General features: G+C 35.1%; 3 protein-coding genes across 4 annotated transcripts; all 3 read left to right on the plus strand.

Moving 5' to 3' along the window:
* The first annotated feature begins 29,006 nt into the window (after window positions 1-29,006).
* LOC149945943 (uncharacterized) lies at window positions 29,007-32,091 on the plus strand. The gene is made up of 4 exons (XM_090170667.1): window positions 29,007-29,256; window positions 29,330-29,480; window positions 29,943-31,291; window positions 31,346-32,091. Exons 3-4 carry the CDS (start codon window positions 29,944-29,946, stop codon window positions 32,089-32,091), a joined length of 2,094 nt encoding a protein of 697 aa, XP_090026793.1. The 5' UTR covers window positions 29,007-29,256; window positions 29,330-29,480; window position 29,943.
* LOC149945944 (uncharacterized) lies at window positions 31,945-34,704 on the plus strand. 2 transcript variants are annotated; one of them, XM_090172875.1, is made up of 9 exons: window positions 31,945-32,094; window positions 32,312-32,515; window positions 32,719-32,958; window positions 33,259-33,324; window positions 33,389-33,502; window positions 33,600-33,830; window positions 33,904-34,133; window positions 34,191-34,350; window positions 34,435-34,704. In XM_090172875.1, exons 2-9 carry the CDS (start codon window positions 32,317-32,319, stop codon window positions 34,563-34,565), a joined length of 1,371 nt encoding a protein of 456 aa, XP_090029001.1. In that variant the 5' UTR covers window positions 31,945-32,094; window positions 32,312-32,316; the 3' UTR covers window positions 34,566-34,704. The 2 variants fall into 2 exon arrangements, with proteins under 2 accessions (XP_090029001.1, XP_090029002.1); XM_090172876.1 differs by having other exon boundaries at window positions 32,008-32,094; window positions 33,600-33,809.
* A 2,364-nt stretch (window positions 34,705-37,068) lies between these two features.
* LOC149945945 (uncharacterized) lies at window positions 37,069-40,582 on the plus strand. The gene is made up of 2 exons (XM_090172071.1): window positions 37,069-37,303; window positions 38,913-40,582. Exon 2 carries the CDS (start codon window positions 39,022-39,024, stop codon window positions 40,090-40,092), a length of 1,071 nt encoding a protein of 356 aa, XP_090028197.1. The 5' UTR covers window positions 37,069-37,303; window positions 38,913-39,021; the 3' UTR covers window positions 40,093-40,582.
* The last annotated feature ends 31,507 nt before the right edge of the window (window positions 40,583-72,089 follow it).

Genomic DNA, 72,089 nt, shown 5'->3' on the forward strand with positions numbered 1-72,089 from the left:
GGCGCCACTGTTCAGCGAAATTTGAAAAATTGAAGGGGTCTTCCATAAAGATTGCTTTGCAGGTTATATTCCCTTTAAATAGCGAAAATTCGTTTAAAATTGGAAATTAATAGATTAACAGCTGGTAGGCCAGTGGCCACTGGTAGGCCCTTTACAAAAGAGCGAAAATTCGTTTAAAATGGGAAATTAATAGATTAACGGCAGGTAGGCCAGTGGGCACTGGTAGGCGCTTTACAAAATAGCGAAAATTCGTTTAAAATCGGAAATTATTAGATTAACAGCTGGTAGGCCAGTGACCACTGGAAGGCCCTTTACAAAATAGCGAAAATTCGTTTAAAATGGGAAATTAATAGATTAACGGCAGGTATGCCAGTGGCCACTGGTAGGCCCTTTATAAAATAGTAAAAAATCGATTAAAATGGGAAATTAATAGATTTACGTCAGGTAGGCCAGTGGCCTCTGGAAGGCGCTTTATAAAATAGCGAAAATTCGATTAAAATGGGAAGTTAATAGATTAACGGCTGGTAGGCCAGTGGTCACTGGTAGGTCCTTTATAAAATAGTGAAAATTCGATTAAAATGGGAAATTAATAGATTAATGGCAGGTAGGCCAGTGGCCACTGGAAAGCCCTTTATAAAATAGCGAAAACTCGTTTAAAATGGGAAATTAATAGATTAACGGCAGGTATGCCAGTGCCCACTTGTAGGCCCTTTTTTAAAATAGCTAAAATTCGTTTAAAATGGGAAATTAATAAATTAACGGCAAGTAGGCCAGTGGCCACTTGTAGGCCCTTTTTTAAATAGCGAAAATTAGTTTAAATTGGGAAATTAATAGATTAACGGCTGGTAGGCCAGTGGCCACTTGTAGGCCCTTTTTTCAATAGCGAAAATTAGTTTAAATTGGGAAATTAATAGATTAACGGCAAGTAGGCCAGTGGCCACTGGTAGGCCCTTTATAAAATAGCGAAAATTTTTTTAAAATAGGAAATTCATAAATTAACGGCAAGTAGGCCAGTGGCCACTTGTAGGCCCTTTTTAAAATAGCGAATATTCGTTTAAAATAGGAAATTAATAAATTAACGGCAAGTAGGCCAGTGGCCACTTGTATGCCCTTTTTTAAATAGCGAAAATTAGTTTAAATTGGGAAATTAATAGATTAACGGCTGGTAGGCCAGTGGCCACTGGTAGGCCCTTTATAAAATATCGAAAATTCGTTTAAAATGGGAAATTAATATATTAACGGCAGGTAGGCCAGTGGCCACTGGTAAGCCCTTTATAAAATAGCGAAAATTCGTTTAAAATGGGAAATTAATAGATTTACGGCAGGTAGGCCAGTGGCCACTGGTAGGCCCTTTATAAAATAGTAAAAATTCGATTTAAATGGGAAATTAATAGATTTACGGCAGGTAGGCCAGTGGTCACTGGTAGACCCTTTATAAAATATTGAAAATTCGATTAAAATGGGAAATTAATAGATTAACGGCTGGTAGGCCAGTGGCCACTGGTAGGCCCTTTATAAAATAGCGAAAATTCGTTTAAAATAGGAAATTAATAGATTAACGGCAGGTTGACCACTGATAGGCCCTGTTTAAAATGGGAAATTAATATATTAACAGCAGGTAGGCCAGTGGCCACTGGTAGGCCCTTTATAAAATAGTAAAAATTCGATTAAAATGGGAAATTAATAGATTAATGGCAGGTTGACCACTGATAGGCCCTGTTTAAAATAAGAAATTAATAGATTAACGGCAGGTATGCCAGTGGCCACTGGTAAGCCCTTTATAAAATAGCGAAAATTCGTTTAAAATGGGAAATTAATATATTAACGGCAGGTAGGCCAGTGGTCATTGGCAAGCCCTTTATAAAATAGCGAAAATTCGTTTAAAATGGGAAATTAATAGATTAACGGCTGGTAGGCCAGTAACCACTGGTAGGCCCTTTATAAAATAGCGAAAATTCGTTTAAAATGGGAAATTAATAAATTAACGGCAAGTAGGCCAGTGGCCACTTGTAGGCCCTTTTTTAAATAGCGAAAATTAGTTTAAATTGGGAAATTAATAGATTAACGGCTGGTAGGCCAGTGGCCACTTGTAGGCCCTTTTTTAAATAGCGAAAATTAGTTTAAATTGGGAAATTAATAGATTAACGGCAAGTAGGCCAGTGGCCACTGGTAGGCCCTTTATAAAATAGCGAAAATTTGTTTAAAATAGGAAATTCATAAATTAACGGCAAGTAGGCCAGTGGCCACTTGTAGGCCCTTTTTAAAATAGCGAATATTCGTTTAAAATAGGAAATTAATAAATTAACGGCAAGTAGGCCAGTGGCCACTTGTATGCCCTTTTTTAAATAGCGAAAATTAGTTTAAATTGGGAAATTAATAGATTAACGGCTGGTAGGCCAGTGACCACTGGTAGGCCCTTTATAAAATATCGAAAATTCGTTTAAAATGGGAAATTAATATATTAACGGTTGGTAGGCCAGTGGCCACTGGTAAGCCCTTTATAAAATAGCGAAAATTCGTTTAAAATGGGAAATTAATAGATTTACGGCAGGTAGGCCAGTGTCCACTGGTAGGCCCTTTATAAAATAGTAAAAATTCGATTTAAATGGGAAATTAATAGATTTACGGCAGGTAGGCCAGTGGCCACTGGTAGGCCCTTTATAAAATAGTGAAAATTCGATTAAAATGGGAAATTAATAGAATAACGGCTGGTAGGCCAGTGGCCACTGGTAGGCCCTTTATAAAATAGCGAAACTTCGTTTAAAATGGGAAATTAATAGATTAATGGCAGGTTGACCACTGATAGGCCCTGTTTAAAATAAGAAATTAATAGATTAACGGCAGGTATGCCAGTGGCCACTGGTAAGCCCTTTATAAAATAGCGAAAATTCGTTTAAAATGGGAAATTAATATATTAACGGCAGGTAGGCCAGTGGTCATTTGTAAGCCCTTTATAAAATAGCGAAAATTCGTTTAAAATGGGAAATTAATAGATTAACGGCTGGTAGGCCAGTGGCCACTGGTAGGCCCTTTATAAAATAGCGAAAATTCGTTTAAAATGGGAAATTAATAGATTAACGTCAGGTTGACCACTGATAGGCCCTGTTTAAAATGGGAAATTAATATATTAACGGCAGGTAGGCCAGTGGCCACTGGTAGGCCCTTTATAAAATATGAAAAATTCGATTAAAATGGGAAATTAATAGATTAACGGCAAAAAGGCCAGTGGCCACTGGTAGGCCCTTTATTAAAGGGAATATAACCTCAGGTATTTGGTGTGGAACACCAACGCTTGCAGCTCTGACCACTCTTGCCTTTCGCTTTAAAAATGTTTGGCGCCACTGTTCAGCGAAATTTGAAAAATTTAAGGGGTCTTCCATAAAGATTGCTTTGCAGGTTATATTCCCTTTAAATAGCGAAAATTCGTTTAAAATTTGAAATTAATAGATTAACAGCTGGTAGGCCAGTGGCCACTGGTAGGCCCTTTACAAAAGAGCGAAAATTCGTTTAAAATGGGAAATTAATAGATTAACGGCAGGTAGGCCAGTGGGCACTGGTAGGCGCTTTACAAAATAGCGAAAATTCGTTTAAAATCGGAAATTAATAGATTAACGGCTGGTAGGCCAGTGGCCACTGGTAGGCCCTTTATAAAATATCGAAAATTCGTTTAAAATGGGAAATTAATATATTAACGGCAGGTAGGCCAGTGGCCACTGGTAAGCCCTTTATAAAATAGCGAAAATTCGTTTAAAATGGGAAATTAATAGATTTACGGCAGGTAGGCCAGTGGCCACTGGTAGGCCCTTTATAAAATAGTAAAAATTCGATTTAAATGGGAAATTAATAGATTTACGGCAGGTAGGCCAGTGGTCACTGGTAGGCCCTTTATAAAATAGTGAAAATTCGATTAAAATGGGAAATTAATAGATTTACGGCAGGTAGGCCAGTGGTCATTGGTAAGCCCTTTATAAAATAGCGAAAATTCGTTTAAAATGGGAAATTAATAGATTAACGGCAGGTTGACCACTGATAGGCCCTGTTTAAAATGGGAAATTAATATATTAACGCAGGTAGGCCAGTGGCCACTGGTAGGCCCTTTATAAAATAGTAAAAATTCGATTAAAATGGGAAATTAATAGATTAATGGCCGGTTGACCACTGATAGGCCCTGTTTAAAATAAGAAATTAATAGATTAACGGCAGGTATGCCAGTGGCCACTGGTAAGCCCTTTATAAAATAGCGAAAATTCGTTTAAAATGGGAAATTAATATATTAACGGCAGGTAGGCCAGTGGTCATTGGCAAGCCCTTTATAAAATAGCGAAAATTCGTTTAAAATGGGAAATTAATAGATTAACGGCAAGTAGGCCAGTGGCCACTTGTATGCCCTTTTTTAAATAGCGAAAATTAGTTTAAATTGGGAAATTAATAGATTAACGGCTGGTAGGCCAGTGGCCACTGGTAGGCCCTTTATAAAATATCGAAAATTCGTTTAAAATGGGAAATTAATATATTAACGGCAGGTAGGCCAGTGGCCACTTGTAGGCCCTTTTTAAAATAGCGAATATTCGTTTAAAATAGGAAATTAATAAATTAACGGCAAGTAGGCCAGTGGCCACTTGTATGCCCTTTTTTAAATAGCGAAAATTAGTTTAAATTGGGAAATTAATAGATTAACGGCTGGTAGGCCAGTGGCCACTGGTAAGCCCTTTATAAAATAGCGAAAATTCGTTTAAAATGGGAAATTAATAGATTTACGGCAGGTAGGCCAGTGGCCACTGGTAGGCCCTTTATAAAATAGTAAAAATTCGATTTAAATGGGAAATTAATAGATTTACGGCAGGTAGGCCAGTGGTCACTGGTAGGCCCTTTATAAAATAGTGAAAATTCGATTAAAATGGGAAATTAATAGATTTACGGCAGGTAGGCCAGTGGTCATTGGTAAGCCCTTTATAAAATAGCGAAAATTCGTTTAAAATGGGAAATTAATAGATTAACGGCTGGTAGGCCAGTGGCCACTGGTAGGCCCTTTATAAAATAGTAAAAATTCGATTAAAATGGGAAATTAATAGATTAATGGCAGGTTGACCACTGATAGGCCCTGTTTAAAATAAGAAATTAATAGATTAACGGCAGGTATGCCAGTGGCCACTGGTAAGCCCTTTATAAAATAGCGAAAATTCGTTTAAAATGGGAAATTAATATATTAACGGCAGGTAGGCCAGTGGTCATTGGCAAGCCCTTTATAAAATAGCGAAAATTCGTTTAAAATGGGAAATTAATAGATTAACGGCTGGTAGGCCAGTGGCCACTGGTAGGCCCTTTATAAAATAGCGAAAATTCGTTTAAAATGGGAAATTAATAAATTAACGGCAAGTAGGCCAGTGGCCACTTGTAGGCCCTTTTTTAAATAGCGAAAATTAGTTTAAATTGGGAAATTAATAGATTAACGGCAGGTATGCCAGTGGCCACTTGTAGGCCCTTTTTAAAATAGCTAAAATTCGTTTAAAATGGGAAATTAATAAATTAACGGCAAGTAGGCCAGTGGCCACTTGTAGGCCCTTTTTTAAATAGCGAAAATTAGTTTAAATTGGGAAATTAATAGATAAACGGCTGGTAGGCCAGTGGCCACTTGTAGGCCCTTTTTTCAATAGCGAAAATTAGTTTAAATTGGGAAATTAATAGATTAACGGCAAGTAGGCCAGTGGCCACTGGTAGGCCCTTTATAAAATAGCGAAAATTTGTTTAAAATAGGAAATTCATAAATTAACGGCAAGTAGGCCAGTGGCCACTTGTAGGCCCTTTTTAAAATAGCGAATATTCGTTTAAAATAGGAAATTAATAAATTAACGGCAAGTAGGCCAGTGGCCACTTGTATGCCCTTTTTTAAATAGCGAAAATTAGTTTAAATTGGGAAATTAATAGATTAACGGCTGGTAGGCCAGTGGCCACTGGTAGGCCCTTTATAAAATATCGAAAATTCGTTTAAAATGGGAAATTAATATATTAACGGCAGGTAGGCCAGTGGCCACTGGTAAGCCCTTTATAAAATAGCGAAAATTCGTTTAAAATGGGAAATTAATAGATTTACGGCAGGTAGGCCAGTGGCCACTGGTAGGCCCTTTATAAAATAGTAAAAATTCGATTTAAATGGGAAATTAATAGATTTACGGCAGGTAGGCCAGTGGTCACTGGTAGACCCTTTATAAAATATTGAAAATTCGATTAAAATGGGAAATTAATAGATAAACGGCAGGTTGACCACTGATAGGCCCTTTTTAAAATTGGAAATTAATATATTAACGGTAGGTAGGCCAGTGGCCACTGGTAAGCCCTTTATAAAATAGCGAAAATTCGTTTAAAATGGGAAATTAATAGATTAATGGCAGGTTGACCACTGATAGGCCCTGTTTAAAATGGGAAATTAATATATTAACGGCAGGTTGGCCAGTGGCCACTGGTAGGCCCTTTATAAAATAGTAAAAATTCGATTAAAATGGGAAATTAATAGATTAATGGCAGGTTGACCACTGATAGGCCCTGTTTAAAATGGGAAATTAATAGATTAACGGCAGGTATGCCAGTGGCCACTGGTAAGCCCTTTATAAAATAGCGAAAATTCGTTTAAAATGGTAAAATAATCGATGAACTGGAGATAGGCCACGGATAGGCCCTTTATAATATTGCAAAAATTCGATTAAAATGGGAAATTAATAGATAAACGGCAGGTTGACCACTGATAGGCCCTTTTTAAAATTGGAAATTAATATATTAACGGTAGGTAGGCCAGTGGCCACTGGTAAGCCCTTTATAAAATAGCGAAAATTCGTTTAAAATGGGAAATTAATAGATTAATGGCAGGTTGACCACTGATAGGCCCTGTTTAAAATGGGAAATTAATATATTAACGGCAGGTTGGCCAGTGGCCACTGGTAGGCCCTTTATAAAATAGTAAAAATTCGATTAAAATGGGAAATTAATAGATTAATGGCAGGTTGACCACTGATAGGCCCTGTTTAAAATGGGAAATTAATAGATTAACGGCAGGTATGCCAGTGGCCACTGGTAAGCCCTTTATAAAATAGCGAAAATTCGTTTAAAATGGTAAAATAATCGATGAACTGGAGATAGGCCACGGATAGGCCCTTTATAAAATTGCAAAAATTCGATTAAAATGGGAAATTAATAGATAAACGGCAGGTTGACCACTGATAGGCCCTGTTTAAAATGGGAAATTAATATATTAACGGCAGGTAGGCCAGTGGCCACTGGTAAGCCCTTTATAAAATAGCGAAAATTCGGTTAAAATGGGAAATTAATAGATTAATGGCTGTTAAGCCAGTGGCCAATGGTAGGCCCTTTATAAAATAGTGAAAATTCGATTAAAATGGGAAATTAACAGATTTACGGCAGATAGGCCAGTGGCCACTGGTAGGCCGTTTATAAAATAGCGAAAATTCGTTTAAAATGGGAAATTAATATATTAAGGGCAAGTAGGCCAGTGGCCACTTTTAGGCCCTTTATAAAATAGTAAAAATTCGTTTAAAATGGGAAATTAATATATTAACGGCAGGTAGGCCAGTGGTCATTGGTAAGCCCTTTATAAAATAGCGAAAATTCGTTTAAAATGGGAAATTAATAGATTAACGTCAGGTTGACCACTGATAGGCCCTGTTTAAAATGGGAAATTAATATATTAACGGCAGGTAGGCCAGTGGCCACTGGTAGACCCTTTATAAAATAGTAAAAATTCGATTAAAATGGGAAATTAATAGATTAATGGCAGGTTGACCACTGATAGACCCTGTTTAAAATAAGAAATTAATAGATTAACGGCAGGTATGCCAGTGGCCACTGGTAAGCCCTTTATAAAATAGCGAAAATTCGTTTAAAATGGGAAATTAATATATTAACGGCAGGTAGGCCAGTGGCCACTGGTAGGCCCTTTATAAAATATTAAAAATTCGATTAAAATGGGAAATTAATAGATTAACGGCAAAAAGGCCAGTGGCCACTGGTAGGCCCTTTATTAAAGGGAATATAACCTCAGGTATTTGGTGTGGAACACCAACGCTTGCAGCTCTGACCGCTCTTGCCTTTCGCTTTAAAAATGTTTGGCGCCACTGTTCAGCGAAATTTGAAAAATTGAAGGGGTCTTCCATAAAGATTGCTTTGCAGGTTATATTCCCTTTAAATAGCGAAAATTCGTTTAAAATTGGAAATTAATAGATTAACAGCTGGTAGGCCCTTTACAAAAGAGCGAAAATTCGTTTAAAATGGGAAATTAGTAGATTAACGGCAGGTAGGCCAGTGGGCACTGTTAGGTGCTTTACAAAATAGCGAAAATTCGTTTAAAATCGGAAATTAATAGATTAACAGCTGGTAGGCCAGTGACCACTGGAAGGCCCTTTACAAAATAGCGAAAATTCGTTTAAAATGGGAAATTAATATATTAACGGCAGGTAGGCCAGTGGCCACTGGTAGGCCCTTTATAAAATAGTAAAAATTCGATTAAAATGGGAAATTAATAGATTAATGGCAGGTTGACCACTGATAGGCCCTGTTTAAAATAAGAAATTAATAGATTAACGGCAGGTATGCCAGTGGCCACTGGTAAGCCCTTTATAAAATAGTGAAAATTCGATTAAAATGGGAAATTAATAGATTTACGACAGGTAGGCCCTTTATAAAATAACGAAAATTCGTTTAAAATGGTAAAATAATCGATGAACTGGAGATAGGCCACGGATAGGCCCTTTATAAAATTGCAAAAATTCGATTAAAATGGGAAATTAATAGATTAACGGCTGGTAGGCCAGTGGCCACTGGTAGGCCCTTTATAAAATAGCGAAAATTCGTTTAAAATGGGAAATTAATAGATTAACGTCAGGTTGACCACTGATAGGCCCTGTTTAAAATGGGAAATTAATATAATAACGGCAGGTAGGCCAGTGGCCACTGGTAGGCCCTTTATAAAATAGTAAAAATTCGATTAAAATGGGAAATTAATAGATTAATGGCAGGTTGACCATTGATAGGCCCTGTTTAAAATAAGAAATTAATAGATTAACGGCAGGTATGCCAGTGGCCACTGGTAAGCCCTTTATAAAATAGTGAAAATTCGATTAAAATGGGAAATTAATAGATTTACGACAGGTAGGCCAGTGGCCACAGGTAGGCCCTTTATAAAATAGCGAAAATTCGTTTAAAATGGTAAAATAATCGATGAACTGGAGATAGGCCACGGATAGGCCCTTTATAAAATTGCAAAAATTCGATTAAAATGGGAAATTAATAGATAAACGGCAGGTTGACCACTGATAGGCCCTGTTTAAAATGGGAAATTAATATATTAACGGCAGGTAGGCCAGTGGCCACTGGTAAGCCCTTTATAAAAAAGCGAAAATTCGTTTAAAATGGGAAATTAATAGATTAATGGCTGTTAAGCCAGTGGCCAATGGTAGGCCCTATATAAAATAGTGAAAATTCGATTAAACAGGGAAATTAACAGATTTACGGCAGATAGGCCAGTGGCCACTGGTAGGCCGTTTATAAAATAGCGAAAATTCGTTTAAAATGGGAAATTAATATATTAAGGGCAAGTAGGCCAGTGGCCACTTTTAGGCCCTTTATAAAATAGTAAAAATTCGTTTAAAATGGGAAATTAATAAATTAACGGCAAGTAGGCCAGTGGCCACTTGTAGGCCCTTTTTAAATAGCGAAAATTAGTTTAAATTGGGAAATTAATAGATTAACGGCTGGTAGGCCAGTGGCCACTTGTAGGCCCTTTTTTAAATAGCGAAAATTAGTTTAAATTGGGAAATTAATAGATTAACGGCAAGTAGGCCAGTGGCCACTGGTAGGCCCTTTATAAAATAGCGAAAATTTGTTTAAAATAGGAAATTCATAAATTAACGGCAAGTAGGCCAGTGGCCACTTGTAGGCCCTTTTTAAAATAGCGAATATTCGTTTAAAATAGGAAATTAATAAATTAACGGCAAGTAGGCCAGTGGCCACTTGTATGCCCTTTTTTAAATAGCGAAAATTAGTTTAAATTGGGAAATTAATAGATTAACGGCTGGTAGGCCAGTGGCCACTGGTAGGCCCTTTATAAAATATCGAAAATTCGTTTAAAATGGGAAATTAATATATTAACGGCAGGTAGGCCAGTGGCCACTGGTAAGCCCTTTATAAAATAGCGAAAATTCGTTTAAAATGGGAAATTAATAGATTTACGGCAGGTAGGCCAGTGGCCACTGGTAGGCCCTTTATAAAATAGTAAATATTCGATTTAAATGGGAAATTAATAGATTTACGGCAGGTAGGCCAGTGGCCACTGGTAGGCCCTTTATAAAATAGTGAAAATTCGATTAAAATGGGAAATTAATAGATTTACGGCAGGTAGGCCAGTGGTCATTGGTAAGCCCTTTATAAAATAGCGAAAATTCGTTTAAAATGGGAAATTAATAGATTAACGGCTGGTAGGCCAGTGGCCACTGGTAGGCCCTTTATAAAATAGCGAAAATTCGTTTAAAATGGGAAATTAATAGATTAACGGCAGGTTGACCACTGATAGGCCCTGTTTAAAATGGGAAATTAATATATTAACGGCAGGTAGGCCAGTGGCCACTGGTAGGCCCTTTATAAAATAGTAAAAATTCGATTAAAATGGGAAATTAATATATTAACGGCAGGTAGGCCAGTGGTCATTGGTAAGCCCTTTATAAAATAGCGAAAATTCGTTTAAAATGGGAAATTAATAGATTAACGGCTGGTAGGCCAGTGGCCACTGGTAGGCCCTTTATAAAATAGCGAAAATTCGTTTAAAATGGGAAATTAATAGATTAACGTCAGGTTGACCACTGATAGGCCCTGTTTAAAATGGGAAATTAATATATTAACGGCAGGTAGGCCAGTGGCCACTGGTAGGCCCTTTATAAAATAACGAAAATTCGTTTAAAATGGTAAAATAATCGATGAACTGGAGATAGGCCACGGATAGGCCCTTTATAAAATTGCAAAAATTCGATTAAAATGGGAAATTAATAGATTAACGGCTGGTAGGCCAGTGGCCACTGGTAGGCCCTTTATAAAATAGCGAAAATTCGTTTAAAATGGGAAATTAATAGATTAACGTCAGGTTGACCACTGATAGGCCCTGTTTAAAATGGGAAATTAATATAATAACGGCAGGTAGGCCAGTGGCCACTGGTAGGCCCTTTATAAAATAGTAAAAATTCGATTAAAATGGGAAATTAATAGATTAATGGCAGGTTGACCATTGATAGGCCCTGTTTAAAATAAGAAATTAATAGATTAACGGCAGGTATGCCAGTGGCCACTGGTAAGCCCTTTATAAAATAGTGAAAATTCGATTAAAATGGGAAATTAATAGATTTACGACAGGTAGGCCAGTGGCCACAGGTAGGCCCTTTATAAAATAGCGAAAATTCGTTTAAAATGGTAAAATAATCGATGAACTGGAGATAGGCCACGGATAGGCCCTTTATAAAATTGCAAAAATTCGATTAAAATGGGAAATTAATAGATAAACGGCAGGTTGACCACTGATAGGCCCTGTTTAAAATGGGAAATTAATATATTAACGGCAGGTAGGCCAGTGGCCACTGGTAAGCCCTTTATAAAAAAGCGAAAATTCGTTTAAAATGGGAAATTAATAGATTAATGGCTGTTAAGCCAGTGGCCAATGGTAGGCCCTATATAAAATAGTGAAAATTCGATTAAAATGGGAAATTAACAGATTTACGGCAGATAGGCCAGTGGCCACTGGTAGGCCGTTTATAAAATAGCGAAAATTCGTTTAAAATGGGAAATTAATATATTAAGGGCAAGTAGGCCAGTGGCCACTTTTAGGCCCTTTATAAAATAGTAAAAATTCGTTTAAAATGGGAAATTAATAAATTAACGGCAAGTAGGCCAGTGGCCACTTGTAGGCCCTTTTTAAATAGCGAAAATTAGTTTAAATTGGGAAATTAATAGATTAACGGCTGGTAGGCCAGTGGCCACTTGTAGGCCCTTTTTTAAATAGCGAAAATTAGTTTAAATTGGGAAATTAATAGATTAACGGCAAGTAGGCCAGTGGCCACTGGTAGGCCCTTTATAAAATAGCGAAAATTTGTTTAAAATAGGAAATTCATAAATTAACGGCAAGTAGGCCAGTGGCCACTTGTAGGCCCTTTTTAAAATAGCGAATATTCGTTTAAAATAGGAAATTAATAAATTAACGGCAAGTAGGCCAGTGGCCACTTGTATGCCCTTTTTTAAATAGCGAAAATTAGTTTAAATTGGGAAATTAATAGATTAACGGCTGGTAGGCCAGTGGCCACTGGTAGGCCCTTTATAAAATATCGAAAATTCGTTTAAAATGGGAAATTAATATATTAACGGCAGGTAGGCCAGTGGCCACTGGTAAGCCCTTTATAAAATAGCGAAAATTCGTTTAAAATGGGAAATTAATAGATTTACGGCAGGTAGGCCAGTGGCCACTGGTAGGCCCTTTATAAAATAGTAAATATTCGATTTAAATGGGAAATTAATAGATTTACGGCAGGTAGGCCAGTGGCCACTGGTAGGCCCTTTATAAAATAGTGAAAATTCGATTAAAATGGGAAATTAATAGATTTACGGCAGGTAGGCCAGTGGTCATTGGTAAGCCCTTTATAAAATAGCGAAAATTCGTTTAAAATGGGAAATTAATAGATTAACGGCTGGTAGGCCAGTGGCCACTGGTAGGCCCTTTATAAAATAGCGAAAATTCGTTTAAAATGGGAAATTAATAGATTAACGGCAGGTTGACCACTGATAGGCCCTGTTTAAAATGGGAAATTAATATATTAACGGCAGGTAGGCCAGTGGCCACTGGTAGGCCCTTTATAAAATAGTAAAAATTCGATTAAAATGGGAAATTAATATATTAACGGCAGGTAGGCCAGTGGTCATTGGTAAGCCCTTTATAAAATAGCGAAAATTCGTTTAAAATGGGAAATTAATAGATTAACGGCTGGTAGGCCAGTGGCCACTGGTAGGCCCTTTATAAAATAGCGAAAATTCGTTTAAAATGGGAAATTAATAGATTAACGTCAGGTTGACCACTGATAGGCCCTGTTTAAAATGGGAAATTAATATATTAACGGCAGGTAGGCCAGTGGCCACTGGTAGGCCCTTTATAAAATATTAAAAATTTGATTAAAATGGGAAATTAATAGATTAACGGCAAAAAGGCCAGTGGCCACTGGTAGGCCCTTTATTAAAGGGAATATAACCTCAGGTATTTGGTGTGGAACACCAACGCTTGCAGCTCTGACCGCTCTTGCCTTTCGCTTTAAAAATGTTTGGCGCCACTGTTCAGCGAAATTTGAAAAATTGAAGGGGTCTTCCATAAAGATTGCTTTGCAGGTTATATTCCCTTTAAATAGCGAAAATTCGTTTAAAATTGGAAATTAATAGATTAACAGCTGGTAGGCCAGTGGCCACTGGTAGGCCCTTTACAAAAGAGCGAAAATTCGTTTAAAATGGGAAATTAATAGATTAACGGCAGGTAGGCCAGTGGGCACTGGTAGGCGCTTTACAAAATAGCGAAAATTCGTTTAAAATCGGAAATTATTAGATTAACAGCTGGTAGGCCAGTGACCACTGGAAGGCCCTTTACAAAATAGCGAAAATTCGTTTAAAATGGGAAATTAATAGATTAACGGCAGGTATGCCAGTGGCCACTGGTAGGCCCTTTATAAAATAGTAAAAAATCGATTAAAATGGGAAATTAATAGATTTACGTCAGGTAGGCCAGTGGCCTCTGGAAGGCGCTTTATAAAATAGCGAAAATTCGATTAAAATGGGAAGTTAATAGATTAACGGCTGGTAGGCCAGTGGTCACTGGTAGGTCCTTTATAAAATAGTGAAAATTCGATTAAAATGGGAAATTAATAGATTAATGGCAGGTAGGCCAGTGGCCACTGGAAAGCCCTTTATAAAATAGCGAAAACTCGTTTAAAATGGGAAATTAATAGATTAACGGCAGGTATGCCAGTGCCCACTTGTAGGCCCTTTTTTAAAATAGCTAAAATTCGTTTAAAATGGGAAATTAATAAATTAACGGCAAGTAGGCCAGTGGCCACTTGTAGGCCCTTTTTTAAATAGCGAAAATTAGTTTAAATTGGGAAATTAATAGATTAACGGCTGGTAGGCCAGTGGCCACTTGTAGGCCCTTTTTTCAATAGCGAAAATTAGTTTAAATTGGGAAATTAATAGATTAACGGCAAGTAGGCCAGTGGCCACTGGTAGGCCCTTTATAAAATAGCGAAAATTTTTTTAAAATAGGAAATTCATAAATTAACGGCAAGTAGGCCAGTGGCCACTTGTAGGCCCTTTTTAAAATAGCGAATATTCGTTTAAAATAGGAAATTAATAAATTAACGGCAAGTAGGCCAGTGGCCACTTGTATGCCCTTTTTTAAATAGCGAAAATTAGTTTAAATTGGGAAATTAATAGATTAACGGCTGGTAGGCCAGTGGCCACTGGTAGGCCCTTTATAAAATATCGAAAATTCGTTTAAAATGGGAAATTAATATATTAACGGCAGGTAGGCCAGTGGCCACTGGTAAGCCCTTTATAAAATAGCGAAAATTCGTTTAAAATGGGAAATTAATAGATTTACGGCAGGTAGGCCAGTGGCCACTGGTAGGCCCTTTATAAAATAGTAAAAATTCGATTTAAATGGGAAATTAATAGATTTACGGCAGGTAGGCCAGTGGTCACTGGTAGACCCTTTATAAAATATTGAAAATTCGATTAAAATGGGAAATTAATAGATTAACGGCTGGTAGGCCAGTGGCCACTGGTAGGCCCTTTATAAAATAGCGAAAATTCGTTTAAAATAGGAAATTAATAGATTAACGGCAGGTTGACCACTGATAGGCCCTGTTTAAAATGGGAAATTAATATATTAACAGCAGGTAGGCCAGTGGCCACTGGTAGGCCCTTTATAAAATAGTAAAAATTCGATTAAAATGGGAAATTAATAGATTAATGGCAGGTTGACCACTGATAGGCCCTGTTTAAAATAAGAAATTAATAGATTAACGGCAGGTATGCCAGTGGCCACTGGTAAGCCCTTTATAAAATAGCGAAAATTCGTTTAAAATGGGAAATTAATATATTAACGGCAGGTAGGCCAGTGGTCATTGGCAAGCCCTTTATAAAATAGCGAAAATTCGTTTAAAATGGGAAATTAATAGATTAACGGCTGGTAGGCCAGTAACCACTGGTAGGCCCTTTATAAAATAGCGAAAATTCGTTTAAAATGGGAAATTAATAAATTAACGGCAAGTAGGCCAGTGGCCACTTGTAGGCCCTTTTTTAAATAGCGAAAATTAGTTTAAATTGGGAAATTAATAGATTAACGGCTGGTAGGCCAGTGGCCACTTGTAGGCCCTTTTTTAAATAGCGAAAATTAGTTTAAATTGGGAAATTAATAGATTAACGGCAAGTAGGCCAGTGGCCACTGGTAGGCCCTTTATAAAATAGCGAAAATTTGTTTAAAATAGGAAATTCATAAATTAACGGCAAGTAGGCCAGTGGCCACTTGTAGGCCCTTTTTAAAATAGCGAATATTCGTTTAAAATAGGAAATTAATAAATTAACGGCAAGTAGGCCAGTGGCCACTTGTATGCCCTTTTTTAAATAGCGAAAATTAGTTTAAATTGGGAAATTAATAGATTAACGGCTGGTAGGCCAGTGGCCACTGGTAGGCCCTTTATAAAATATCGAAAATTCGTTTAAAATGGGAAATTAATATATTAACGGTTGGTAGGCCAGTGGCCACTGGTAAGCCCTTTATAAAATAGCGAAAATTCGTTTAAAATGGGAAATTAATAGATTTACGGCAGGTAGGCCAGTGTCCACTGGTAGGCCCTTTATAAAATAGTAAAAATTCGATTTAAATGGGAAATTAATAGATTTACGGCAGGTAGGCCAGTGGCCACTGGTAGGCCCTTTATAAAATAGTGAAAATTCGATTAAAATGGGAAATTAATAGAATAACGGCTGGTAGGCCAGTGGCCACTGGTAGGCCCTTTATAAAATAGCGAAACTTCGTTTAAAATGGTAAATTAATAGATTAACGGCAGGTTGACCAATGATAGGCCCTGTTTAAAATGGGAAATTAATATATTAACGGCAGGTAGGCCAGTGGCCACTGGTAGGCCCTTTATAAAATAGTAAAAATTCGATTAAAATGGGAAATTAATAGATTAATGGCAGGTTGACCACTGATAGGCCCTGTTTAAAATAAGAAATTAATAGATTAACGGCAGGTATGCCAGTGGCCACTGGTAAGCCCTTTATAAAATAGCGAAAATTCGTTTAAAATGGGAAATTAATATATTAACGGCAGGTAGGCCAGTGGTCATTTGTAAGCCCTTTATAAAATAGCGAAAATTCGTTTAAAATGGGAAATTAATAGATTAACGGCTGGTAGGCCAGTGGCCACTGGTAGGCCCTTTATAAAATAGCGAAAATTCGTTTAAAATGGGAAATTAATAGATTAACGTCAGGTTGACCACTGATAGGCCCTGTTTAAAATGGGAAATTAATATATTAACGGCAGGTAGGCCAGTGGCCACTGGTAGGCCCTTTATAAAATATGAAAAATTCGATTAAAATGGGAAATTAATAGATTAACGGCAAAAAGGCCAGTGGCCACTGGTAGGCCCTTTATTAAAGGGAATATAACCTCAGGTATTTGGTGTGGAACACCAACGCTTGCAGCTCTGACCACTCTTGCCTTTCGCTTTAAAAATGTTTGGCGCCACTGTTCAGCGAAATTTGAAAAATTTAAGGGGTCTTCCATAAAGATTGCTTTGCAGGTTATATTCCCTTTAAATAGCGAAAATTCGTTTAAAATTTGAAATTAATAGATTAACAGCTGGTAGGCCAGTGGCCACTGGTAGGCCCTTTACAAAAGAGCGAAAATTCGTTTAAAATGGGAAATTAATAGATTAACGGCAGGTAGGCCAGTGGGCACTGGTAGGCGCTTTACAAAATAGCGAAAATTCGTTTAAAATCGGAAATTAATAGATTAACGGCTGGTAGGCCAGTGGCCACTGGTAGGCCCTTTATAAAATATCGAAAATTCGTTTAAAATGGGAAATTAATATATTAACGGCAGGTAGGCCAGTGGCCACTGGTAAGCCCTTTATAAAATAGCGAAAATTCGTTTAAAATGGGAAATTAATAGATTTACGGCAGGTAGGCCAGTGGCCACTGGTAGGCCCTTTATAAAATAGTAAAAATTCGATTTAAATGGGAAATTAATAGATTTACGGCAGGTAGGCCAGTGGTCACTGGTAGGCCCTTTATAAAATAGTGAAAATTCGATTAAAATGGGAAATTAATAGATTTACGGCAGGTAGGCCAGTGGTCATTGGTAAGCCCTTTATAAAATAGCGAAAATTCGTTTAAAATGGGAAATTAATAGATTAACGGCAGGTTGACCACTGATAGGCCCTGTTTAAAATGGGAAATTAATATATTAACGCAGGTAGGCCAGTGGCCACTGGTAGGCCCTTTATAAAATAGTAAAAATTCGATTAAAATGGGAAATTAATAGATTAATGGCCGGTTGACCACTGATAGGCCCTGTTTAAAATAAGAAATTAATAGATTAACGGCAGGTATGCCAGTGGCCACTGGTAAGCCCTTTATAAAATAGCGAAAATTCGTTTAAAATGGGAAATTAATATATTAACGGCAGGTAGGCCAGTGGTCATTGGCAAGCCCTTTATAAAATAGCGAAAATTCGTTTAAAATGGGAAATTAATAGATTAACGGCAAGTAGGCCAGTGGCCACTTGTATGCCCTTTTTTAAATAGCGAAAATTAGTTTAAATTGGGAAATTAATAGATTAACGGCTGGTAGGCCAGTGGCCACTGGTAGGCCCTTTATAAAATATCGAAAATTCGTTTAAAATGGGAAATTAATATATTAACGGCAGGTAGGCCAGTGGCCACTTGTAGGCCCTTTTTAAAATAGCGAATATTCGTTTAAAATAGGAAATTAATAAATTAACGGCAAGTAGGCCAGTGGCCACTTGTATGCCCTTTTTTAAATAGCGAAAATTAGTTTAAATTGGGAAATTAATAGATTAACGGCTGGTAGGCCAGTGGCCACTGGTAAGCCCTTTATAAAATAGCGAAAATTCGTTTAAAATGGGAAATTAATAGATTTACGGCAGGTAGGCCAGTGGCCACTGGTAGGCCCTTTATAAAATAGTAAAAATTCGATTTAAATGGGAAATTAATAGATTTACGGCAGGTAGGCCAGTGGTCACTGGTAGGCCCTTTATAAAATAGTGAAAATTCGATTAAAATGGGAAATTAATAGATTTACGGCAGGTAGGCCAGTGGTCATTGGTAAGCCCTTTATAAAATAGCGAAAATTCGTTTAAAATGGGAAATTAATAGATTAACGGCTGGTAGGCCAGTGGCCACTGGTAGGCCCTTTATAAAATAGTAAAAATTCGATTAAAATGGGAAATTAATAGATTAATGGCAGGTTGACCACTGATAGGCCCTGTTTAAAATAAGAAATTAATAGATTAACGGCAGGTATGCCAGTGGCCACTGGTAAGCCCTTTATAAAATAGCGAAAATTCGTTTAAAATGGGAAATTAATATATTAACGGCAGGTAGGCCAGTGGTCATTGGCAAGCCCTTTATAAAATAGCGAAAATTCGTTTAAAATGGGAAATTAATAGATTAACGGCTGGTAGGCCAGTGGCCACTGGTAGGCCCTTTATAAAATAGCGAAAATTCGTTTAAAATGGGAAATTAATAAATTAACGGCAAGTAGGCCAGTGGCCACTTGTAGGCCCTTTTTTAAATAGCGAAAATTAGTTTAAATTGGGAAATTAATAGATTAACGGCAGGTATGCCAGTGGCCACTTGTAGGCCCTTTTTAAAATAGCTAAAATTCGTTTAAAATGGGAAATTAATAAATTAACGGCAAGTAGGCCAGTGGCCACTTGTAGGCCCTTTTTTAAATAGCGAAAATTAGTTTAAATTGGGAAATTAATAGATAAACGGCTGGTAGGCCAGTGGCCACTTGTAGGCCCTTTTTTCAATAGCGAAAATTAGTTTAAATTGGGAAATTAATAGATTAACGGCAAGTAGGCCAGTGGCCACTGGTAGGCCCTTTATAAAATAGCGAAAATTTGTTTAAAATAGGAAATTCATAAATTAACGGCAAGTAGGCCAGTGGCCACTTGTAGGCCCTTTTTAAAATAGCGAATATTCGTTTAAAATAGGAAATTAATAAATTAACGGCAAGTAGGCCAGTGGCCACTTGTATGCCCTTTTTTAAATAGCGAAAATTAGTTTAAATTGGGAAATTAATAGATTAACGGCTGGTAGGCCAGTGGCCACTGGTAGGCCCTTTATAAAATATCGAAAATTCGTTTAAAATGGGAAATTAATATATTAACGGCAGGTAGGCCAGTGGCCACTGGTAAGCCCTTTATAAAATAGCGAAAATTCGTTTAAAATGGGAAATTAATAGATTTACGGCAGGTAGGCCAGTGGCCACTGGTAGGCCCTTTATAAAATAGTAAAAATTCGATTTAAATGGGAAATTAATAGATTTACGGCAGGTAGGCCAGTGGTCACTGGTAGACCCTTTATAAAATATTGAAAATTCGATTAAAATGGGAAATTAATAGATTAACGGCTGGTAGGCCAGTGGCCACTGGTAGGCCCTTTATAAAATAGCGAAAATTCGTTTAAAATAGGAAATTAATAGATTAACGGCAGGTTGACCACTGATAGGCCCTGTTTAAAATGGGAAATTAATATATTAACAGCAGGTAGGCCAGTGGCCACTGGTAGGCCCTTTATAAAATAGTAAAAATTCGATTAAAATGGGAAATTAATAGATTAATGGCAGGTTGACCACTGATAGGCCCTGTTTAAAATAAGAAATTAATAGATTAACGGCAGGTATGCCAGTGGCCACTGGTAAGCCCTTTATAAAATAGCGAAAATTCGTTTAAAATGGGAAATTAATATATTAACGGCAGGTAGGCCAGTGGTCATTGGCAAGCCCTTTATAAAATAGCGAAAATTCGTTTAAAATGGGAAATTAATAGATTAACGGCTGGTAGGCCAGTAACCACTGGTAGGCCCTTTATAAAATAGCGAAAATTCGTTTAAAATGGGAAATTAATAAATTAACGGCAAGTAGGCCAGTGGCCACTTGTAGGCCCTTTTTTAAATAGCGAAAATAAGTTTAAATTGGGAAATTAATAGATTAACGGCTGGTAGGCCAGTGGCCACTTGTAGGCCCTTTTTTAAATAGCGAAAATTAGTTTAAATTGGGAAATTAATAGATTAACGGCAAGTAGGCCAGTGGCCACTGGTAGGCCCTTTATAAAATAGCGAAAATTTGTTTAAAATAGGAAATTCATAAATTAACGGCAAGTAGGCCAGTGGCCACTTGTAGGCCCTTTTTAAAATAGCGAATATTCGTTTAAAATAGGAAATTAATAAATTAACGGCAAGTAGGCCAGTGGCCACTTGTATGCCCTTTTTTAAATAGCGAAAATTAGTTTAAATTGGGAAATTAATAGATTAACGGCTGGTAGGCCAGTGGCCACTGGTAGGCCCTTTATAAAATACCGAAAATTCGTTTAAAATGGGAAATTAATATATTAACGGTTGGTAGGCCAGTGGCCACTGGTAAGCCCTTTATAAAATAGCGAAAATTAGTTTAAAATGGGAAATTAATAGATTTACGGCAGGTAGGCCAGTGGCCACTGGTAGGCCCTTTATAAAATAGTAAAAATTCGATTTAAATGGGAAATTAATAGATTTACGGCAGGTAGGCCAGTGGCCACTGGTAGGCCCTTTATAAAATAGTGAAAATTCGATTAAAATGGGAAATTAATAGAATAACGGCTGGTAGGCCAGTGGCCACTGGTAGGCCCTTTATAAAATAGCGAAACTTCGTTTAAAATGGTAAATTAATAGATTAACGGCAGGTTGACCAATGATAGGCCCTGTTTAAAATGGGAAATTAATATATTAACGGCAGGTAGGCCAGTGGCCACTGGTAGGCCCTTTATAAAATAGTAAAAATTCGATTAAAATGGGAAATTAATAGATTAATGGCAGGTTGACCACTGATAGGCCCTGTTTAAAATAAGAAATTAATAGATTAACGGCAGGTATGCCAGTGGCCACTGGTAAGCCCTTTATAAAATATGAAAAATTCGATTAAAATGGGAAATTAATAGATTAACGGCAAAAAGGCCAGTGGCCACTGGTAGGCCCTTTATTAAAGGGAATATAACCTCAGGTATTTGGTGTGGAACACCAACGCTTGCAGCTCTGACCGCTCTTGCCTTTCGCTTTAAAAATGTTTGGCGCCACTGTTCAGCGAAATTTGAAAAATTGAAGGGGTCTTCCATAAAGATTGCTTTGCAGGTTATATTCCCTTTAAATAGCGAAAATTCGTTTAAAATTTGAAATTAATAGATTAACAGCTGGTAGGCCAGTGGCCACTGGTAGGCCCTTTACAAAAGAGCGAAAATTCGTTTAAAATGGGAAATTAATAGATTAACGGCAGGTAGGCCAGTGGGCACTGGTAGGCGCTTTACAAAATAGCGAAAATTCGTTTAAAATCGGAAATTAATAGATTAACGGCTGGTAGGCCAGTGGCCACTGGTAGGCCCTTTATAAAATATCGAAAATTCGTTTAAAATGGGAAATTAATATATTAACGGCAGGTAGGCCAGTGGCCACTGGTAAGCCCTTTATAAAATAGCGAAAATTCGTTTAAAATGGGAAATTAATAGATTTACGGCAGGTAGGCCAGTGGCCACTGGTAGGCCCTTTATAAAATAGTAAAAATTCGATTTAAATGGGAAATTAATAGATTTACGGCAGGTAGGCCAGTGGTCACTTGTAGGCCCTTTATAAAATAGTGAAAATTCGATTAAAATGGGAAATTAATAGATTTACGGCAGGTAGGCCAGTGGTCATTGGTAAGTCCTTTATAAAATAGCGAAAATTCGTTTAAAATGGGAAATTAATAGATTAACGGCAGGTTGACCACTGATAGGCCCTGTTTAAAATGGGAAATTAATATATTAACGCAGGTAGGCCAGTGGCCACTGGTAGGCCCTTTATAAAATAGTAAAAATTCGATTAAAATGGGAAATTAATAGATTAATGGCCGGTTGACCACTGATAGGCCCTGTTTAAAATAAGAAATTAATAGATTAACGGCAGGTATGCCAGTGGCCACTGGTAAGCCCTTTATAAAATAGCGAAAATTCGTTTAAAATGGGAAATTAATATATTAACGGCAGGTAGGCCAGTGGTCATTGGCAAGCCCTTTATAAAATAGCGAAAATTCGTTTAAAATGGGAAATTAATAGATTAACGGCAAGTAGGCCAGTGGCCACTTGTATGCCCTTTTTTAAATAGCGAAAATTAGTTTAAATTGGGAAATTAATAGATTAACGGCTGGTAGGCCAGTGGCCACTGGTAGGCCCTTTATAAAATATCGAAAATTCGTTTAAAATGGGAAATTAATATATTAACGGCAGGTAGGCCAGTGGCCACTTGTAGGCCCTTTTTAAAATAGCGAATATTCGTTTAAAATAGGAAATTAATAAATTAACGGCAAGTAGGCCAGTGGCCACTTGTATGCCCTTTTTTAAATAGCGAAAATTAGTTTAAATTGGGAAATTAATAGATTAACGGCTGGTAGGCCAGTGGCCACTGGTAAGCCCTTTATAAAATAGCGAAAATTCGTTTAAAATGGGAAATTAATAGATTTACGGCAGGTAGGCCAGTGGCCACTGGTAGGCCCTTTATAAAATAGTGAAAATTCGATTTAAATGGGAAATTAATAGATTTACGGCAGGTAGGCCAGTGGCCACTGGTAGGCCCTTTATAAATAGTGAAAATTCGATTAAAATGGGAAATTAATAGAATAACGGCTGGTAGGCCAGTGGCCACTGGTAGGCCCTTTATAAAATAGCGAAACTTCGTTTAAAATGGTAAATTAATAGATTAACGGCAGGTTGACCAATGATAGGCCCTGTTTAAAATGGGAAATTAATATATTAACGGCAGGTAGGCCAGTGGCCACTGGTAGGCCCTTTATAAAATAGTAAAAATTCGATTAAAATGGGAAATTAATAGATTAATGGCAGGTTGACCACTGATAGGCCCTGTTTAAAATAAGAAATTAATAGATTAACGGCAGGTATGCCAGTGGCCACTGGTAAGCCCTTTATAAAATAGCGAAAATTCGTTTAAAATGGGAAATTAATATATTAACGGCAGGTAGGCCAGTGGTCATTTGTAAGCCCTTTATAAAATAGCGAAAATTCGTTTAAAATGGGAAATTAATAGATTAACGGCTGGTAGGCCAGTGGCCACTGGTAGGCCCTTTATAAAATAGCGAAAATTCGTTTAAAATGGGAAATTAATAGATTAACGTCAGGTTGACCACTGATAGGCCCTGTTTAAAATGGGAAATTAATATATTAACGGCAGGTAGGCCAGTGGCCACTGGTAGGCCCTTTATAAAATATGAAAAATTCGATTAAAATGGGAAATTAATAGATTAACGGCAAAAAGGCCAGTGGCCACTGGTAGGCCCTTTATTAAAGGGAATATAACCTCAGGTATTTGGTGTGGAACACCAACGCTTGCAGCTCTGACCGCTCTTGCCTTTCGCTTTAAAAATGTTTGGCGCCACTGTTCAGCGAAATTTGAAAAATTGAAGGGGTCTTCCATAAAGATTGCTTTGCAGGTTATATTCCCTTTAAATAGCGAAAATTCGTTTAAAATTTGAAATTAATAGATTAACAGCTGGTAGGCCAGTGGCCACTGGTAGGCCCTTTACAAAAGAGCGAAAATTCGTTTAAAATGGGAAATTAATAGATTAACGGCAGGTAGGCCAGTGGGCACTGGTAGGCGCTTTACAAAATAGCGAAAATTCGTTTAAAATCGGAAATTAATAGATTAACGGCTGGTAGGCCAGTGGCCACTGGTAGGCCCTTTATAAAATATCGAAAATTCGTTTAAAATGGGAAATTAATATATTAACGGCAGGTAGGCCAGTGGCCACTGGTAAGCCCTTTATAAAATAGCGAAAATTCGTTTAAAATGGGAAATTAATAGATTTACGGCAGGTAGGCCAGTCGCCACTGGTAGGCCCTTTATAAAATAGTAAAAATTCGATTTAAATGGGAAATTAATAGATTTACGGCAGGTAGGCCAGTGGTCACTTGTAGGCCCTTTATAAAATAGTGAAAATTCGATTAAAATGGGAAATTAATAGATTTACGGCAGGTAGGCCAGTGGTCATTGGTAAGTCCTTTATAAAATAGCGAAAATTCGTTTAAAATGGGAAATTAATAGATTAACGGCAGGTTGACCACTGATAGGCCCTGTTTAAAATGGGAAATTAATATATTAACGCAGGTAGGCCAGTGGCCACTGGTAGGCCCTTTATAAAATAGTAAAAATTCGATTAAAATGGGAAATTAATAGATTAATGGCCGGTTGACCACTGATAGGCCCTGTTTAAAATAAGAAATTAATAGATTAACGGCAGGTATGCCAGTGGCCACTGGTAAGCCCTTTATAAAATAGCGAAAATTCGTTTAAAATGGGAAATTAATATATTAACGGCAGGTAGGCCAGTGGTCATTGGCAAGCCCTTTATAAAATAGCGAAAATTCGTTTAAAATGGGAAATTAATAGATTAACGGCAAGTAGGCCAGTGGCCACTTGTATGCCCTTTTTTAAATAGCGAAAATTAGTTTAAATTGGGAAATTAATAGATTAACGGCTGGTAGGCCAGTGGCCACTGGTAGGCCCTTTATAAAATATCGAAAATTCGTTTAAAATGGGAAATTAATATATTAACGGCAGGTAGGCCAGTGGCCACTTGTAGGCCCTTTTTAAAATAGCGAATATTCGTTTAAAATAGGAAATTAATAAATTAACGGCAAGTAGGCCAGTGGCCACTTGTATGCCCTTTTTTAAATAGCGAAAATTAGTTTAAATTGGGAAATTAATAGATTAACGGCTGGTAGGCCAGTGGCCACTGGTAAGCCCTTTATAAAATAGCGAAAATTCGTTTAAAATGGGAAATTAATAGATTTACGGCAGGTAGGCCAGTGGCCACTGGTAGGCCCTTTATAAAATAGTAAAAATTCGATTTAAATGGGAAATTAATAGATTTACGGCAGGTAGGCCAGTGGTCACTGGTAGGCCCTTTATAAAATAGTGAAAATTCGATTAAAATGGGAAATTAATAGATTTACGGCAGGTAGGCCAGTGGTCATTGGTAAGCCCTTTATAAAATAGCGAAAATTCGTTTAAAATGGGAAATTAATAGATTAACGGCTGGTAGGCCAGTGGCCACTGGTAGGCCCTTTATAAAATAGTAAAAATTCGATTAAAATGGGAAATTAATAGATTAATGGCAGGTTGACCACTGATAGGCCCTGTTTAAAATAAGAAATTAATAGATTAACGGCAGGTATGCCAGTGGCCACTGGTAAGCCCTTTATAAAATAGCGAAAATTCGTTTAAAATGGGAAATTAATATATTAACGGCAGGTAGGCCAGTGGTCATTGGCAAGCCCTTTATAAAATAGCGAAAATTCGTTTAAAATGGGAAATTAATAGATTAACGGCTGGTAGGCCAGTGGCCACTGGTAGGCCCTTTATAAAATAGCGAAAATTCGTTTAAAATGGGAAATTAATAAATTAACGGCAAGTAGGCCAGTGGCCACTTGTAGGCCTTTTTTTAAATAGCGAAAATTAGTTTAAATTGGGAAATAAATAGATTAACGGCTGGTAGGCCAGTGGCCACTTGTAGGCCCTTTATAAAATAGCGAAAATTCGTTTAAAATGGGAAATTAATAGATTAACGGCAGGTATGCCAGTGGCCACTGGTAGGCCCTTTATAAAATAGTAAAAAATCGATTAAAATGGGAAATTAATAGATTTACGTCAGGTAGGCCAGTGGCCTCTGGAAGGCGCTTTATAAAATAGCGAAAATTCGATTAAAATGGGAAGTTAATAGATTAACGGCTGGTAGGCCAGTGGTCACTGGTAGGTCCTTTATAAAATAGTGAAAATTCGATTAAAATGGGAAATTAATAGATTAACGGCAGGTAGGCCAGTGGCCACTGGTAAGCCCTTTATAAAATAGCGAAAACTCGTTTAAAATGGGAAATTAATAGATTAACGGCAGGTATGCCAGTGGCCACTTGTAGGCCCTTTTTAAAATAGCTAAAATTCGTTTAAAATGGGAAATTAATAAATTAACGGCAAGTAGGCCAGTGGCCACTTGTAGGCCCTTTTTTAAATAGCGAAAATTTGTTTAAAATAGGAAATTCATAAATTAACGGCAAGTAGGCCAGTGGCCACTTGTAGGCCCTTTTTAAAATAGCGAATATTCGTTTAAAATAGGAAATTAATAAATTAACGGCAAGTAGGCCAGTGGCCACTTGTATGCCCTTTTTTAAATAGCGAAAATTTGTTTAAATTGGGAAATTAATAGATTAACGGCTGGTAGGCCAGTGGCCACTGGTAGGCCCTTTATAAAATATCGAAAATTCGTTTAAAATGGGAAATTAATATATTAACGGCAGGTAGGCCAGTGGCCACTGGTAAGCCCTTTATAAAATAGCGAAAATTCGTTTAAAATGGGAAATTAATAGATTAACGTCAGGTTGACCACTGATAGGCCCTGTTTAAAATGGGAAATTAATATATTAACGGCAGGTAGGCCAGTGGCCACTGGTAGGCCCTTTATAAAATATGAAAAATTCGATTAAAATGGGAAATTAATAGATTAACGGCAAAAAGGCCAGTGGCCACTGGTAGGCCCTTTATAAAATAGTGAAAATTCGATTAAAATGGGAAATTAATAGATTTACGGCAGGTAGGCCAGTGGTCATTGGTAAGCCCTTTATAAAATAGCGAAAATTCGTTTAAAATGGGAAATTAATAGATTAACGGCTGGTAGGCCAGTGGCCACTGGTAGGCCCTTTATAAAATAGTAAAAATTCGATTTAAATGGGAAATTAATAGATTTACGGCAGGTAGGCCAGTGGTCACTGGTAGGCCCTTTATAAAATAGTGAAAATTCGATTAAAATGGGAAATTAATAGATTTACGGCAGGTAGGCCAGTGGTCATTGGTAAGCCCTTTATAAAATAGCGAAAATTCGTTTAAAATGGGAAATTAATAGATTAACGGCTGGTAGGCCAGTGGCCACTGGTAGGCTCTTTATAAAATAGCGAAAATTCGTTTAAAATGGGAAATTAATAGATTAACGGCAGGTTGACCACTGATAGGCCCTGTTTAAAATGGGAAATTAATATATTAACGGCAGGTAGGCCAGTGGCCACTGGTAGGCCCTTTATAAAATAGTAAAAATTCGATTAAAATGGGAAATTAATAGATTAATGGCAGGTTGACCACTGATAGGCCCTGTTTAAAATAAGAAATTAATAGATTAACGGCAGGTATGCCAGTGGCCACTGGTAAGCCCTTTATAAAATAGCGAAAATTCGTTTAAAATGGGAAATTAATATATTAACGGCAGGTAGGCCAGTGGTCATTGGCAAGCCCTTTATAAAATAGCGAAAATTCGTTTAAAATGGGAAATTAATAGATTAACGGCTGGTAGGCCAGTGGCCACTGGTAGGCCCTTTATAAAATAGCGAAAATTCGTTTAAAATGGGAAATTAATAAATTAACGGCAAGTAGGCCAGTGGCCACTTGTAGGCCCTTTTTTAAGTAGCGAAAATTAGTTTAAATTGGGAAATTAATAGATTAACGGCTGGTAGGCCAGTGGCCACTTGTAGGCCCTTTTTTAAATAGCGAAAATTAGTTTAAATTGGGAAATTAATAGATTAACGGCAAGTAGGCCAGTGGCCACTGGTAGGCCTTTTATAAAATAGCGAAAATTTGTTTAAAATAGGAAATTCATAAATTAACGGCAAGTAGGCCAGTGGCCACTTGTAGGCCCTTTTTAAAATAGCGAATATTCGTTTAAAATAGGAAATTAATAAATTAACGGCAAGTAGGCCAGTGGCCACTTGTATGCCCTTTTTTAAATAGCGAAAATTAGTTTAAATTGGGAAATTAATAGATTAACGGCTGGTAGGCCAGTGGCCACTGGTAGGCCCTTTATAAAATATCGAAAATTCGTTTAAAATGGGAAATTAATATATTAACGGCAGGTAGGCCAGTGGCCACTGGTAAGCCCTTTATAAAATAGCGAAAATTCGTTTAAAATGGGAAATTAATAGATTTACGGCAGGTAGGCCAGTGGCCACTGGTAGGCCCTTTATAAAATAGTAAAAATTCGATTTAAATGGGAAATTAATAGATTTACGGCAGGTAGGCCAGTGGCCACTGGTAGGCCCTTTATAAAATATTGAAAATTCGATTAAAATGGGAAATTAATAGATTTACGGCAGGTAGGCCAGTGGTCATTGGTAAGCCCTTTATAAAATAGCGAAAATTCGTTTAAAATGGGAAATTAATACCCAGCAAACACAAAAGACCCAAGCGATGTCCGAAAAAGATCCAAACCTCCCTTTCTGGCCCCATCGAAATTTGAATTTCTAGGAATATACCTGGAATATCCAAAAAAAAAATCCATAACCCCATAACCTAGGGATATCTCTAAGATATCCATATAACTAATTCCACAATCGGCTTCACGAAAAACGTTCCTAAGATATCCAAAAAAACAAACATCACCAGCGCCCCAGAAAAGCTTGCGGCGTATATCGCACGTGATAAGAAATATTCCGAAAAAAAATAAACACAGTTTGTTTTTATAAATATTTAAAAAAATAATAAGGATTTATTTTAACATCATTCATTATTTTTAAATTAATATCATTGATTTCTTATATTTTTTATTATTCTGAAGCATTTGCATATAGGTGGCACGGCAAACACGTGATACTTCCAGACAGGGGGGTTAGGTTATTAAAAAAAAGGAGAACTCCGGTCACGGCGTGCTTACTGTGCTTCGTATTTCCCTTTATTCGACGCCATTTTTGCCTATCGTGTAAGTGTACGGTTTACGCGTTATCCGGCTCCAAATTTTTATATTTGCGTTGCTTTTCTTTTAAATCGGTGTAGTTTTGTTGGTGGATTTCGACGATTAGCTTTACTAGAATCGAAGGTAACTATTAAATTACATGTCATTTCGTTTAACCATATTTTTATTGATATTAATTAATGGGTTATTATTGTAGATTGAGAGTTAGGCCTTTGGCTCTATAAGCCTTAAATCAATTTATGACTAGCACCGTGGGCCACGTTCCAGCCCTCGAGGTTACTGAGCTGTTTTCCGTAAACGATAACTAATACCACTAACGAAGGCCGTCGGGTTCATAGGCGTAAAATGTAAGTAATAATGGCTTGAATTTACAAATAAGTGGCTGAAGAAGTATTTTAATTTTTATTTTAATGTTAAGTATGTCAACTAGAAATGGCTGATTTAGATATTTATAATTTTAATCAATTTAAGTTAAAGCTTAAGATGTGTTCAGTGTGTTGGTTGACTTAGACAATTATTAGAAATGATTAGATTTCGAATTTTGCGTAGTAATTAATATAAACTGCAGGTACAAACGCATAATATTTACGTGAATTTTATAAAATTAAAAAATTCTATATGTTTAAAAAACTTGATTTGAGCTTAAACTTTATTTAAATTTTTAGTTAGAAACCTAGTTACTTAATAACGAGTTTGTGGTGCTAAACTAAATTAAAATGTTTCAGGCTCATTAAATAGTAAAATATAGTCCATAAATATATTGCTTAGAATTTAAAACAACTTATATATTTGTATTACGTAAATGATAGAATGCCGAAAGGGAGATACAAGCCGTTATCTTCATTGTCTGCACGCCAGCGAGCCAGGCGAATTAGTGCTGTTACAAACGAAACATCAGATCAATTTTTGAAATACAATGATCGAAATAGCCAAGAACAGGGTGAAAAAAATTTCGATTATAAAAGCTCTTCAGAAATAGAGAATGATGGGAAAGTAGATGAGTCACCCTCTGATGAAGAATTTGATGGATTAACTTCTGACAAAGAACTAGATGGTTCAACTTCCGACGAAGTAGATATTCAACTGTTAAACTCTGAGTCTGAAAACAATAATGAAATTGAAGGAGAAACTGTTATTACTAATGGTATACCTGATGACGAAAATAATTTTGAATCTCTACAAGACATAGCTGGTGCTGATAATGTAAAAGTTAGCCTAGCGAGATGGGTGACTGCCTTTGGAATCAGTAAAAATTCGGTTAATGGTCTTCTGAAAATCCTCAAAAATCATCAATGTTTTAAAGATCTTCCCTTGGACTCGCGAACGTTACTACAAACACCTAGATCTTCAACAGTCGAAGAAATACCTCCTGGCCGCTACTATCATTTTGGACTAGAAGCAGGTATTCGGCACATGGTTAGTCATCAACAGGAACAAGCTGCTACAGTACCCGTCTTCAAAATATTGATAAACATCGATGGCTTGCCTTTAGGAACAAGTACTACCAGCAACTTTTGGCCCATATTGGGAGCCATTTCATCTATGGAAAATTCCAAGCCGTTCGTTATCGGATTATATCACGGTTTAAACAAACCAAAGTGCTCTGATTTGTATTTGTCGTTATTTGTATCAGAGACCAACGTTCTGATAGATAGTGGACTTATAATAGACGGTGTGCAAAAAACAATTGAAATATTTGGGTTCATTTGCGATACCCCGGCAAGGGCATTTATTCGTAAAGTGAAAGGCCATAATGGGTACTTTGGTTGCGACAAATGCACCCAGGCAGGGATAAGACGTAGAAAACGGCACTGCTTCCCTTTAGTTGAATTTGAATTAAGAACCAACAATAATTTTAGAAATAAATTTCAAGAAGGACACCACCATGGATCTAGTATTTTGGAAGAACTAACTAACATTGACATGGTAAATGATTTTCCTCTAGACTATATGCATCTTGTTTGCTTGGGGGTTGTCAAGAAAACTCTTAAATTGTGGATGGGAGCCGAGGGTAAAAATGCACTATATAAATTTCGGCCAGATCAGATAACGGAGGTGTCTAATCGTTTGGAAGCGTTAGCACCTGTAACATGCTCAGAATTTGTTAGAAAGCCGCGATCGCTAAAAGATGTTGATAGATTTAAGGCGACGGAGTTCCGTCAATTTTTATTTTATTCAGGCATTGTTGTTTTAAAAAATATTCTTCCTAAAGCTCATTATGAGTTGTTTAGAGCATTGCATGTGGCAATGCGAATTTTAGCCACACCTCACGAAACGCTTGAAAAGATAGAATTCGCTGAAAAACTACTGAAATATTATGTTCAAATGTATGGGGTCCTTTATGGGAAACATCTTATATCGTATAATGTGCATGGCTTACTCCATTTACCTAAAGATTGTTTAAAGTATGGAAATTTAGATGTGTTCAGTGCTTTTCAATTTGAAAATTACCTTTTCACGTTAAAAAATAAAATTGCTAATGCAGGTCATCCTCTGAAACAAGCCATTAATCGCATTACAGAAGAAAGACAAATTGAGAGTGGGTTAAAGGCTAGAAATGAAACGACATTTAGCAAGATACATGAAGATGGACCACTTTTACATGGTTGTACTGACCCTCAATACAAAAAAGTAATTCTATCGAAATTTCAAGTCTCCATTTCTAAACGTGACAACTGCTGTATAGTAGATGACTCTTCAATTGTGGCAATTGAAAACATAGCTTCTTGCGAAGATGACCAGTCAAAATTATTCATAATTGGAAGAAAGTTCATAACAGTTAAAGACTATTTTATTTCACCTTGCCCATCGTCAGAAGTTGGTGTATTCTGTGTTTCAAATTTATCTACGTTAATGAAGTGGCCTCTTTGTCAAATAGTATCAAAAGCAATGAAATATCCAATAGAAAACACAAATACGTTCATCGTAATGCGACTTCTGCATAACCCTACTGAATAAAAGGTAGATCGTACTTACAATTTATCTAATTTTTTGAAACCCGTATGCTCAATGCTTTTAATTATTCATATTTAACAAGCTATAATAATCCATGAATGAATTTATTTCGGTGTTTAAATTTTTGCTAGCTATTTAGTTTTTAACTATTCTTTTACATTCATATTTATTTATTTATTTATTTATTTATTTATTTTATTTATAATCAGTATTGTTTTTATAGTTTAAATGTTTGAAAAGTTCAAAATCGTGGAGTTCGCACACGGTGGGGTGGCCGTGATACCATATTCTTGGGTTTTCAATGGAGACAAAAAACCAAGTTGTTACTGGCCAGGGGACAAAGTGGCTTCCCGTTATGCGAAGAAGCAAGCTACGCCAATAACTGAAGAGTGGGAAACTTATGAAATATCAATCATTTTGAGCTGTGGTAATTAGTGAAATACAATATGATCCTAGAATATCAGGACCAATAGTAACTATAATATCAGGACAAATGTGCATTGAATTTATACTTTGTATATTTTTGCAATTTTTCGGTTCTACGAAATTAAGAAAAATACTATTGGTTCAAATATTTTAAAACCACTGTAAAGTTTGGTATTTAACAAACTTTTCAATATATCATTTCAGAAACGTTTGACGAAGCTTGGAAAAAAATGGTAAAGTATGTAAAGGACACCGATATTTCCAATAGCGAACGCGAGACTGGACCCGGAAAAAGAAAAAGAAAATCAAAAAAGAGTGCTGATCTGCCAAATAAGATACTGACCTCATCCTCATCTGAGGATGAAATAGAACAAGACTCTACTGATAACATCCCGGAGCTTCCAGTGTTGAAATCCATCCTACCTCATTCATCAACCTCCAAAGGTGCAATAAGGTTTAATATATTAGAAGGAAGTAAAGAGGCAACTTTATATTTACACAGTAAAAATTCTTTTAATTAATAAAATAAAATTAAAAGGTCAGACCTGATGATGCCTCTGTAAGAGGCGAAACTAGTCGTTGTTGACCTTTTAATTTTATTTTATTAATTAAAATAATTTTTACTGTGTAATTATAAAGTTGCCTCTTTACTTCCTTCTAATATTACCATATACACAGGTGTTTTAACTCTAAATTAAGGTTTAATACAATTAATCAACCAAATGTTAAAAACTCCTTTTTTAGTTGGAAACTCAACGAATGGCCTCAAAAAAAATGTCAAAAAAAGACCTGTGGAATTGGCAGAATTTGGTAAACTGGTTTAAATTTGCTTGAATTATGTCCCGAAGAGCTTCACTTCATTTTCTATTTTTAGATTCGATCGACGATCAATCACGTAAAAAAACTACAACTACAACTATTAACACGCACGCATCTCTTGTAGATATGGTTAACCTCCCGAACTACGATGACTTGAGTGTCAGTGAAGGTAATTCAAAATGGAAATTTTTTATACTTATTACCGGTTATAATTATAATTACAAGGTCAAATATAATGGTTTGGTTTTTTTATTTCGATTCTGTAGAGTCGACTGATTTTGTTGTAGGACCTATTCGTAAATCAACCCCTGCGAATCAAATAGACAAAATTAGGAAAGTGCCAAACGCAACCTCCGTATGTTCTGAAGCAGATCAAATTTCGCAGTCGCAATCAGGAAATAAATTTGGACAAAGCTTCACCCCAAGTACTCCAAAGAATTGCTCTGACATTGGCCGATCAAAATCTGCATCTAGTCGTATGGTTTCTGTTAGCGAATGTAAGTCATTCAGAAGGTTACAATATTTAAATCTAATATATAATTTCTAATTTCAATGCCCATTTTTATATAGCATGGCTACGGAGTATCTCTCGGAATTTAGAAATTATGAAAACTAACCAAAGGGAAATACTTGAAACCTTAGAAGCAGTTGTAAAAAATACTAAAAGTGCCAGTAAATCTGCCGCATCCGGGGAAGACGTTGAGCAGCTGAGAGAAATATTTGGATTCCCTTTAGAACAAGAAACAGAACTGGATTTTCTAGAAGAATCTTTGAAATCCGTGGAAAATGTCAACAAATTGGTAAGTTGATCTCGTTGTAATTATAAAATATTAAAATAACTTTTGTTAAATTTTTAGAGGTGCTATTTAAAACAATTTGGTGGCGTGACGTTGTACGACGCAGTTAAACGGATATTAAATCACGTCTTCACTGATCTGTTTGCGAAGGAATACAGCTGGGAGGGAAGAAAGGGGAAAAGAACGTTAAACAACCTAAAATTAATGAAAATAGTTATAGGTGAGATAATTAATTCCTACTCTTGTAATTTATTCCTACTTTGTTTTTATGTTTTAAAAACGAATTTTTTATCCTTTAAATCAGACACTGTTCGAAGCTCCAAAACCTTCCAAGAGGCTACAATTACTGATATTGAAAAACAAATTAAATCCTGGTTTAACCACTCCTCCGACAGAGTGAAATCTAAGGAATCCATCACATCGAAGAAAATCTAATTAAGCTCTATTTGAAGATTAATTACTAATTATAGCCTTTTCTTTTAACATATAAAATTACAAATTAGTGTACATAATTCATTAGTAACTGAATGTAAACATTAATTTTTAAAAATGTTAAACGTTATTTTTAGCAAATGTACCTAAATCATGAATTTTAAAATTAAATTGTTTAACAATTTAATAAGCGTGTGTACATTTTTTGCATATTTATGAAAAGCTTAGGATATCTCTATAATGTCCAATTTAATATTCGTTGGACGTTCTATGGATTTTTGTGGATATACTATGTACATACCTGGGGAAAATATAAAGTTTTTATTACTTAATTTAATGTTCTCAGAATATACCTGGGAGAAAACGGGATATCCCAAAATTAAATCCAATATCCCTAGAATATTCCTAGCACCAAAATAAGAACTAATGAAATTCCCTCCAAAGTCCGTGGGATATCGGTTAACCGTCTCAACTTTCCTCTACCGGATGTCTTGGGGATAAGGATACTGATGACATTTGGTTACCCGATGGACATCCCCAAATCGACATTTCTTGTTTTTTGGATATCATATGGATAACATAAATCTCCCAACCTGAGGTCCCTGGAATGTCATAGGAACCTTTTGTGTTTGCTGGGTAGATTAACGGCTGGTAGGCCAGTGGCCACTGGTAGGCCCTTTATAAAATAGCGAAAATTTGTTTAAAATGGGAAATTAATAGATTAACGTCAGGTTGACCACTGATAGGCCCTGTTTAAAATGGGAAATTAATATATTAACGGCAGGTAGGCCAGTGGCCACTGGTAGGCCCTTTATAAAATATGAAAAATTCGATTAAAATGGGAAATTAATAGATTAACGGCAAAAAGGCCAGTGGCCACTGGTAGGCCCTTTATTAAAGGGAATATAATCTCAGGTATTTGGTGTGGAACACCAACGCTTGCAGCTCTGACCGCTCTTGCCTTTCGCTTTAAAAATGTTTGGCGCCACTGTTCAGCGAAATTTGAAAAATTGAAGGGGTCTTCCATAAAGATTGCTTTGCAGGTTATATTCCCTTTAAATAGCGAAAATTCGTTTAAAATTGGAAATTAATAGATTAACAGCTGGTAGGCCAGTGGCCACTGGTAGGCCCTTTACAAAAGAGCGAAAATTCGTTTAAAATGGGAAATTAATAGATTAACGGCAGGTAGGCCAGTGGGCACTGGTAGGCGCTTTACAAAATAGCGAACATTCGTTTAAAATCGGAAATTAATAGATTAACAGCTGGTAGGCCAGTGACCACTGGAAGGCCCTTTACAAAATAGCGAAAATTCGTTTAAAATGGGAAATTAATAGATTAACGGCAGGTATGCCAGTGGCCACTGGTAGGCCCTTTATAAAATAGTAAAAAATCGATTAAAATGGGAAATTAATAGATTAACGGCAGGTAGACCAGTGGCCACTGGAAGGCCCTTTACAAAATAGCGAAAATTCGTTTAAAATGGGAACTTAATAGATTAACGGCAGGTAGGCCAATGGCCACTTGTAGGCCCTTTTTAAAATAACGAAAATTCTATTAAAATGGGAAAATAATCGATTAACGGGAGGTAGGCCACTGGTAGGCCCTTTCTTAAATAGCGAAAATTCATTTAAAATGGGAAAATAATCTATTAACGGGAGGTAGGCCACTGGTAGGCCCTTTCTTAAATAGCGATAATTCGTTTAAAATAGCAGAATAATCGATGAACAGAAGAAACAATCGATTAATCGTCGGTATGTCTCTGGTAGGTCCTTTTAAAAATATCGCAAATTTTACCTTTTGGAATTGCTAATGGGTTGTTTAAATATACAAAATATTATTTAGTAATAAGTTTAATTGAATTTTAATAAGGCCAATCTGTTAAAATGCAAAGGAAACAGTCATAAAAAGTTTACTCAATTCGCACTTATCTTGGCTAAAGGTACTTCACTGGTAGGCCTTTTCTTTGGTAGGCCTATTAGTATTTTCCGGTTTCTCTGGCCGAAACCGAGTACCCGAGGTAATTTTTTTTTATAATCAGCATCACAATTACTTTTAATAACAGTTAGAACTTGGAATTTGTTCTACTACAAATGCTAATTTATCTGGGTTTGTAGGAATATCAAGACATTCACCTATCTTTACCATTGACTGTGGGCTCATCGAATTATTGTACATTTCAGCTGAAAAAGCCAAAATCGTGACAATTAGTGAGCATTCCGTTATATGGAGGTTGTATTTACATAATTAAGTAGACCCTAAATACACCGGCAGGGGCATATAATGCAACCGTGAATTTAATTTCAAAATTGAACAAATATAACGAGATTTAGATAGAGAAATTCAATAAAACTGAATCTTTAGAATAAAATTACTAATGCAGTGATGATATAGTTCATAAATTCTTACGATTAAATATGGAAATTTTCTATGGTTTGATTTGGATTAATTTTATTTTTGGTAGTAAAGCAGAATATATATCGAACTTCGTCGACGGACAGAACGAAGAAGCATCGCAATTTTAGTCATATTGCTCTTCGTATTTCCTTAAGCGGCGTAGTTTTTCTCGCGTTTATTTCTGATATCTCAACTAACGCTGCGCGATGTTAATATCTAGAAAAGCTTATTTTGAAGTATTTTAAGTAATATTCCAATTGAAATGACACATTGCGTATAAATATAATATCTATTTATATGAAGAATATATAAAATAGCAAGCTAGCCTAAATTGATGGAAAACCAAGGTATGTCTTTGCATTTCAGACGTAGTAAAGTAGAACACACGAGGCATGAAATGTTTTTTTTATTTTATTAACGAACTAGTGTGAGCTCACTATACGCATCATTTGAATTGTCAATCAGAAAGCATCGCATCTTTGTGTTCTGAACAATATGATAGTGTTTTATTTATAAAACGTTCGATGGCTCTTACACATAAATATAAATAAAATAAAGCAAAAAACCACTAAATGTGTAATAAAATCGTTTTTATTAAAAGCGACGACTGGTTTCGCTATTCTATTCGGGAGCTTCATCCGGTTTAACTCACTTGCGTCAACGTTTAGGTTTTATATAACCTTCGTTTAACCAGTTTTTTGGTTGCCAGTATAAAACACGATTTGTTATCGTTAGGGGTTTACATAGAGTATTTTTACATATTTTTATACATTTTTTAACCCAATGAAATATTTACATATTTTCTATACATTATTAACTAGAAATATATTATAATTTTATACAATCATAAGAAAAATTAAATTTCATAAACATTTCTGTGCCCTTTTTTTATAAATATTTATGGTTGTATAAAATTAAAATATATTTTTAGTTAATAATGTATAAAACAATATGTAAATATTTCATATAGCATATCGTTTTTTATACCTGCAACCAAAAAACTGATTAAACGAAGGTTATATAAACCCAAGATGAAGCTCCCGAATGGGATAGCGAAACTATGCGTCTCTTTTAAATAAAAACGATTTTATTACACATTTAGTGGTTCTCTTTCTTTATTTTATTTTTAATTAAGTGTAGTATGTCACAATATTCTAAACTATATTCTAACTTAATGTAACCTAAACTGCCAGACAATTGGTCCCACTAGACTAAACTAAATAGTTTGTTATTTAATGAATTTAAATAATAAGCAATAAAAATGAACCTTACTTACAATCGTAGTGCAGTTTGGTGATATAACTAAATTCGGCCTTCAAAACTAATAAGAAATATCTGAAACTAACCACACTAAACAAACTCATTCGGGAATCTTTGGTATTATTGAAATAGATTATTTACATCTACCCGATATATGCTTCATACATTTCTTTTTAACCAAGAATGTATTTATTTATACGAAAGGAAAAAAAACTAGGTTGATAATATTCCTATGCGATGCTAACAATCCTTCTCTCGCTCGAAAAATGAGCTTTTTCTCCCTAACAAAATCAAATCATCCCGGTACCTCATTGGTTCTCTAAAACTGACGTCATCTGATCCGATTGAAGAGAATGAAGTATCTCTGGTGCCATAAGAAAATTCGTCCACTTTTCATCTGAATATTATTGTTCCCTCTTTAATAATGTTTTTAATAATATGCCACGTTTTCAAGTATAATATATATTTTAATATTTTCCCATCAGGGTTAAAACGTTTATAGAGGAAAAAAGTTAGTATAATTATCCCCAAATATTGCATAGGGAGAAGGAAGGGTTGAGTCACTATAATGTTACCTAAATTATTATTTTAATACCGATACATGAATTTTACATAATTTTCGTAAACAGTTCTAGTTCGTTTAGTTTCATTTATTTAAATTGCTTATTAACTTCTTATTTATCACTTTTGTTCTAGACCTGAAATTTTAATATCGGACAAGAAACAAGTTTTCTAGTCGCATTGGCTAATGATTTTAATAACTCTGTTAAAGACTTCAATCTGTAATTAAATGTGAATCAGTGCAATGAATAAACGAGAAGAGAAGAAATACAAGTGTACAAAGTGCGCATTCGCTACAAACAAAAGGTTTGATTTAATTGTTCACGAGAGAGTACACTCGGGGGAGAGACCATACAAATGCGATCAATGTGGCTACGCTAGTGCGCGGAAGAACGATTTGCTAATTCACAAAAGAAAACACTCTGGTTATGAACCTTTCAAATGCGATCATTGCAGTTATTCAGCTGCCCGAAAGGCCCAATTGGTTGCCCATATTAAAATACATACGGGACAGTTGGCTTACAAATGTGATCAATGTCCCTATGCCAGCGCGCGAAAGAGCGATTTGATAAGACACAAAAGGAAACACACGGGTGAAAAGCCGTACAAATGTGATCAATGTGGCTACGCTTCCGTGGAGAGCATCGGCTTAGTTCGCCATAAAAGGAAACACACGGGTGAGAAACCGTTCAAATGCGATCAGTGTAATTATTCAGCTGCTCGCAAGGAACAACTAATTGCCCACAACCTTAAACATACTGGTGAAGGATCTTACAAATGTGATCAGTGTAGTTATTCAGCCGCGCGCAGAGAACAACTAATTACGCACATAATGAAACACACGGGAGAGGGACCTTACAAATGTGATCAGTGTAGTTATTCAGCCGCGCGCAAGGGACAACTAATTGCCCACATCACCAATCATACGGGCGACCGACCTTACAAATGTGATCAATGTAGCTATTCAGCTGCGCGCAAAGGACAACTAATTTCTCACATCACAAAACATATGGATGTGGCACGTTACAATGGTGATAAGTGTGGCTACGGTTGCACGCGAAGCAAGGTTTTAATTTGCCACAAAATTAAACGTAAGGAACGCTATAAATGTGATGAATGTTGTTGCTCATTTGCAAACACGTTCAGTCTAAAACGACATAAATTAAAGCACACGGCAGAGACGTTCTATCAATGTGATCAATGCAACTACAGTTGCAAAACGGGAAACACTTTGAAAAAACACGAACTAATGCATACGATTCGACACATGAGGGTGAAGTCTTTGACCAGTGAAACTTCATCTACTAATAAATGATCAGATTAGTAATTTACTTCAAAACCCAATCGCCGCGACACCATTTAACGCTAAACCATTTATTCGAATTACCAGGACATTTTTAAAGAATTAAATATGTATATAGATGAAAGCAGCCAAGACTGTGCACCACTTCGAATTGGTGACGGTATTGAGCGCCTTTCTTTTTAGAGAAAGCTATTCCTTAGAGTCGATTTTAGCAGATTGTTCCAATGGTTTTCTCATTTTCTAGAACTGGCAAGTCTAGAACATTTCATTACAAAGCTAAATCTTTGCGGCGTAGAAGAAGCATGTTTTATAATTTTATAGAGCTGCTATGATCGGTATATAAAGCCATGGTCACGTTGTTCCATTTGTGGAACTGGCCTGTCATTATTATTCATTTAAGAGGAAGTGACGATTTCTTTTATTCGTTTAGGTTATGATATAGAATATTCATTGGGTTACTTTTCTTAATTAAGCTACAATTCTTTAAAAATTACACAACCTACTAACGCTCGAGTCGCAAAAGGGTTAAAATTCCTTCTTAAAAGTAATTTTAAACGAACAGATTTAACACAAAATTAAAAAAACTAGCACAAGTCAAAACTCTTCGTCGGTTACGGAAATATTTCGTATAATTTGAAAACCCGAGAAACTGCTTCGCGTAGTGTTTATATGTTACCTTTCGGTTTTGGATTACTTCTTAGTAGTCCAGTTTCCCTTTAAAAAAAACCGTAGGTTTGGTTTAATGGTGGCGGGATTACCTTGAATTGCAGATCAAAAACTGTTTTGGCTATTTGTGAAGTATTTTCAGTCCTCAAACTTGGGAGCGAATATTTTAGTTAGATATTTCTTCGGGTTGCTTATCAACTTTGCATTTCAATTTAAAGATTTTTTTCGAAGCTTTTTAGTTTTCCAGCTAAAGATCATAATCGGGAAAACAATTATTATGAAAGTACATAAATTAAATAGGGGGTTAAATATAAACTATATTGACTTTAGTCCCATTTCATGAGGAAAAAGTTACCGACTTAAGTGATTTTCTTGGAGAAAAAAAAACCTTAGAGCGTCGTTCTGTGTAAGCCTTGTACTAACATATTTGAGTCGAATCTTCTTGTTCCGTTAACTAACGTAACTTTAGTCGTAATGGTTTTAAATTGAAATACAAGGTAAACTAGTAGACGGGACGAAGATGAGTAAATGTTTGCGCAGTTTTTTATTAAATATTAACATGTTTTTCTCAATGTCATTTCACGTCATTATTTCACACATGCCCTCGTGATTTCATTTATTTCGGTCTCAAAAAAAGAGGCCTAATGGTTATCATTCGGTTGACGTTAATCCATGATTAAAAGAGCCAAGCGTTAACCACAGATAATTTTTAAGTTAAGATTTTGATTATTGTTTTTATTTAAAATATTGCAAAAGTAGTAGCAGATGTGGTTTTTAATAAATAACTGAATATGTATTCCTATTTCGTCAAACGCCATCTAGTTTAAATAAAAGCACTGAAATATCTTAATTCAAGGGTGTCAAAATGAGTGATCTTTAGGATTCGCTAACCCGGTTAACCCTGTCTAAATAAGATAACAATAAAGAAATGTTCTTCAATTATATTTTGTTTCTTTTTCAGAAGTTCTTTAAAAAAAGGACATTTTTCCCATTAGCAAAACCGCTTGGTAATCCACAATTATTTGTTTTAATAAATTCTACTTTCTTGATTAAACTGATAAAATAACTAATCTTCAGAATTATAAAATCCGGCCCTGCAAGACCAAATGATTAAAACTCGATATGGATTTATTTTAGGAATGGAGTGAGGAAAATCAATTTACTAGTATTTTTTGTGTATCTTGCTTACTCCAACCCAAGCTAGTTTTGAAAATTTTGATTTGGGTTAAGCCTCTTCCTCAATACAAGTAAGAGCAATCTATTCGCTTTTTTTAATCACTAGTCCCGTAAGACTAGCTAAGTAACCTTCGTAAATGTACGTACGGAATTATGGACAAATACGCTAATGGTACAAAGCGTCGCAATTTTAGTACTATTCCTCTTCCTACTACATTTCGCTTTTTTCTGTCTTTGTTAAGTTTCTTTCTATTTTCCCGTAGTACCCCTTAGATACTCTTACATTTTTAAGCTACATGCTATTAGCTTGCAATTATTCATAATTTATTTTCATGAAAAATTACTAGGTATATAATCATCTGTTTATGGGCTATTTATTATATTACCTTAGATGTTATGTATCGGTGTCGAATTTTAGTACACTTTACTTTTTGTAGTAAAGCAGGTTTAACGAAAGACCAAAATTGTTTGGACGAAGGAATCAGCTGATGATTAAGGATATAGCAATCTATTTTTTTATTGATTACATCTTCTCGCCTGAAAGCAATATCCACGTAAAATTTTGAAACATAGTCTTTCATTGTATTTGTATATCATTGCGCTAAGTGGTATCAAAATTGCACTATTTAATAGCTAATATTTTGGACAGAATTTACCCTAAGCTGTAATGTTTCAGCGTGGGCCTCTCTAACTAACGTGTTATCAAGCAATACTTTTTTTTTTCTTACGCCCTTCTGCCTAATTTTGAAGGGTAACAAGAGCAATTAAACGAAATGAAATTTAATTATCATGTTTTTCGTCGTCACTATTCCTTCAATAACTTTAAAAGTTCGACTCCGATTTGGGTTCTCAGTGTGATCACTTGTCGAAGAAGCGTAGGCACGATATAATTTGTTAATTTTTTCGTGATGTCATTTTGGAATGGTTTTTCTATTACCGGTTTTGATCACGCTCAAATGGGGATAGTGCATTATACTGAATATGATTTTCGCAAAGGTATTCTTTCCAAAAAGCCCCCAGTCGATTCTCTACATGAAATATAAACAAAATGGCTGCTAAGAGAAAAGACGTTTTACGAAAAGATCAGCACCGTAACTAGGATTTGATTTCAGGGGGGGCACGCAATGGAAACAAATAAAAAAAAATTGTACATACAACCATACGTTTCAGGGCGGGCACGGACCGACCGCCCCCCCCCCCCCCTGGTTACGGCCCTGGAAAAGATGACGAAAATTGTCTTAGTTTTTTTCAAACATTTATAGAATAAAATAACTTTACTTTATTTTTAAATTATTCCTTAAAAAATTGTCTCTAAATCTAAACTATATGATCCTTTATAGTTCCCAAAATAGCCCCCTCCATTAAATCTGCCTTTAAACTAATAATAATAATAATAATCAGCTAGGCTAATACCCAAGGCACCACCTTAGGCCTAAGTCACCATGCGACTTTTGAAGCCCTTAATTCAGGTGGCCGGGTTACAATGTCCAGCTTGTTTAAAAATCTGTAGTAAAAAACTTAAGTTCCCTATGTATAATGTATGTTAGTCAACCTTTACCAGAAAAGGTAATAATTTAAATGTAACAGTTTTCCAACGTTAACTCACAAAGTGGAAGAGAAGTAAGATTTTAAAATATTTCTTTCTTCTGTGCTTGGGGTTAACAGAAAAAAAACTAATAACTTAAGACTCTAAATATTTTATTTTGTGTCAAAATCTGGGCTGAGAATTCGAAAATATTACACATGTATGGAAACTGATGATCTAGAAGAGTAATGTAGCTACCAAATTTTACTAATCGAAATGCGTCTCGTGTTAATGCCTGCTAGAGTCGCACTACGGGTAAAAATGCTTATCAAATCGCCAATATTGTATCTCGAAAAAGTATATGGATATTTTAGGAATTGTATTCTTTTGGTGCTTTTCAGTTGAGCAATAAATTTAAACGATATTTTAAATATAATTTAAGTCTAAGTGTACAAGTCATACGTGTTGAAAACACAGGTGAAAAAGATATTTAAGTGTTTTGGAGGGAAAACGGGTGGAATAGATTTCTTTTGGCGCGAAAAAATTAAGAATTGAAATGAATTCGAAGAAAAGTATGTTTTTTAAGGTATACGAGTGTAAGAAAGAAAGAAAGAATCTTGGAAATATGAGCACAAGAAAAAGTGTGGCAGGCCGAAATCTTTGGAGCCAGGTAAGTTGGCAAAGAGGAAAATTATTCCTTTTCCTACAAGTACGGTGCGGATTTGAAGCAACATTTGAAGTCAGTGCAACAGTAGAAATTCAAACCAGAAATTAAAACATACAAACACTATTCAGGTCAAATGTTTAATGTGTACTTTGTATTATTAAAGTTTATTTTGCGTTTAATATTTCATGATCGCTAGCCAGGTAGGTGCTAACATTTAATGTCCGCACCTTATCCAAATTGGTTCGTAAATTAGCTAAACACATTTTAGCTTAACCAGGGGTGTAGCGAAGAATGTTTTATTGGGGGGGATGAAAGATACTTCTCGCCAACCCGAGCCGGGAGTGCTGTTGGGAACTCAAGATGGGTGCTGACGAAGGGGTTAGAGTTCGCAACTTAAGGAGGGTGCAGAGAGACTTTTCGAAATCATTTCGCCAACTCAACCTAGAAAAAGTTGATGGGAATGGCTACCCCTGCCCCTACGTAGATTCACCCCTCCGCTTAACTAAATATCGGTGGCTGGAATCAAGTTGTTGTATCTCACGGCACTGTAAGGGCAGAACAGGCGCGTACCGAAGAGAGTACGTTTTGGGGGGGGGGGGTAAGGGTAATTTGCCAAGTAAAAAACAAAGTTTGTCAAGTCGTCTAAGTTTCGATTGTTACGGTAGATTTCAAATTAAATGTTTCATTAAAATTATAATTGGTGGCGCCATCCGCTGTTAGCAGCGGGAACTATATACTATACAATTGAATTAATAGTATTAATGTACTTTTAAAGTTATAGATGGCGCCACCCGTATAATGATAGAGTTGACGGCTGATTGCGCCGACTGGAAATTTCAGAATTTGTTTCGCGAAACCACAACTACCGAACGCGTCTATGTCATTCTGGCGGTACTATTCCCAATTCAATGGCGAAAACGGCTAGGCGTCTAGTTATATTGAGTGAAGCATTTGCGTACTCTCTTTATATATAAAGTGAGATACACGAAGTAGAAAACAGAGATTGAACGATGCTACAGCAATTTAAAAATCCTATCAAACCTTTTTACTATTTTCTCGTCGTGTATCCCGCTGTAGTAAAAAATAGATACATTTCATCCTGACGAATACTAGTTCTTGTTTAACTGAACTGCTTTGAATAACTGGAATTATTCATACCCAAATATAACAAACAATTCAAACACTTATTACGGAAATATGAACGTAAGAACAATCGAAACTGTATCACACGTTATCTTTACCCAACACAACTTTAGTAATATTGGCTTGTGAAATTTTCACTTTCCTAAAACATATCACTATAATATTCACGACTTACCTAATTTACCCTAAGTAAAAAAAACTGTAATATCTCCTATAGAAATTAAAACTATTTTTATAAATTTTATACTTGCCAAATTTAACGTAGAAAATGAACACTGAAATAATAACGAACAACCGATCGGATATTCTCTATCACGCATCTATCTGCCTTTCAATTTTATAAGGTGCTGTAGGAAAAAAGCTTTTACCAGAGATACTGACAATCTCTGCTTTTACCACAAGGCTGAACTAAAGTTCCGACACACTAGCTGCCTAGCATAGAAATCAGGTCTTGTAAGTGATACATAAGGAGAAGCAACTACATAGAAATCTCAAACATAGTAATGATTTTAGGGAAGTAAATTGCTGGGAAATTCTAAATGATTTGTTTTTAATTAACTAACATGTTTCATAATTTTGATTTTGCCAAATCCACCTCGATTTGTTAACTCTACAAAGCTTTTGGGGGGGAGCCTCCCCCTGCCCCCCCCCCCAAGGTACGTCCCTGGGGCAGAGACGTTTCCAATGTGAGGCGTTGGCGAAGTACAGGTCTCGAAATCTTGCCAAAACCTACGCCCGCTGCACCTCGTTATTCAGCATATTAGAAGTTTCGTGATTCATGGTTTCGAATGGCAGTATCCTAGTTAACTATAAACTTAATTATAATCAGCTAGGCTAGTACACAAAGTACCACCCTAGGTCCACTTCATTTAGCGACTTTTATTGCCTTTAATTCAGGTGGCCGGGCTACAATGCGTAGGAGGGTGGTGGCAAACCCCTTTAACCAGTGAGGAGATAAATTGTAGTCATTTAAATAACGCGTTATGTATAATTATACTAACGTCAAAAGTAAATTAGTAATTAATTAGTTTTCAATTTTTTCAATTTAATAGCGCGAACTAGCTTTGGGAGAGCTGAATTGTTATCTAGAGGGGTTAATCTAGCGGACTGAAACATTAAAAATAACCTTAGCACGTAAAAGTTCCGGGACCTAGTGCGTAAGAGCTCGCTTATAGACAAATAAGCTGGCACGCACTTGATTTAAAATTTAACAATTAAAGTTTTATTTACTTTGACCACCACGTTATATTACATTTGGTCGGCGCACATTGCCTGACCGCACGATCCCAACATTAAAACATTTCTGCCCTTTTGGGGCTCTAGAGGCGTGAGGAAGCCTCCGATGGAACTCGGTTTAATCTCTCCCGGAGTGCTGGGAAATTTGCAGAGAGCGTGCAACGAAAAAGGACCAGCATTCTCGATGGAAAAAACCCAAACGTTTCGAAATGACTCCTTACTGCCTCCACAACTAATGCTGATTGACAGCGAAGACATACAATTATACAAAAAGGATTTTAAAAAGGAGTTTTACAATAAGCATACACTTTGGAAATTTACATCAATAATACAAGCAAAGAAAAATATAAACATATACAAATTTAAAATAAACGTGAAAGTCTTAACAGTTACACAATTAATGAATACAGATTTCGATTATTAATTTGAGTTCCCAACAGCACTCCCGGCTCGGGTTGGCGAGAAGTACCTGGCTAGCGATCATGAAATATTAACCGCAAAATAAACTTTAATAATACAAAGTGCACATTAAACATTTGACCTGAATAGTGTTTGAATGTTTGAATTTCTGGTTTGAATTTCCACTGTTGCACTGACTTCAAATCCGCGCCGTACTTGTAGGAAAAGGAATAATTTTCCTCTTTGCCAACTTACCTGGCTCCAAAGATTTCGGCCTGCCACACTTTTTCTTGTGCTCATATTTCCAAGATTCTTTCTTACACTCGCATACCTTAAAAAACATACTTTTCTTCAAATTCATTTCAATTCTTAATTTTTTCGCGCCAAAAGAAATCTATTCCACCCGCTTTCCCGCCAAAACACTTAAAATAACTTTTTAACCTGTGTTTTCAACACGCGTGAATTGTATACTTAGACGAAAGGAGATAAAAAAATATCCTATCAAATAATACAAATAACTATACTATTAAATAATTAAAATAAATATACTATCAAATAATACAAATAAATGTACTATCAAATAATTAAAATAAATACACTATAAAATTATATAATTCGAAAGACCAGGACTATATATTTTTATCAAAATTTAGCACTTTTAATATATGGCGCATATAACACCGCGAAAAAGCGAAGAGATATACCATTTTAATATTTTGCTTAATTCAAACAGCAATGTTTCTGCGCCAAAACACGTACAACATCTATTCCAACCTTGTTTTCAACACATACGAAGCTAAGCTTCGAATATCAGTATAACTTGTATACTTAGACGTAAGGAGAGCGTAGGCTTCCGCATGCTGAAACAGTTGGTGAAAGAGAATATAAAAACACGCTTCCCTTTGAAACGCGCTTTCTCATAGGACGAAAAGAGTCCGCTGTCGTCGAGGAATTATCGGCTCGTGTGTCCACTGATGCACTTTATTACGAGGTTCGTGGTTACGTCCCCTATTCTTCTGGGAAATTTGTATTTATGGAATTCGTTAATTCAACTTGTTGAGTTATTATTCATCGTGTACGAAAGAACTACTTTTTATTTTACCATAATATCCAACCACTTTACCTTTTAAGGTAAGCTTTCGATTTAAACCATTTGTTTTAAAAAATATAAAAATATTTTGATTTATTTTAATTCAGTCTGATTTTACATGACTTACAACTCTAATGCAAATATGATCTGCAGCTTACATTTCAAGGACGTAGATTACCAAGGTCTCAAGTTACGTAAGTTTAAAAATTGAACTTTTCCAACTGTACTCTTGCAGTTCTCAAAATATGTGCAACGTAAACGAACAGTCTGTAAAGAGAGAATAATCAAAACGTTTGAGCTTCTTCTTCTTCACCTTTCAAAAAGCGACAATCCATCAACACGCTTCTTACATCAAAAATAACTTGGCGTCGGAAGCTGTTGAAATATTAAAAATTTTGCAGACGGCTTCTGATTTTCTAGTAAATCCATCTCTGGAAATTATTGAGACCATGAAAAAGACCATTTACAATGTAAAGTATGGCAACAAAACCAGAAGTTACACGATCTATTTAAAATTAAAAACCTTATGACTTATGCTGATGAAAGAAACGAGGATGCTTTTTTCTTATTGAATGTAGTTTGCAACTATAAGAAAAAGCGTACTACGTGAAATAAACTTTTCTTATCCTAAAGGCTTTAACTAACCCTGACGTTATGGAATCGCTACTTCTCCATCTAAGCAAACACTCAAAAGATATGTAGATGGTGTTAGTTGAGAAACAGGCGTGCCACCAGTTATAAACGGACTTGATCCTAAAAATAGGTTCGTGTCACTCACTATCGACGAAATGTCCATTAAACCTCAAGCCACGTTTGATAAAATCTTAGACCGCATATTTGGTGTGAAAGACACTACTAAGCACATTAAGAGCGCAGCCGGAGCATCAAAGCAGTCTAGAGCGAGTACAGGGGATCCGATTGAACTTCCAAAACCCAATTACCCGGAGATTGCCAAACAACTTCTTTGCTGGTGCCGACTTTTCTTCAATACAACTCTTGGGCGAAGAGCTGCAGAAATGTACACTCTGTTATTCAACAAATAGAAGCTTGTGGTTATTTCATCATCCAGATTTCACAAAACAAATTTGGGCCAGGTTCCGCTTGTTCGGAAATTGTTTTCGTAACAACCTAATATAAACTTTTCCTCATCCAATTGATAAAGAAACTAGACTTTTTCACCGTAGTTTCAACCCAAGCCACATTATTAAGAAAATCCGAACAAAGTTTCTTGCAACTCTTATTGATAAAGTTTCCTAAGATGTTTCAGGCAAATATGTCGAGCTACAAAATAATGAAAACATCAAAGCTCGTTATCCGAATAATATTGAAAATATCGGTGTCAAACGATCCAGTTCCCTCCAGCCGTAGCTGCTGTTGGATATCTGGAGACCTACCCTGGAAGCCATCCATCTGCGCACAAATTCAGGACAATTTACATGAAAACCATTTAAAAGCGGTATGACATGCGTTATGTTGGAACCAAGAGTGTTTTATATACTTTTATATGAGACCAGAGATTCAAAGAAACTTTCGTTCTTTTCTATGAAGGAAAAGAGACCGACCCTGTAAAATGTTCAATCAAGATGCGAGGAGAAAGTTCTAAATAATGAAATTGATAAAGCTCTAGAACCTAAGCTAAATGGTACTAGCATGTAAATTATCGTAATAATTATTTAAAATTTTAATCTGTATAAATCGGATCTAACTTTCACTTGGTTATTTATTTAGCGGTATATAAGTGTTCTTAATTTTTTAATTCTGATGACGCAAATCACTTGAGGTGATACGACAGAGTATTTGAAGAAATTATTGACCAAGAAAATTAACCGGATACATTATATAAAGTAAGTTTATTCTAGCCTATCGCGAGTGGTGGAACATCCATATTTCAATCATTCCTTTCGTAAAACGACTGCATTCTTTATTCAGTCTTTATTCATTCAAATCTTACACCCTTTACTTTATAACTGTTTAAATCTATAAAATATAAATACTTAGTTAATTAGACACGTTACAATTTTAAATCGTATATTACTGTCAAAAACCTTTTTCTAATCGAAAAGACGTTCATTTGTTTATATTTCTTGGTAACGGTAGCAGTGCCTTAGCTTTGCAGGAAGATTGATTTGTCGTACTCGATATAAGTGTTTTTGAACTATTATTTGATTTTAATTTAAGGCTGTTCTATTTCCAATGTACCTCGGATTCTGTGTAGACATGAATATAAAAATTTATTTTCTTTGAATAAAAAACTATTTCGCGCATTATTTCGGCTTTAATAAATATAAAAACGAGTTTTAAATGTTGTTTATTCAATATCTTTAATTTTATTTAAACCATTTTTCTTTACATTTACAAAATAAGAAAGAAAGAAATTGTGAAATACCAAAATTTCGTCATAATTATCAGCTAGGCTAATACCCAAGGCGCCACCTTAGATCCAAGTCATCTAGCGACTTATTATGCCTTTAAACAGGTGGCCGGGTGACATTGCGTAGAAGGGTGGTAGCCAGCCTTACTCTAACTATTACCGTAAACCTCTACAAGTTTTAGTGGAAGTGGAATCCGAAGAGCTCAGGGGAAAACCTCTTAAACCAATGCGGAGAGAACTTGCAAACTCAACGCAGAAGGATTAGTTCCGAGTTTACACCCATTGCCACAAGTTGGGATCGAATCCGGCTCCTCTTCTGCGAGGTGAAAGATCTCAATAAAAAGACTGCATGTTCTATCCGCGCCAAAACGACATCTTTCACTTTCGCAGTTGTGGAGTGATTTCCACTGCCACTATCATCGCGAGGAGAGCGCAATCGGACCGAGCGCGTGCAGGGCCATGGTTACTTTCCCATTTATCTTCGTAGCCTGAGATGGTTTTTTCCCTTTTTAGAGTGGGTTTTAAGCTCTGCAACTGGTCATATTTTAATTCTATTAACGGAGTTTAAATCGCAAGAAGCTACATGCACGAAGAGGAGCGTTTTAAAAAGCTCAACGTGTTCGCCCCTTTTATTTATCGAACTTTGACTTTTAGCTTGCAAAATAATAACGAATTATAAGCTTGAGTACGAGCTTTATCACCTTTTTACGCTGTGTAGCCCCGGCTGTGTTACGCATCGGAGATACTCGTCGTTTTCTTCGTTTATCATCGGCGCTTAGTTCTGAACCGATAAATTACTAAACTTTAAAATTAGAATTTGGCTAAGAAAAACGATATTGGTATTAAAAATTGTCATTTAGCTTGGCTCTCTTGTTTATAAAACGACATCCAACTGGTCAAATTAGAAGACTTTGTTGCCAACTCCGTCACCTGAGGAAAGCGACCGACGGAATAGACACCTCGACCCTCAAACGATTGCAGTTCATATACACGAGGTAAATAAAAAGATTTGCATATTTCATTTAGAATTGGTTTAAGAAGTCAAGCCACGTGTAAATCAAATGCAGAAAAATCACGAAGAAATCACGATCATCAAATTCAAAGAAATTTTAAAATAAAGAAAATCATAGGTAGTATTGCCGCTAAGTAAACTGATTTTCTTTCAGTTAGCTCCTGTGGAAAAATTCCTAATTAATTTGTCTCAGTTTTTAGAGCGGCACAAATCTTTTAACTGTTTAGGCGGTGTTTTGGATCGAGTAGAATATATGAAATCTGTTCTTTGGTCTTCTCTAAGTGGGAAACTTTGTCTCAAATTTTGATACCTTTGCGTGTATAGGATCCAAAATACGCTGTGGTCTATTCCGTAGGTCACTTTCCTGATTAGGCAACAAACGTGTCTTATTTCAGGCTTTGGATTTATCAGTTTTTAAAATCCTTTCTCGCTTAAATGAAAGAGCTGTTCTCTTTGCTACTAAACAACGCGTCATTATCATAGGCGGCAACCGCCTTTAAAGTGAATATTGATTCATGGTGGAAACGCCGGGGAAGCCACGTTTGTTCAACATTTATGGTTAGCTTTGCAAATACCGATTCTCGGAATAGAAAAAATGAATTTTCTAGAGGCAATGTCTCATCAACGGTTGGTTCTAGAGAGATACAACTGACACTTTCTAAAAATGACTCGACTACAGGAAATTCAAAAATTCAAGTTTTTTGGCTTTACTTAAATTCTAAAACAATTGGGAAAATTAAGTGTTTTAACAATAATAATAATAATAATAATAATCAGCTAGGCTAATACCCTAGGCACCACCTTAGGCCCAAGTCATCGAGCGACTTATAATGCCTTTAAACAGGTGGCCGGGTTACAATGCGTGGGAGGGTTTTTAAGGAAAATGGAATTTGGTGCAAAAATCACAACGGGTAAATAATTATTTAACCTCAGTTAGGGCCAGCTAAAACGAAACCTTTCTTTCGTCAAATTTTCATTTCATTTGTATAGAGGTACTGAAATTAATTGCTAGTCACGATCTGGCATCTACTCTCATTTTGTTACTTTTCGGTTAGTTATAGCTATCGTCTGTGGAAAAGAAATTTTTCTATACAAGCCAATATAATACCGCCAGTGTTTCCAATGACCAAAAATTTTAAAGAGAAGGAGAGAGAATCGAGACTTAAAGGCGCTTGATGACTGTCTACTAAAAACTTCGCATTTCGATCCTTAAATCGATTGAGATCTCTATCGAGTTCGTAAAAGCCAATTCTCGAATGTAATATGATCAAAGCCCTGCAAAACAAAAAACATATATTTAGTCGTTTATCCATTTAACGAATTCGTAAAAGGTTTTTTACGTTTGAAAATCTGTAAACCATGTAGTTTAAAAGTGTTTTACTTTCAAAACAAAGCAAATTTTGTTATTCTTTTAAAATAGTTCAAAAAAATATATATTGAAACGAAGAAACTTCTTCAAATAACTATAATTTTGATCGTACCTATAATTTAACTAGACCCTTTAAGGATCTATTATATGAATAATAATTACTCGATCTTTCCACTTTATTAAAAAGTATATTTTATATTTACTTCCAAGATTTTCCGGGACTTCAATAGAAATCAATATAAATTGAATATAACAGAGAAATCGAAAAACTACTCGTTGGAGGGTTAACCGTTTTCATGAAATTATTGTAAAAAGATATTATTTAAAGAAAGTAATTTGTTTAAATTTGGCTTGTTCTACACTTACACTTGTGAACTATAGGGTTAGGAAATTTAGATTCGTTCTTTTGTTTCAGCAATTACACATTTCAAAAATTCTAAAGTTCTAAGATTTTTCTGATATTTACATTTAGCATGTTAATAAAACTCACTAATTAGTTATAATTTTGACTTGCATAGTTCCGGATGAAGTAATTATTCAAACGGATTATTTGATTTTGAGTTTATTAAAAAAATTGTTTCCAAATGATGTAATTTAAGAATTGACATATTTCCAAGCTTTTCTGAAAAATCTCCGTAAAAGGTTTTTTTTTAAAACCCGGAAAATTATTTTTATCTTTTAAACTTAAAAATTTAAACACATACGGTAAATTAAAAATAATATTCATTTGGATAAAAATAGCCTGATCAAGAAAAAAAACCATGTATACCAAAAATGAAAAAATATGTGATTTATTGCTTTAGACATCGGTGATCCTAGAGAGGGAGTTTTTGTCTTGGCATCAGTATTTTTCCAAAATTGTTGTTGAAGTGGGGTTGTTTGCGAGAGGTTGAGTCCCAGAAAAGAGAATAAGAGGACTGAAGATTGACTTTGTCGTTTGGATCATTAAGGTTTCAGCTGAATAGTTTTTATGACTACATAAACGAGTTCTTTTTAAATGTAAGATGGAGTTTCTTATATCATCATGGCTTATGAAATGAAGCTGTTCACTAAGAAAAGACTTTGTATTCGGGTTATTTATTTTTAATGTTCCCTAAGTAAGATGGTGGCGAGCTGGTATTAGTTAAACTCTGCACATTCGCCAACGTTTTTAGAAACATTAAATTGACAAAGAAGGGCATCCCTAATAAACCTAAATTTTATTTCTCTTTATTATGAAACTTTCATTATTTGCTCCGATAATCGCGATGTCCACTTCGAATGTTATAGCCACCTCAAGTGGATAAATCTGAAATGACTTTTCGACAGTGTTACATAAAACAAGAATCAAGCATATTTAAAACATTGGTCCTTCGACGATAACTGATAATACCTATATCAAATCTACTAGATCCAGTTTTGATGCAATTTTGTTTGGTAGGTACTTCAGAAATTTATTACTGCGTTAAATATTGAACTAAGCTTCTATTTGACTCATACTACAAGTTTCAATTTATTTATTCTAAGGGGGAATTATTACGTTCAGATATTTCTTAGTATTGCTTCAAATCCTCCGCATTCAATAAAATTTTCTTATATTCAGAGTTTATTCTTACATTCTGGCCAGGGAAAAATTTTACACTATCTAGTCATTCTCTATTAACAACAAATAGATCGAAAATAATTGTGTCCTTTTTAAATTATTTAGAGATATAGTAAAAATAGTAAAATGTTTACAAATAATTTGACAATTATTTGCGAATACTATTAATATTTGATTGACCATTGTGTAATAGCCGCAAGTGTGGTAGCCCCTGTGATAACGCGCGACTGAGAGATAAATTGTGACGGCCCTATACCATCTAGCAACACCCCTCTAACCCCAAACTATCCTGGCCGCCAATGATGGCCCGTCAATTTCGCATTTGTCAGAACTGTGAGAGCTGAACTTCACCTTCTTGAGGCGTCGATGAGTTAATGGTCTGAAATGGAAAATCGCACACCTTAATTTATGTAAAATGAATTAGTCTTACATTTTTTTCAGATCTTCTTTAAAATTTTCAGGGAGATTTCTATTGAACACGAAATGATATTGACTCGATTTTATGGGTTCATTTGGAAAAAACAATGGATTGTCTGGGCCTATTATATTGAATATTGTGAACATCATCAAGGAAAATTCTTCTTCTCCAATGTATACCATCTTTCCTCTTCGTAAATAATAGAAGACATATGAAAAAACGTCTCCTCCTGTGATCATATAAAGATGGTTACGCTCAAGCATTTTTTGGACCAAATTGCCTTTAGGTCTCTGTAATAAATCCAAGGAAAGTTCAATTAATTGTGTTAATCTTTCATATCGATTCTAAAGTCTAAGACGGGGTTTCAAGGAAATGCGAAACAATTTGCATCAAATAAACATGAATTACAATGAATTTTCAGGAATATTCAAGTTAAAATCTAATAGTATGGAGAAAAATGTATCACAGCTTTTTAAGCTTATAATTACGGCTTGAAATTAATTATTTACAGCAGGCAAGTGGAAACCTGGCATTTTTTATTTGTCGGTGTAGGTTGAAAAATTTTTAGATACTTTATTTGTCATAGGGTGCCGCTACTGTTTCAAGCTGAAGGTTTTGGTTTGCGTTGTGTGACCGCAAATTAAAAATAGAACCCATGTTGAAAATAAATTTATTATTTCCGTTTTACGAAATAAATTATGTTCCGGGGAATTTTTTCTATGGTTAATTTAAATTAGGAAAATATTTAGTTTTAAAGAATATTTAAAATTTCAGAAATATATTTCCAGTAAAATTATTGACCAATCAAATTTTATTTCCTGCTTTTTTTTTAAATAATTTTTTTTCAGAATAATATCTTGAAAATCATAACTAATGTGTGAGATTCGATCAGTATTGTGTTGGATGTACTCGAAAATCTGACCCTTTACAACAAAGATGCACTTTCAAAGATAGCTCAGATATAAAACAAAACAGTGGTTTATTATTTCCACCGAAAAATTCGGTGAAAAATAGTAAGGTCCATAAACAAAAACGTCACGTCCTATTTCACTCTAGCACCTAAAAGTCGTGAAATCAAACTATAAGCAAAGTCTTTATAGCCCAAAAATGTCGTGATATCAAACTATGAGCAGGGTCTTAACCGCCCATAAAAGTCGTAAAATCAAATAACGAGGAAGATCTCTTTTTATTTTCCCATAAACGTTATAAACTGGACTTATTTCTTCAGAGCACATCACTTGCGCGTCCTAAGTGTTTAATATTGGTATCCAAAATTAAAAATAATTTAAAATATATCTATTAATTTCAGTATGTTTTTTCAGTATACATCAACGATATGGGTTGCATAGCTATGATGAAATATGTGATTTCAACTTTTTAAAGATAAATATATATTGTTTGTTCTGAAATTAATTATTAATGGTTGTTTAAATTACTACAAATACGTAAACCTAAATCCGAATATTTTTTTCAAATATATTGTTTAATCGAATATATCTACTCTATTTAAATTTACTATTTTACATAAAAAGCATATTACATAAAACAGACAAGTTGTCGATTGCAGTTATTACGTCAACAAAATGTGATTCTAATATTAGCCATTCACTTTTAAATGTTTTATGGTTGTGCAAAGGATTTTAACTCGGTGAAACACTTAGGACGCGCAAGGTCTAGCATATTTGCCGACAAGTGATGTGCTCTGAAGGAAAAAGTCCAGTTTATTACGTTTATGCGATTATAATTAGGGATCTTGATCGTTATTGGATTTCACAACTTTTATGGGCTCTAAAGACCTTGCTCATAGTTTTATTTCACGACTTGTATGGGCTGTAAAGACCTTGCTCATAGTTTGATTTCACGACTTTTATGGAATGGAAAGACCCTGCTCATAGTTTTATTTCACGACTTGTATGGGCTGTAAAGACCTTGCTCATAGTTTGATTTCACGACTTGACTGGGCTAGAGTAATATAAGACTGTGTCATTTTAAACCGAATGATTTTTGGGGGGATTTCACTCCTTTTTGTTTATAAGCAAAGTCGGGTAACGCTAAGCGAAGCTGAGTAGACGAACTTAGGAGAAGATATATGAACTGCAAAAATCTTTTGGTTGCTTTAGCGATAATTATCTCGAGCGACGCACTTACTTAGCATTCTTGGGATTTTACAATTAATAGATTATATAGACTAAGTAATTAAATTAAAAGGGCAAGATTTCCAAATGAATAATTAAACCGCTTAAATTATATAAACCGAATTTCATTCATGAAATAGCAAATACAACATATACAAATCCTACCACCCTAACCAATTAATACTTTTAAAACTAGCTAACTTTTACACTAACCCCCATGAATATCCCTCTGATACTTAAAGTTCTATGGCCAATAGTTAATAAATCATTTACAGGTTAACCCTTATTCGCGTCAGTAATGAAAATTAGAAGATTACGTTTCATAATTCCTTATGGAATTCTTACTAAATAAAGAGCTCCTTGTGGAGATGTAAATGTTTAACAATATGTTAACTACGTAACCTCCTTACTGAGTTATAACACTCATTTAAATATAGCGATTAATTATAATGCGGTTTACCGCCAAAATGAAGTTTCTACTCATCGTTGGCTCCCGCCTGAAAACAATGTGATGAAGAGTTCACGGTTAGTTACGACTTCGTTCCCACAAATTACACTTTTTTTACGGTTCTTTTATTTAGTCTGTGATTTTAAAGTTTTTACCCGAAGCATCACGGCTAACCATTTTCGGGGGGTTAGTTGAGTTAGGAGTCGAGTCAAGCGGCTCAGTTCGAATCCACGACCGTTCTTCTCTTTCACTTTGCCAGAGCGTGTTCAAGAAACCTCGGGTTAACGTCACGTGACCAGGTATAGTTTGACGTCAGTAGGATATGCCCCAATCTTTGCCAGTTTTCCATGTAGAGGTAGAAAGGGGGTCGGCAACGGAAATCCCCGCTTCCTTCCCCCCCTCCCTAAACTAGGTCACAGGTGGCGCGGGGGGGTCGGCATTTTCCTCCCCACCGAAGGTCATTGACCTCCACAGAGCGGCGCGCGCGCTGATTGGCTGGCGCGGGGAGCACGTGGTTACCTGCGCGCTGATTGGCTGGCGCGGCGCGTGTACTGCGCGCTAATTGGCTGGCGCGAAATTATTCAAAATGGCGCCGATTGGTTGGTATTTTGGCGCGAAAAGGGGTCAGCACTCCTTTAAAGGAATTCCCAGGCTCGCTATACTCGGGCATTGTTAAGGCGGTGACAGGTTTGATTGATTACGAGCAGGTGTTTATCGAGGAATGCGCCGTTGCTAGGTTACTCCGCGCGCTGTTAGAGACTCGGGGAATGTGTGACCTTGTAGCTATATAATAAAAACATTTTTTGGCGGGAATTTAGACAAAGGGTTAACATAAGTTTGTAACTCTCTTTTAACGGTTATTATATGAACTCTTAGTAATTTGGAAAATTCACGTGATTTGGCCGCCATCTTTAATGTCGCATATTCAAACGGGTAGGGTGGCCATCTTTATTTTTTTAGGAAATTTACCATATTTACGTCAATTTTTTAACGCTTTTTAAACAAGTTGTTTCTAACTGATTTTTATATCGTTACGTACCTAGATGGCTCGAACTTGATTATTATGACATATACATCATATATTACCGTCACTTAACCTTTAATAACGACGCGAGGGAAAGCTTTCTAATTTATATTCAATACATTGCCACTATACGAAATATTTACATAAATTAAACAAGGTCGGTTCGCGCTCATGAAATTTAAATAAACGTTAATAATGCAGTAAAAAGCTAAGCCTAACAAATACTTTGTCGTCAAAACTACTGTTACACTTTTTGTTATAATCTCCCGCGTATTGACTTAATAATAATGGTATTTTATAGCGTCATATGAAATAACGGGCGGAAATAACTTACGAGTTTAAGGTGAATCCTACGAAGCAAGAATTACATTTGTATAATAACCCACAAAACATTTACTAATAAAAAAATTATAAACTGAAAATGTTTTTGAAATATATTAGATCATTTGAACAATGACCAATCAAATCCCTTACGTCAAATGGACAATGTAATAGTATTATGTAAATTTATAACGCTACCAAGTAAAAACGGTTTTAAATGTGCGGTAGATGGCCAAGTCAAACAGCGATTTATAGTCCTCCTGTATTCATCCATATTATAAATATAACTCTTAAAATATAACTTAACATTTTTAAATACAAAAGTAAATTAATTAAAAAACGCAGCCGATACATTTAAGCGATCATACAAAATAGTAAGAAATCAATTTCATTACACGAAACATTTGTTTGATTTATAATACATTTTTAACGGTCTGCTACGTTTTACATTCTGTGATGTTAATATGTTTGGGTTTTAGTTCTTTAACAATTAAACTACTTTACATCTAAAAAACCAATGTGTTGCTTATTTGAATAAAATTGATAATAAAACTTTTTTACAAAACTCAAAAATGAATAATACAATGTTATAAAATAATTTTCAACTCTGAACCTGAAATTAAATATGTTTGTCAAATTGTTATCACTTTTTTTTAAATTATCTTACATCCTTCTAAGTTTAAAATAAAAAACTCTGATTTAATTTTAAGACTTTATTTTACAACATTTGTTGTTGACACAAAGGAACTATCGTTAATAACATTTAACACGCTATCAATAAAAACCACTAACTCGTCTATCGCCTTTAAGAATCCAGTTGTTGCGGCTCGTTCCAAAAGAATTTCGTGAGAATTATGCTCTTTTTGAAAATATCTCATTCTTTGTGCATTCAAATCCATTTCAAGTTGACGATTAATTTTTTTCAATTCTTTATTTATATGTTTAATCAGTTCATAGTCCTTGTTTTCTTTATAAGTCATTATTCCACAACAAAAACAAAGCGAAACTAGTTTGTATAAAACGCGATGTGGTTAGTTCAGTACAGGTCGAACACAAAGGAATCTGATTACCGCTAACTATCTCTCTACGCCGTTAGAGCTCCTCTGATTACCGCGAACTATATCTCTCTCCGCGTTTATCTCCATTGTTGATTTATTTAGAACAGGTGTTGAGCGGAGAATCCCCCGTTGCTATGGTGACCTCGGCGCGACGTTTATTTGAGTATCAACAAACTTAGCAAATACCTTTAGATTGTTTCAATGTTCAATTCGTTAACCTCGCATGGTTTAAAAGTTCTCCACTTAAATATACGAAGTTTGAGAAAAAAACTTTGACCAATTTTGGGTTTATTTAGAATCAATTAACATATCAAATTATGGAAAATAATGAGTTCAAAACAAATGGTTATAATTACTGTTTTACAAAAATGTGTTAAAACCGAAACGGTGGCATAGTTATTTCCGTAATAAATGATTTAAGTTTAGTTGAGAGTGTATTTACGATAGCCGAAGCAACTATCAAAAGTATCGACGTCAAATTACCTAATAATAAAATTTACAGGATTATAGGATGTTACCGAGTAACAGTGCTCTAGAATTTATTAGTGATATGAATTCCAAATTGCCTTATTATACGAATATTGAAAATGTAATTTGGGCTGGAGATATAGATATAGATCTTTTATTGCCACGCAAGAAAATAGTTACTGAGTACCTAAACGTACTACACGAAAACGGCTTTTTTCCATGTATAAATAACCCTACTCGAGTAACTTCCACTACTAAAACGAGTATTGACCACTTTTCATTAAGCAAAACGTAAAAAATGAAGAGTTATCCACTACTCATATAGTTAATATTTATATTAGTGTCCCTAACATACGCGAAACAAATAAACTGAATAATTCAAAAGAAGTTATCGAAATTGATTATGAAATTTTAACCAAAAATATCGGAAAAGAAACGTGGAACTCAGTTTTTGAAGAAAACGACCCCAATGAAGCCTCGAAACTATTTGTTGATGTATTAAAAAACCTATTGATCTAACGTCATATTTCTTTCACTCATAAAAATAAATAAAACCTTGGATAACAAATTCAATAATTGTATCGATAAGGAAAAGAGATGCATTAGCTAAGCGTATTAAAAAAGAACCATTTAACGTTGCATTAAAAAATTATTATATAATTGCCCTTCTTAGTAACATTTCTAAAATATTTGAAAAAGTTATAAAAAATCAGTTAATTAACTTCCTGGAGAGCTCAAAATATTTATCGAAAAATCAATACGGTTTTAGAAAAGGTCTATTTTTGAGCTAACAGAAATGCTATATAAAACTATTGATCAAAATGTAAAATCTATTGGCGTGTTTTTTGGACTTAAAAAAGACATTCGATACTGTCTCCCACCCTATATTAATACAGAAATTAGAAAAATCTGGTATACGTGGAATTGTATTAGATTGGTTTAGAAGTTATTTACTCGAGAGATATACAATAGTTAAAATAAATAATACCATAAGTAACTCACTATTAATTAAATTTGGTATACCTCAAGGTACAATGATTGGCCCGATATTGTTTTTAATATACATAAATAATTTATGTAACATCGAAATTGATGAGAAACTCGCATCGTTTGCGGATGATACTGCGGACACAAAGGGCTCTAAATATAGTTTATATGAAACTTAAGGAAAATTTATTAACATTCAACATAAATAAAACTAATTACATTTGTTTCTCCTCGAGAACGACTATAGATTTGTTACATGAATTTAAAATTCACGAAAATAATAATTGTAGAGAAAATGTTTAAAGTTTGAAAGAGTAAATAAACTAAAATATCTGGGGGTAATAATAGACAGTAATCTAAAGTGGAATGTACATGTGACCTATATCACTAATAAAATTCGACTATGTATAAATTCCGTGAAATTAAAAACTTTCTAGAAATACCGTGGTTAAAAACCGTATATTACGCCCTAATTCAATCAATTATATCATACGGAATAATCGGCTGGGGTGGTACTTATGATACTACAATCGTACCTTTAGAAATATTACAAAGAAAAATTCTACGCATATGTACGAAATTATTATTACCCAAATCAATTACTATATGATGAATTTAAAGTTTTTCTGCTAAAGAAATTTTATTATACCCTTTCAAACACAAACAACTTATCGACTTGACTAAAACTTACGACAACAGATATGTAGAAGTAGGAAATTTATTTACGCCAAGATCCTATAAAACGATCGGTCAAAAACATGCTCGCTATCTAGGCCCTAAAATATATAAGGCAAAAAGTTTTGATAAAGTGTAACAAAAGATGATAAATTTGACTATTGAATAAACCGGCTGTATTCAATTGATTGCTATTTCAACATTTTCATGGTTACCTTCTCTGGTTTTATTTAAGAAAATAAGATGTTAAATGGTTGCAGATTGTTAAAATGTTAAGGTGTTGGTTGCACGAAAAATCTTTAGCGATAAAAACGAATGAATGCCCTGGACGTTCTCTTTAAAAAAATGTCATTGTCGAAACAAATTTCAAGTCTAAGTGTACTAGTAAGTGTCACACTTATTTGTTTTCTTCAGGTCATACGTTTTAAGCATAAGAGTAAATCTGAAAGACCCGTATCAAACGTCAGTCCAACATTTCGACATGTGACTTTCATTAGATCTGAAAGACTCAAAGGTCGACACATTCCGGGTATAAAAGTCACAAAGAACCTTCAAAGAAAATGATTAAAACCCCAGACGCGAACTATAAAATCTATTTGCGACTTCACGAACGGTGGTGCAACTAAAAATGAGAGTATGGTTAAGCTAATATAAATTAAATGTGTTTATATCTTGGTGTTTGTTTTCAGGGAAGGGATGAAAGTTTTCCTAATCTCCCCGATAAAGGCGGTCGCTGTTACCCCCGATTGCTCGATACGTCTCGGGCGGGTTGACGGTGATTCTGGTATTACACTATCGGAATTTGAACTTAAACAAGTGTGGATGGATCGAGAGCGAATTACAACATTTTTCAAAAGCGAATCCACACCACCGTCCTCGTGGTTTTTAGAAGGGTCGAATACAAGGAAAATTGACTTAAGTATTTATCAAGGTCGAAGAATATTGAACATCCGAGAAATGGTACGCGGGGTGGGGGTGAATTACGGAACGATTTCCCCCACCAAGGTTGGGTTCGCCATCTCCGTTTATACATGGAAAGCGTTTGTCAACAAGTACGATGAGGTTATAGCGTGCCTCAATGAGGTTAAACGTGTTTACGGTGAAATAAAACTTGCCGCAATTAGTCAAATTGAGGGTTATATACGAAAAACGTGTAACGGTTGCGAAATTGATCATCCATCCCAAATCCAACACGATTGTTTAATGTTAACGAGGGATGAACGAGTGGAAATTAATTTCCTAAATGCAGCTAATAATTTAAGTTATTCCGATATCACTTCTACAATCATTAATAACACATTTTTAGGGGTTGATTTCTGTGAAAAAATATTATCCCATGTGATGTGTAATGGCAAGAAAATGTTATTACATGAAAATAAAAAAAATTAATAACAATTATTTGATAAGCAATTTGTAATAGGGATATAAAATTGTTTAAAATATTACCAAGATTTATTCAAACTAATAAATGTAATGACATGAAAAAACCCCAAGATTTATCCAAAAACTAATAAATGTTTTTTAATACATTTTCAAACAGTGTACATGAAAATCCCCAAAGGGTAAAACATTACATTTCCGTTATAATAGTTTAATGTATACGTAACCGATTTATGTACGTGAGGCATTGTTAGATTAACTTTACACCTTATCGGAGTAATACGCGATGCTTACAACGTATGACCTGAAATAACAAATAGGTGTGACACTTATCGGTGTAATACGCGATGCTTAAAACGTATGACCTGAAGAAAACAAATAAGTGTGACACTTACTAGTACACTTAGACTTGAAATTTGTTTCGACAATGACATTTTTTTAAAGAGAACGTCCAGGGCATTCATTCGTTTTTATCGCTAAAGATTTTTCGTGCAACCAACACCTTAACATTTTAACAATCTGCAACCATTTAACATCTTATTTTCTTAAATAAAACCAGAGAAGGTAACCATGAAAATGTTGAAATAGCAATCAATTGAATACAGCCGGTTTATTCAATAGTCAAATGTATCATCTTTTGTTACACTTTATCAAAACTTTTTGCCTTATATATTTTAGGGCCTAGATAGCGAGCATGTTTTTGACCGATCGTTTTATAGGATCTTGGCGTAAATAAATTTCCTACTTCTACATATCTGTTGTCGTAAGTTTTAGTCAAGTCGATAAGTTGTTTGTGTTTGAAAGGGTATAATAAAATTTCTTTAGCAGAAAAACTTTAAATTCATCATATAGTAATTGATTTGGGTAATAATAATTTCGTACATATGCGTAGATTTTTTCTTTGTAATATTTCTAAAGGTACGATTGTAGTATCATAAGTACCACCCCAGCCGATTATTCCGTATGATATAATTGATTGAATTAGGGCGTAATATACGGTTTTTAACCACGGTATTTCTAGAAAGTTTTTAATTTCACGGAATTTATACATAGTCGAATTTTATTAGTGATATAGGTCACATGTACATTCCACTTTAGATTACTGTCTATTATTACCCCCAGATATTTTAGTTTATTTACTCTTTCAAACTTTAAACATTTTCTCTACAATTATTATTTTCGTGAATTTTAAATTCATGTAACAAATCTATAGTCGTTCTCGAGGAGAAACAAATGTAATTAGTTTTATTTATGTTGAATGTTAATAAATTTTCCTTAAGTTTCATATAAACTATATTTAGAGCCCTTTGTGTCCGCAGTATCATCCGCAAACGATGCGAGTTTCTCATCAATTTCGATGTTACATAAATTATTTATGTATATTAAAAACAATATCGGGCCAATCATTGTACCTTGAGGTATACCAAATTTAATTAATAGTGAGTTACTTATGGTATTATTTATTTTAACTATTGTATATCTCTCGAGTAAATAACTTCTAAACCAATCTAATACAATTCCACGTATACCAGATTTTTCTAATTTCTGTATTAATATAGGGTGGGAGACAGTATCGAATGTCTTTTTTAAGTCCAAAAAACACGCCAATAGATTTTACATTTTGATCAATAGTTTTATATAGCATTTCTGTTAGCTCAAAAATAGACCTTTTCTAAAACCGTATTGATTTTTCGATAAATATTTTGAGCTCTCCAGGAAGTTAATTAACTGATTTTTTATAACTTTTTCAAATATTTTAGAAATGTTACTAAGAAGGGCAATTATATAATAATTTTTTAATGCAACGTTAAATGGTTCTTTTTTAATACGCTTAGCTAATGCATCTCTTTTCCTTATCGATACAATTATTGAATTTGTTATCCAAGGTTTTATTTATTTTTATGAGTGAAAGAAATATGACGTTAGATCAATAGGTTTTTTAATACATCAACAAATAGTTTCGAGGCTTCATTGGGGTCGTTTTCTTCAAAAACTGAGTTCCACGTTTCTTTTCCGATATTTTTGGTTAAAATTTCATAATCAATTTCGATAACTTCTTTTGAATTATTCAGTTTATTTGTTTCGCGTATGTTAGGGACACTAATATAAATATTAACTATATGAGTAGTGGATAACTCTTCATTTTTTACGTTTTGCTTAATGAAAAGTGGTCAATACTCGTTTTAGTAGTGGAAGTTACTCGAGTAGGGTTATTTATACATGGAAAAAAGCCGTTTTCGTGTAGTACGTTTAGGTACTCAGTAACTATTTTCTTGCGTGGCAATAAAAGATCTATATCTATATCTCCAGCCCAAATTACATTTTCAATATTCGTATAATAAGGCAATTTGGAATTCATATCACTAATAAATTCTAGAGCACTGTTACTCGGTAACATCCTATAATCCTGTAAATTTTATTATTAGGTAATTTGACGTCGATACTTTTGATAGTTGCTTCGGCTATCGTAAATACACTCTCAACTAAACTTAAATCATTTATTACGGAAATAACTATGCCACCGTTTCGGTTTTAACACATTTTTGTAAAACAGTAATTATAACCATTTGTTTTGAACTCATTATTTTCCATAATTTGATATGTTAATTGATTCTAAATAAACCCAAAATTGGTCAAAGTTTTTTTCTCAAACTTCGTATATTTAAGTGGAGAACTTTTAAACCATGCGAGGTTAACGAATTGAACATTGAAACAATCTAAAGGTATTTGCTAAGTTTGTTGATACTCAAATAAACGTCGCGCCGAGGTCACCATAGCAACGGGGGATTCTCCGCTCAACACCTGTTCTAAATAAATCAACAATGGAGATAAACGCGGAGAGAGATATAGTTCGCGGTAATCAGAGGAGCTCTAACGGCGTAGAGAGATAGTTAGCGGTAATCATATTCCTTTGTGTTCGACCTGTACTGAACTAACCACATCGCGTTTTATACAAACTAGTTTCGCTTTGTTTTTGTTGTGGAATAATGACTTATAAAGAAAACAAGGACTATGAACTGATTAAACATATAAATAAAGAATTGAAAAAAATTAATCGTCAACTTGAAATGGATTTGAATGCACAAAGAATGAGATATTTTCAAAAAGAGCATAATTCTCACGAAATTCTTTTGGAACGAGCCGCAACAACTGGATTCTTAAAGGCGATAGACGAGTTAGTGGTTTTTATTGATAGCGTGTTAAATGTTATTAACGATAGTTCCTTTGTGTCAACAACAAATGTTGTAAAATAAAGTCTTAAAATTAAATCAGAGTTTTTTATTTTAAACTTAGAAGGATGTAAGATAATTTAAAAAAAAGTGATAACAATTTGACAAACATATTTAATTTCAGGTTCAGAGTTGAAAATTATTTTATAACATTGTATTATTCATTTTTGAGTTTTGTAAAAAAGTTTTATTATCAATTTTATTCAAATAAGCAACACATTGGTTTTTTAGATGTAAAGTAGTTTAATTGTTAAAGAACTAAAACCCAAACATATTAACATCACAGAATGTAAAACGTAGCAGACCGTTAAAAATGTATTATAAATCAAACAAATGTTTCGTGTAATGAAATTGATTTCTTACTATTTTGTATGATCGCTTAAATGTATCGGCTGCGTTTTTTAATTAATTTACTTTTGTATTTAAAAATGTTAAGTTATATTTTAAGAGTTATATTTATAATATGGATGAATACAGGAGGACTATAAATCGCTGTTTGACTTGGCCATCTACCGCACATTTAAAACCGTTTTTACTTGGTAGCGTTATAAATTTACATAATACTATTACATTGTCCATTTGACGTAAGGGATTTGATTGGTCATTGTTCAAATGATCTAATATATTTCAAAAACATTTTCAGTTTATAATTTTTTTATTAGTAAATGTTTTGTGGGTTATTATACAAATGTAATTCTTGCTTCGTAGGATTCACCTTAAACTCGTAAGTTATTTCCGCCCGTTATTTCATATGACGCTATAAAATACCATTATTATTAAGTCAATACGCGGGAGATTATAACAAAAAGTGTAACAGTAGTTTTGACGACAAAGTATTTGTTAGGCTTAGCTTTTTACTGCATTATTAACGTTTATTTAAATTTCATGAGCGCGAACCGACCTTGTTTAATTTATGTAAATATTTCGTATAGTGGCAATGTATTGAATATAAATTAGAAAGCTTTCCCTCGCGTCGTTATTAAAGGTTAAGTGACGGTAATATATGATGTATATGTCATAATAATCAAGTTCGAGCCATCTAGGTACGTAACGATATAAAAATCAGTTAGAAACAACTTGTTTAAAAAGCGTTAAAAAATTGACGTAAATATGGTAAATTTCCTAAAAAAATAAAGATGGCCACCCTACCCGTTTGAATATGCGACATTAAAGATGGCGGCCAAATCACGTGAATTTTCCAAATTACTAAGAGTTCATATAATAACCGTTAAAAGAGAGTTACAAACTTATGTTAACCCTTTGTCTAAATTCCCGCCAAAAAATGTTTTTATTATATAGCTACAAGGTCACACATTCCCCGAGTCTCTAACAGCGCGCGGAGTAACCTAGCAACGGCGCATTCCTCGATAAACACCTGCTCGTAATCAATCAAACCTGTCACCGCCTTAACAATGCCCGAGTATAGCGAGCCTGGGAATTCCTTTAAAGGAGTACTGACCCCTTTTCGCGCCAAAATACCAACCAATCGGCGCCATTTTGAATAATTTCGCGCCAGCCAATTAGCGCGCAGTACACGCGCCGCGCCAGCCAATCAGCGCGCAGGTAACCACGTGCTCCCCGCGCCAGCCAATCAGCGCGCGCGCCGCTCTGTGGAGGTCAATGACCTTCGGTGGGGAGGAAAATGCCGACCCCCCGCGCCACCTGTGACCTAGTTTAGGGAGGGGGGAAGGAAGCGGGGATTTCCGTTGCCGACCCCCTTTCTACCTCTACATGGAAAACTGGCAAAGATTGGGGCATATCCTACTGACGTCGAATGACGCTACTGGAAAATCCTTAACTTTTCCTAAACACAGTTCACCACTTTTGTAACATTTGCAGGTGGGTCCGATAAATTTGTTTACAATAAAATACCCTATAACGTATATGCATGAAAAACCCTTGAGAAAATCTTCCACGGTTAAAATCTACTGAAAGAAAATATCTTCAAGCATTCCACTGCATTACTACAATGGACGGGAAATTGTTAGACGCTCGAGGTAGAAACCCATGGGACCCCCTACGATCTAGCCCACCTCTCTTTCCATAGATCGGAGATAAGCCTCCATAAAAACTTGTTGAGGTTAACGGTAATAGTTAGTGTAGGGAGCTGTTGACTCAACCGCGTGGCATGCAGGGTTTGTCACCACCCTCCTACGCATTGTAACCCAGCCACCTGAATTAATGGCTTCAAAAGTCGCTTTATGACTTAGGCCTAGGGTGGTGCCTTGGGTATTAGCCTAGCTGATTATTATTATTATTATTATTATTATTATTTTATTTTTTAACTTAGAATATTTTTAGTTTTAAACTTACAATATTCTAATATATATTTTTGTGCAATTAAAAATGGTATGACTATAAAAGATCGTTACTCGTTTTGCAGTGTTTATCACTTCTTGGCGTCGTTACCGACTCGCGGAACTGTACATTTTTCGCCCAAGCTCATGAACTATAACAGAGAGGAAGGCCACAATGGGAGCCTTAAGTGAAAATGTTTTAAAAATTTAAATTTAATTGGTTAAGTAGCTTTTGCTGTAGAGTGGTCTGCGAGGAGGAGACTGAAGATAAATTAAGCCTTACTTTGCCTCATTTCTACCAAGATTCCCGTCAAATTGGTTCAATGGAATTACTTTGTTTGTCACGTTCCTGTAACCTTGCAAACGATACAACCCTTTTTTTATACTACCTATAGTTTTTGAGATACGATGAGGTAAAAACTGCTTCATTCTGGTTCGAGATATAGTAAATTCTCAATAGGACTACCGTCCGTTTTGGTATATTTTGTTTCTGCTTGAAATGGTTTTTCTATCTATTTTGACGAATAGTTAATTAATTCTTTCGGGTATTTAATAATTTTAAAAATCTAACATTAGTTTTCAAAATCCTTACTTTAAATGTTCAAAAATATTTCGATAAAGGGATTGTAAAGCGTTTGACTTATTATGAAATTAACTGATCCTACAATTAGTCCTCTTATAATTACGGGAGGCTGTTTACTTAAATATTTGAAATTGTACTTCTGAATCATTTGAACGTTATATAAGAAGAGTTAAGAGCGAAAAACCATTTGAAAGGAATGGTTTTGAAAATCCCTCTACATTTCAAGATTAAAATTTTACTTATTTGTTTGAATAAAAGTGTTATTAAATCTTACCATGAAGAAATCCTTTTCGTTCCCTTCGAAGGAAACGCCGATTTTACAATTCGGATAATCAATTAAGTCCTGGAATGTCTCGTAGTGTCGAAAAGCCCTGGGCAAGGTTAATTTGGAAAGCAAGACTCCCGAGAATGCAGCCAAAATCCAAAATGATCCGACAACGAAAGTCATCCAGCCAAGCCGCTCACCACTCGAAACTGGTTGGAGTAGAATACCTAAAAAGATTAAGTTGACGAAATTCTGGTATAATCAAAATCAAATGCCACATTTGATGTACAAAAATCAACAAAATTTAATTAAAAACGTAATCTTTACCATATTCTCGCGATAAAAAAATCATTTGAAAGTAGTAATTTGTTTTAATGCAGCGGGTGTAAAATCCCTAAGAACCTCCTTCGTGTTAAAGGGGCAAAAAAAAAGAAAATTGAGCATGCTTTTCCTTCCCCCAACCCCCACTTGGCCTTGGCAGAGGCGGGCAGAGTTAACCGTAAATATCGCACTTTACTGACTTTACACACATTTTGCCACCGAACTTTGGAGCCCCTTTAAGTTCGAAAGTAAATTTTGCCATGTGATTTATCATTTATTAATTTGGCTTATATTAGAACAAAATTATGGGGTCAGACCTAAAAATTCAAAACAAAATCAAATTTATAAGGATCTTATCCCTACTGATGTTATGGTCATTTTAAACACTGAATAATGCGTTTATGAATAACTTCTAGAAAAATGTACTTATAAAAAGCAGCGCATATTTGCGGGAGGATTTGTGGTGTGTTCATTGGGTTATTTTTGGGGCACAACAATGGTAAACGCGTAGCGAAAAACAAATGTTGTTAGTTTAATTCCGGTAGTCAAGTTGCATTGACTTTTATAACAATTATATGCCATGTTGTGTTACCATTTCCGAACGTTACTGATAATCCATTCCAAATTACGTTTAACATGTTGAAGTGGTTCGGTCCAGTTAATCTCGATCGAAATATTGTAAAGCCATTTAAAGACACTGCCCAGATTATGTAACATATCAATAAGACCAAGAAATACGATAACCAAACCTAAAATAGAACATTTAAAATAATCATGAAAAGTTTAGTAATTAAGTTACTAAGATTAATTTCAATTTAAAATGTGAAAAGGTAAAAAGGTTCACCGTTTAAGTTATGGGAAATACATAACACTAGAAGACTTTAAAGGTGGGGTGGCGGAGGGGTTAGCCCTTTCACCTCGCAGCAAGTCGGGTTTGATTTCAGCTTGTGGCACTGGTTGAAAACTCGATACCACTCTTTCTGCGTTCTGTTCCCACTGGTAAATGGGGTAATCCCTTGAGCCCTTCGGTTTCCCCTTTTCATAAAAACTTGACGGTAATTTTAATGTACGGAACTGCCGGCTCACTGCTGCTGGTAGGAAAGGCTTGCCACCACCCTCCTACGCATTGTAACCCGGTCAGCTGTCTAAGTCATTATAAGTCGCTAGATGACTCGGGCCTTGAAGAATTTTTAGTGATTGATATCCCGCTATGCCTAGTTCTTTTGATTACATTTTGGTTGGGAGAGGTTTTATTTTAATTTTTTACACGCAGCTAACGGACTGAAACATTAACTAGGTTCTTATAATTTTAATTGAAGATTGAATTATCTACTGAAGGTTATGATGTTGAATAAATTATCACAAGGTTATTTTAGACTAAATAGTTTATTGAATGCTGCTTTAGCAGCCAAGACGCCGATTTTGGCCTTTCTCTGACAAAGTTTGTTTTTAATCTGCCCTAACTTCTCTCTCTCCTTGCCGAAGAAAGCTCGTTTTTTTCGGTCGGACCCATTATCCTGCTCATTGTTCAGGTGGGGAGGACCAATAATCGTCTAGCGTCTTTTAGGCGACTATCACACGTGCGTGATCCTGGAAAGTTTCTTTCGGGCGAGGAGATAGAGAGTTGAAGGGTTTTCCCAGAACTGACCAGGTTTTGGGGTTTTTCTTTTCTTTTGAAGCAATGTCCCTTCGAAAGGGGCATTTTACAACGGTTTTTACAGATTGTTAAATTTCGAGTTTTAAATTATTTTATACAATTTTAGAAGTTATTAATTTTAGGTTTAAGATTTTAGTTAGAATTAAATTTGAATTAAATATATTTTGAAGTTTTAGGATTAATTTCTTAACAGGCCTAAGGTGGTGCCTTGGGTATTAGCCTCACTGATCATTATTATTATTATAAGATAGAACAATACTCTATCTTAAGAAGATAGTTTAGACTACGATATTATTTAAAATTTAATTACAAAACGCGAGTAGTTTCGGTAGAGCAGCCTACCATCATCAGGGGTTTAACCGTAATACGATGGAATAGTAAACTTAAAACAAAGGAAACAGTATCAACCAAATTTTCATTTTATAACACAACAGAAAGAAAAATAATTAAATATACAAAAATAAAAAGCATACAATCATAGACTCAACGGCTTCATAATTTTAACA

The sequence above is a fragment of the Leiobunum rupestre genome, chromosome 4 (genome assembly GCF_980474605.1).
Source record: "Leiobunum rupestre chromosome 4, qqLeiRupe1.1.hap1, whole genome shotgun sequence".
In the NCBI taxonomy this organism is placed as follows: domain Eukaryota; kingdom Metazoa; phylum Arthropoda; class Arachnida; order Opiliones; family Sclerosomatidae; genus Leiobunum; species Leiobunum rupestre.

Excerpts from the sequence above, each read along its gene's own strand:
- LOC149945943 (XM_090170667.1), top strand. The coding sequence starts at position 29,944 with ATGCCGAAAGGGAGATACAAGCCGTTATCTTCATTGTCTGCACGCCAG. Across the intron at positions 31,292-31,345 it reads ATTTAAGGCGACGGAGTTCC|CTCATTATGAGTTGTTTAGA; the intron begins GTCAATTTTTAT and ends TTCTTCCTAAAG.
- LOC149945944 (XM_090172875.1), top strand. The coding sequence starts at position 32,317 with ATGTTTGAAAAGTTCAAAATCGTGGAGTTCGCACACGGTGGGGTGGCC. Across the intron at positions 32,516-32,718 it reads ATCAATCATTTTGAGCTGTG|AAACGTTTGACGAAGCTTGG; the intron begins GTAATTAGTGAA and ends ATATCATTTCAG. Across the intron at positions 32,959-33,258 it reads TCATTCATCAACCTCCAAAG|TTGGAAACTCAACGAATGGC; the intron begins GTGCAATAAGGT and ends CTCCTTTTTTAG.
- LOC149945945 (XM_090172071.1), top strand. The coding sequence starts at position 39,022 with ATGAATAAACGAGAAGAGAAGAAATACAAGTGTACAAAGTGCGCATTC.